Consider the following 68982-nt stretch of genomic DNA (forward strand, 5'->3'; position numbering starts at 1 on the left):
TTGTCCCCACATCAGAACATGGTTCTTGTCCTGTGTGCAGCAGTGACTTCTCCAGAGCGCTCCCGTGAGCTCTGGCAATGCCCAGGCACCAAGAATGGCTTTTTTGGAATCACAAAGGGAACGGCAGCGCTCAGAACTGAGCAGCAGAGGAGAGCAGCAGCTGTGGAAGGAGCTAGGGAAGGTAGGGACACCACCCAGGGCTGGTGCTTTTATAAATGCCATTTGCTTGGTGTGTTCACCATACACAAAGCTGCTGTGTATCACGGTCTGTCCTGCTTGGATCCGTGCTGAAAGTGGCCCAGCTCCCCCCAGCTGCAGGGGAAATGGAGGTCAAAGAGCAGGAGGCATATAGGGGATTGACTAAGGAAGGAGGTGAAAGTCCCAGCACGCTGCAAAAAGAGACATTTAATTCTGCAATAGCCACAAGTCTGTCCATCCCATGAAGCTGTATAAGCTGCCCAAAGAAAAGATCCCATCTCAAACTGCAAGCCTGGTCCCTTTAGACCCTCATAGCTGCAGCAGTAAATTCTAGGTGTGAGAAGAGTAATCTTCTTGTGAGACACTTGAATTTCTCAAGACTTTTTGCCTTTTTTTTTTCATTTGCTTCTTTGCTATTTTTCTGGATATTGTGTACCCAATTTAAAAAAAAAGTGGGATTCTCTTCTGTTGGAGGGCACAAATTATTTGAAATTCTTAAAAAGCTGAGGAGAATGAGTTGAATATACAAACACAGATTTCTCTGATTTTCTGAATGATGCATGAGGTGATGCATAAAATGCTTAATCTTGTAATTCTGAAATATAAAAACTTAATAGCTTAAAGCTTGTAAAAGCCTTGTTACTAAGTCTGCCATTCATACTCTTTCTGTCCTGTGCAGCAAAATGAGAAAAGCAGATATATTTTTGCAAACTCATGAGTTTAAAAGTGAGCTAAAAGCAAAAATCTACTTGCAGAAGACCATTTGGGTTTTATTAAACATCGAAATGCTGTTAACTGTCTTTCAGGTGTGCTTCAGGTGTTTGATGAGCGGATTTCTCTGGTGTAGAAGGGGATGCGGGAAGGGGTGAGGAGCTGCTGTGAGCTGGCCACGTCCCTTCCCTCGCACCCTTTCCGTGCCCACGCTGGGACACAAATTCCGAGCTGCGTTTTCCTCCGCAGCCCTTTCGTTTCCCGGGGATAAAGCAGAGCCGGGCCCGCCCCGCTGCAGCCCCGCACCGCCGGGTACCGCGCTCGGTGCGCTGAGCTCGGCCGGGCCGGAGCGCTGGGGATGCACCGGGAGCGCTGGGGATGCACCGGGAGAGCACCGGGAGCGCTGGGGATGCACCGGGAGCGCTGGGGATGTACCGGGAGCGCTGGGGATGCACCGGGAGAGCACCGGGAGCGCTGGGGATGTACCGGGAGCGCTGGGGATGTACCGGGAGAGCACCGGGATGTACCGGGAGAGCACCGGGAGCGCTCGGGATGTACCGGGAGAGCACCGGGATGTACCGGGAGCGCTCGGGATGTACCGGGAGAGCACCGGGAGCGCTGGGGATGTACCGGGAGAGCACCGGGAGCGCTGGGGATGCACCGGGAGCGCTCGGGATGTACCGGGAGAGCTCGGGATGTACAGGGAGAGCACCGGGATGTACCGGGAGAGCACCGGGAGCGCTGGGGATGTACCGGGAGAGCACCGGGATGTACCGGGAGCGCTCGGGATGCACCAGGAGCTCACCGGGATACACCGGGAGCGCTCGGGATGCTGCGGCCGGAGCTGCCCCGGCCCGGGAGGAGGAGGAGCCGCGGAGCTCGGGCCGGGCTCGGGGCTCGGGGCTCGGGGCTCGGGGCTCGGGGCTCGGGGCTCGGGGCTCGGGGCTCGAGGCTCGGTGCTCGGGGCTCAGGCCGGGCTCGGTGCTCGGGGCTCAGGCTGGGCTCGGGGCTCAGGCTGGGCTCGGGGCTCGGTGCTCGGGGCTCAGGCCGGGCTCGGGGCTCGGGGCTCGGGGCTCGAGGCTCGGTGCTCGGGGCTCAGGCCGGGCTCGGTGCTCGGGGCTCAGGCTGGGCTCGGGGCTCGGGGCTCGGGGCTCGGTGCTCGGGGCTCGGGGCTCGGGGCTCGGGCCCGGCCCGGCCCTCAGGCGCCATGCTGGCCGCGGGCAGCGCTGCGGGCCCTCAGCCGCCGCTAGGTGGCGCCGGGGCGCGCGCGGGGCCGCCTGAGGGGAACGGGCAGGGCCCGACACCGCCCCGCAGGTAAAAACCTACAAACAGCCCTAAAAACACCCTAAAAACACCCTATAGACACCATTTACACACCCTATAGACAGCCCCTTCCACCCCGACACAGCCCCGCAGGTAAAAACCTACAAACAGCCCTAAAAACACCCTAAAAACACCCTAAAAACACCCTATAGACACCCTATAGACAGCCCCTTCCACCCCGACACAGCCCCGCAGGTAAAAACCTACAAACAGCCCTAAAAACACCCTAAAAACACCCTATAAACACCATTTACACACCCTATAGACACCCTATAGACAGCCCCTTCCATCCTGACACAGCCCCGCAGGTAAAAACCTACAAATAGCCCTAAAAACACCATATAAACATCCTATAGACACCCTATACACACCCTATACACACCCTATAGGCAGCCCCTTCCATCCCGACACAGCCCCGCAGGTAAAAACCCACAAACAGCCCTACAAAGACAGGTAAATACCCACAAACAGCCCTACAAACACAGGTAAAAACCCACAAACAGCCCTACAAACACAGGTAAATACCCACAAACAGCCCTACAAACCCTTGTGCTTTGTGCCTCAGTCAGGCATGCACATCACATTTCTAGCTCCGGTAAAGGGAAGGTGGCAGGTTTGTTCAGGTGGCTCCCACAAGCTTTTGAAGCTCTGTGAACCTTCTCTTGCCAAGCTCTCCTACCCCAGACTCCTGTATCTGCTGTTCTCTTGTTGTTTCCGTGGGTCAGTGCTGCTTACCCTTCGAGACAGGGTTTTTTGTGCTGAAGCACGATTGGAAAAGCTGTCTGCTCAGACACGTGCAGCTGTGTGGAAATTCACTGTTCCCGTTTCTTTGGCCCCTAGTCCTTCAGGAGGATGTACAGATAGCTACAAAATCTCTGCTTGCATTGATAAGCACATACTCTCCAGTTACAACACTTAGTCTTGCTGACTTGAATTAGAAGACAAAGCTTGTTTGGGGACACTGCTGGTTTGTTCCTGGGAGAGAGCTTCTACTGTTTGGTCTGTTATTGCTTAAGAACACTTAGAGCATTATAAAAGCACTTGATCTGCATTGATCTACTCCTTCTGGTAATAAAAATACCATAAAATCCTACTAGGAGTAATTATATATTATATTGTTTTGTTTATACTCAGTTGTTAAAAACACATCTACCTAAAGAAAGCAAAGATGCAAATGTGAAAAATGTGACTCATTTTCATCTTTGTTTTTTTAGGAAATAAAACTGTACAAGTACCTGTTGGAGTAAAATGTTCAAATACCTGTTGGAGTTTATAAAGCTTGATCCATGGGTTAAATGACCTACAGCAGTCATTTATGCTTTGAGATTCTAGATTAAATACCTGAAAATGCCCCAAAAATTCCCTGCACTATTAGTCCAGTGCCAGATTCTCTCTGTTCCAGCTAAAAGATCCTCACTCTTTTCTGTGTGGTTAAAGAGGACTCCCAGCTGCAGGCAGCCCTTCCTGACCTCAGCCTTCCCATTCCTCACAGGTGCCAGTGAGCCCCAGGTACAGCTGCACAAATTCCCAGCTCTGTCAGGTGCCAGAGCCAGCTCTGGAAGCTTCAGCTGCAGGAAGAATCCCGTTCAGCTCCTGCAGGTCCAGGGCAAAGGGGAGCCCAAGAGAATCATGGCTGTTCACTGTGGGCAGGGGATGCTGCACACTGATTTCATCCTCAGCTGCTGAACTCCAGTGAATCCTCAGGAAAACACAGCTTATATAAAGAATTCAGTAAAGAATTGTAACTTGGCCAAATTCAGTCATATTTTCCTGGAAATGGGAAAATATGTCCCAGATGAGGGTAGTTTTCTGCCAATTTAAAATCTCTGCTGTAGCTTATGAAGGCATTGGGGCTTTTCAAAAGAGCTAAATACTACACATACTTTTCCTTAATTTCATTATCTGAATTGATTTGGTTTTATTCCTTAAAGTTGTTAAACCTCCAGCAAATACCCAATCTGGAAAAAAGATCAAAGCTGGAGGTTCTGCAGGGCCAGGCTGCCCGTACAAACACTGTTGTGTAACTGGGACACCAGTAGGAAAACGAAGGCCAGGCTGGGAACACAGAAACTTCCTTGGGTTGGGCATGAGCAAGTACAGTGCTTTTTTTTTTTTTAATAAAAATTTTGAAATTTTGCATAATGGTGTTTTCATGCTTGGAATGATGATGTTAGTAAAGAAAAGAGAAAGGGATCTAATCCCTAGGAGAAAAGTGGGTTATCAGGATTCACTCTTTGTGTTTGGAATATCCAGAGGTGGGCTGAACAGAAAGGACCTTGTACCAAATATAAATTACAAGCATGGCTGGGTAAGTCTGCTGGGTTGTAAGAATAAAACATCTCCAGAGGGAACAGAACAGGGGAAGGAACCTTCTCTTGTGAAAAGGAAACTTCTCTGTGAAGTTTGCAGCTCTGTGGCAGAAAAGCTTTTCTGCTGTAAAGCTTGTACTTCATATGGGAGAAACTGTGATTTCAGACATTTTTATTCAAAGATGTTATCTGTGCCCTGGCTGAATGGGGTGCAGCAGTCTTAGAGAAAAGACAGGAAATCTATTTCAGAAAACTTCAACAAGTGGAGTTTAAAGAAACCACTCGTATCTTCTGATGGAAGAAAGCTGGACATTAGCAACTCTTGCTGTTTTCAGCTTGTAATAGCTGCTGTGTTCTTAAAACTGGAAATGTTCTTTCAATGGCATTGGCTGAGAATCTTCTCAAATGTTTAAGAGTAATTTTTAAACCTTGTATAATTACAGACTTATAAAACTTAACCTCCAAAAAAATGTCATGCTGCTGGTATGGAAAAGAAGTGCACATTTATTAGACATTTGTTCTGGAGGCTTTTTACTGCCCTTTCTTTTCTTACAAATCCTGTAATCTGTAGACCAGCAGCTGCTCCCCTCAGGTGGGGTTTGCTCTCTTGTCCTGGCTCAGGGGCTGGCTGCTGGCTTTTCCTGACACCTGGAGCTGATTCTCAGAAATGGGAGTGGGAAACTGAGAGTGGGATATGGAACATTCTCCGTGCTCCTTTAGAGGTTCCCCTGAGCTCAGTAACGAGCAGGAGTTGTTGATGAGTCTGCCTGGAGTACCTAGGACAGAGACCTGTGCTTCCCAGTGCTTCCCAGTGCTTCCCAGTGCTTCCCAGTGCTTCCCAGTGCTTCCCAGTGCTTCCCAGTGGTTGTGGAATCCACACTGCCGGCTGCAGTGTCCATGGACTGATGGGAGACCTCTTCTCTGGGAGAACAAAGCCCAGGAGAGCTCAGGAGCTCTGTGGAGTTCAGGTTTTGCTCCATGTAAAAAGCTGTGTCTTATCAGAAATAAATCACTGGAGTGGTTTCCTCTTAATATCTTTCAAATATTTCCCATGTGGAGACTTTGCACTTTCTAACTTTTGCAGATCATCCCTCAAATGTAACTCGAGGGAGGTGTCAGCCTCACTCTTTGCTGTATATTAGCAGTTTCTCTTCTTGAAGACTCCAGAGCAGCACATATTGCAATTTCTGTTATCCTTTGCCACTGACAATGTGTGATCACATGTATGTCACGCTACTTTTTGTGTTCTAATTTACCTCACCAGATAATATTTGGTGTTTTCAAAGTGCTGTGAGATTTTTCTGACAGCCTTGAAGAAAAATATTTGTTAAATTAATACTAAACCATACCAGATGGGAAAGATGAGAGGAGAGAAAATAGAGCAGTGTATTTCAAAACTGGGGGTGTACTATGTTCATATTTAAAAACTCATTAATTTTCAAGTGCTGAGTACTACAGGCCATTTTTTTTAATCATGGGGAAGATAAAAAAATCTAGCACATGCTTAAATATTTAATATTAAGAACTTTAGGGGGATGTTCAGTTTACTTTACCTGCAGCTTGAAGTTCATCCAGTTCCACTGTGACCTGGACTGATGCATTAAATGGTTTGGGAGCCCTAGCTGGTCCTGTGTTCAGAAAGAAACCAGTTTCAAACAGGAACATTCAAAGGAGAGGATGCAGCAGGCCCAGAAGTCAGGATTTCAGCTGTCACAGGGCTGTGACAGTGACAGTTTGCAGTTTTCAAGTGGGCAAGAGGAGAAGTCAAAACACAGAAATACTGCCTGTCCCACCTGAACTGGCTGTGTCTGTGCTCAGAGCAGTGAAAAAACGCCTGGCAGCAGATAGATGTGTCCTTGTCACCCTGTGCAGGCAGGACAGCACAGGCACAGCCATCAGGGTTTGTGCAGCACAGGAGTTACACACACATAACTCAGGAGTTACACATAGCTCAGGAGTTACACAGACACAGCTCAGGAGTTACACACAGCACAGGAGTTACACACACACAGCTCAGGAGTTACACATAGCTCAGGAGTTACACACACAGCTCAGGAGTTACACACACACATCTCAGGAGTTACACACAGCACAGGAGTTACACACACAGCTCAGGAGTTACACACACACATCTCAGGAGTTACACACACAGCTCAGGAGTTACACACACACAGCTCAGGAGTTACACACAACTCAGGAGTTACACACACACAGCACAGGAGTTACACACACACAGCACAGGAGTTACACACAACTCAGGAGTTACACACACACAGCACAGGAGTTACACACACACAGCACAGGAGTTACACACAACTCAGGAGTTACACACACACAGCACAGGAGTTACACACACACAGCACAGGAGTTACACACAGCACAGGAGTTACACACACACAGCACAGGAGTTACACACAGAGCTCAGGAGTTACACACAGAGCTCAGGAGTTACACACACACAGCTCAGGAGTTACACACACATAGCTCAGGAGTTACACACAGCACAGGAGTTACACACACACAGCTCAGGAGTTACACACACACAGCACAGGAGTTACACACACACAGCTCAGGAGTTACACACACACAGCACAGGAGTTACACACACACAGCACAGGAGTTACACACAGCACAGGAGTTACACACACACAGCACAGGAGTTACACACAACTCAGGAGTTACACACACACAGCTCAGGAGTTACACACAACTCAGGAGTTACACACAGCACAGGAGTTACACACACACAGCACAGGAGTTACACACAGCACAGGAGTTACACACACACAGCACAGGAGTTACACACACACATCTCAGGAGTTACACACAGCACAGGAGTTACACACACACAGCACAGGAGTTACACACAGCACAGGAGTTACACACACAGCTCAGGAGTTACACACAACTCAGGAGTTACACACACACAGCACAGGAGTTACACACAGCACAGGAGTTACACACACACAACTCAGGAGTTACACACAACTCAGGAGTTACACACACACAGCACAGGAGTTACACACACACAGCTCAGGAGTTACACACACACAGCTCAGGAGTTACACACACACAGCTCAGGAGTTACACACAGAGCTCAGGAGTTACACACACACAGCACAGGAGTTACACACACATAGCTCAGGAGTTACACACACACAGCACAGGAGTTACACACAGCACAGGAGTTACACACACACAGCTCAGGAGTTACACACAGCACAGGAGTTACACACACACAGCTCAGGAGTTACACACAGCTCAGGAGTTACACACACAGCACAGGAGCTACACACACACATCTCAGGAGTTACACACAGCACAGGAGTTACACACATCTCAGGAGTTACACACACACAGCTCAGGAGTTACACACAGCACAGGAGTTACACACATCTCAGGAGTTACACACACACAGCTCAGGAGTTACACACAGCACAGGAGTTACACACACACAGCACAGCAGTTACACACACACAACTCAGGAGTTACACACACACAGCTCAGGAGTTACACACACAGAGCTCAGGAGTTACACACAACTCAGGAGTTACACACAACTCAGGAGTTACACACAACTCAGGAGTTACACACAGCACTGGGGACACTGCAGAGCCACCTCTGCTGCTCCAGGGACAGCACCTGGGCAAAGCTCCTGTGTAAGCAGATGTCACTTACTGGGGAGAATCAGCTTTTAGTTGAGCCATCGTGCTGCAATGGCACCAGGGGAAAAATGGTTCCATTTATGTGAAACAAAGAAGTTAAAATAACAATCCAGATTCCTTTTTTTAGTCAGTGCTAAGATTGGCTTCTGACTTCCTGTTCTCTAATGGGAGGGATTAAGCCCTTTATGTTTTGAAAGATACTGTGCCAATTCTTGTTACAAAATTCCAGTACTGAGATCAAATGAATGAACAAAAACAACTAGAAAAAACTTGATTTGTCAGAGAGGCACCTTCATTAGTGCTCTCGTCTCTTTTCTGTCATAGGAATTGTTTTTAAGCTATAATTGGATCTCACTGACAAAAGCTTCTGGCTACATATGTAAAGATTTGTAAAATGCTGCCTTTCTGTAAAGCTGGTGTGATCTGTGCCAGAAAATAGGAGGCAGAGCTCCTCCCCCGTGTCAGTGCCAGGGACTATTGGTTAGTTCAGCTTGAAATGCACTCTGCAGCACACGGCTGCTGGCTCTGATGCTTGCTCTTGAAAAGCAGGAAAAATCTTCCTTCGGCAGCGTTTTACATAACTCTGCCCTGCGCAGAGTTCAAGTGAATTACTTCCAGCAGGTATTGCTGGTGCCAGTCAATAGCAGGAATTGTCCCCTCACTCCAGTCCCTCTGCTGCTCCTGTCAGGAATGCAGGAACAGAGCTGCTGCTCTTCCTCACACAGGATGGAGGTGTCTGTGTGTCCCTGCACAGAGCTGCTGCTCTTCCTCACACAGGATGGAGGTGTCTGTGTGTCCCTGCACAGAGCTGCTGCTCACACAGGATGGAGGTGTCTGTGTGTCCCTGCAGCACAGAGCTGCTGCTCACACAGGATGGAGGTGTCTGTGTGTCCCTGCACAGAGCTGCTGCTCACACAGGATGGAGGTGTCTGTGTGTCCCTGCACAGAGCTGCTGCTCACCCAGGATGGAGGTGTCTGTGTGTCCCTGCAGGAACAGAGCTGCTGCTCTTCCTCACACAGGATGGAGGTGTCTGTGTGTCCCTGCAGCACAGAGCTGCTGCTCACACAGGATGGAGGTGTCTGTGTGTCCCTGCAGCACAGAGCTGCTGCTCACACAGGATGGAGGTGTCTGTGTGTCCCTGCAGCACAGAGCTGCTGCTCACACAGGATGGAGGTGTCTGTGTGTCCCTGCAGCACAGAGCTGCTGCTCACACAGGATGGAGGTGTTTGCATGTTCCACTGCAGCTCTGCAGGCCTGGCTGCTGGGGCAGGGGAGTGGCTGCAGCTGCAGCAGCTTTGCTGTCTGTTCTTGCATTTCTGTCTGCAGTGCAGGCCCAGTGCCACATTTACACCGTCAGGCAGGGCTGGGTTTGCTCAGTGTTACAAAACGTGGATGAAATACTTATGGCTCAGGGCTCCTCTTCACAAACCCAGGCTGTAACTTTGTTCCAGGTGTGCCATTCATGCAGCTGCTGCTAAGAGAAAATAACCACATGTCCCAAATATTAGAATTGCTGTACTAGGGAAGGCTGACTCTGTCTCCTGTTTCAGGATTTCTTTGGTTATACTGTTTTTCTCGATCTGTGCTCTACCAGCCACACGTTACATTCCAGCTGAGATGAGGGAACAGCCTGCAGGTTGTGTGATTTTGATTTGTTAGGGTTAAACACTTAAATGGATCTTAGTACACTGAGAATTTCTGTCCTTGCCAGCCATAGTTGTGGTGAGAGTGTTGGGAACTTTGTTTTACCATATTTCTGTGGGTTATTGATTCCAAGCACGTTATGCTCCTCTCCTTACTGCTGTAACCATGTAATAGATACTTTTGGAATGGTGTCCCATCAGAGGAATGTCTGTGGAAATTGTGGTCTCAGTGTGACAAAAGCAAAAATTGCTGTGTTTATTCTGTTCCTATTTTTATTTCTGCACAGGAAAAAAAAAAAAAAGCTATAAAATTATTGTCTGTTTACAAACATTTTACTTTATAAAAACAAGTTCATAATTTATACTCAGGATTCAATTGGGGTTGAAAATCACTGCAGCTGTCTTCATACAAGCTGTTCTGTCTCTGAGCTTCCAGTTTAATATATGCAGTCTGCCACATTAATTCTTGAAGTGGCTCTTAAGTGGGAAGCTGTAAAAGGGGTGATCTTGGACCAAGATACTTTTGAAAAGAGGAGACACTCATCTTTGGTTCCTCGTGCCCAGATGGGCTCAAGTAAATAAACCATTTTATGGTAGCCTTCAGGATCCTGAAAGGTGTTCATAAAACCTCTGCAACCTTCTGTAGTACAGGAAAAGCTACTCATAAAGTGAATTCAAGTCTCTGGAAAAGGGCCTTGAGGAAGACAGGGAGGGCAGTAGTATTTAACCATATGGGTTCCATTAATATGGGAATGAGTGAAGTGTTGGAAAGGCAAAGGGAATTCAAGAAACACCTGGGCTGCTTTGTGCAGAGGAAAGAGCTGGACTGGCAGTCAAAGAGCCTGAGTGTGAATGATGAAGGAGCTGGGAGCAGGTGAAGGGTTTTCCAGCCTAAGGAATGCCTTGTGCTCAGGTGTTTGTGGTATCAGCATGTCCTGCTAAAGCTCCTTTTCCAGCTGGGTGTGACTCCTGGGCAATGTATTGATCAATGTATTGATCTTCCTTAGGTTCCCAGGGAGCGAGACGGGGCTTGTATTGTAAATCTAATTTTTGAAAAGAATGAGTTTAAGCCATGCCTCTTTCCCAAAAGGGAGCACATTCCATCACTGCCCCCCTGGCCGGGGGCACTCTGGGCTGATGCCGTTGTGTTCTGGAGAAGGGGCTTTGCTGATCACCAGCGGCAGCTCCGTGTGCGCCCCTGAGCATCCCTGCGCATCCTCGAGCATCCCCCTGCATCCCCTCACGGCCCCTCTCATCCCCCTGCATCCTCGAGCATCCCCCTGCATCCCCTCATGGCCCCTCTCATCCCCCTGCATCCCCTCATCCCCCTGCATCCCCTCATGGCCCCTCTCATCCCCCTGCATCCCCTCATCCCCCTGCATCCCCTCATGGCCCCTCTCATCCCCCTGCATCCCCTCATGGCCCCTCTCATCCCCCTCTCATCCCCTCATCCCCCTGCATCCCCTCATTCCCCCTCTCATCCCCCTGCATCCCCTCATGGCCCCTCTCATCCCCCTGCATCCCCTCATCCCCCTGCATCCCCTCATGGCCCCTCTCATCCCCCTGCATCCCCTCATCCCCCTGCATCCCCTCATGGCCCCTCTCATCCCCCTGCATCCTCGAGCATCCCCCTGCATCCCCTCACGGCCCCTCTCATCCCCCTGCATCCCCTCATCCCCCTGCATCCCCTCATGGCCCCTCTCATCCCCCTGCATCCCCTCATCCCCCTGCATCCCCTCATGGCCCCTCTCATCCCCCTGCATCCCCTCATGGCCCCTCTCATCCCCCTGCATCCCCTCATGGCCCCTCTCATCCCCCTGCATCCCCTCATGGCCCCTCTCATCCCCCTGCATCCCCTCACGGCCCCTCTCATCCCCCTGCATCCCCTCATCCCCCTGCATCCCCTCATGGCCCCTCTCATCCCCCTGCATCCCCTCACGGCCCCTCTCATCCCCTCATGGCCCCTCTCATCCCCCTGCATCCCCTCACGGCCCCTCTCATCCCCCTGCATCCCCTCATGGCCCCTCTCATCCCCCTGCATCCCCTCATGGCCCCTCTCATCCCCCTGCATCCCCTCATTCCCCCTCTCATCCCCGCGCTCCGCCGGCCGCCCGGTCCTGCCTGTCCCCTCCCTGTCCCCTCCCGGTCCCTCCTGTCCCCTCCCTGTCCCCTCCTGTCCCCTCCTGTCCCCTCCCGGTCCCCTCCCGGCCCCTCCCGAGATAACCCTCTGAGGTTAGGCTGAACACCCTGTAGTTTCTCCTCCTCAGCCCTCTGGAAGCTGAACATGACATTTGGCTTTTTTCCAGTCCCCAAGAACCTGCTCTGATTGCCCTGACATTTAAGCTGATTGACAGCAGCCTCACAATGATGTGAACCAGCAGCTTTAGCATCCCCAAATTCATCGTCTGCTCCCAAAGCTTTTGTTAGTGTTTGATGTTCTTTTTTTTTATTTTTTATGTTTTTTCCAGCTTGCTGCAATAGTCCCTCCCTGGATCTGCCTGTCTTAGGCACTTCCTCAGATTGTCCCACTGGGCAGGGACCTGGGAACCTGAGAGCAGAGCTGGCAGTAAAAGCCAGGGCAAAGCGTGCATGGAGTTACCCTACTGCTAAAATGAGAGCATTTGTGGTAGGAGGGCGCTGTGAAGGTGTCTGCCTGTGCTGCTCCTGAAGGTTGAAATGCTCAGAAAGTTGTTTTTTATTTATCTTGGTTTGTGTCATTCCTTGTTTCACTCCTGTTCTCTTTGGCTTTCCTGAAGCTGAGATGAGGCAGTGGGAGTCTGGGCACAGGCAGGGCTGGCTGCCCGAGGAAGCCTCACAGCCACAGATTGTCACAGCAGCCACAAACGGCAGCAAAACACATCCAGACCTTCTGCTGGGAAGGACTTGCTCCCTCTGGCATCAGCATCCTGGGGAAATGATTCTATTAGTGAGGATCTGAATCCATCACCTGGTGTGTAACAGGCCAAACACCAAGTCTGGGACTCAGAACACATTTTGTGCTGTTCCTGGAAGCTGTCCCACCTCTGCTGCATCCCACACCCCTGCAGGCATCCTTGCTTTCTGTCTCCCCACCAAGCTGCCAGTGAACTGAGTTCCCAAGCTTCAGCAGGATTATTGATTTCTGCAGATCGTTATTGCAGCTGTTGAACAGATCTGAAGAGACTGAGGGTGGAAAAGTGGAACATGGTTGTTGGTTTCTTCTCCTGTGTTCTTTCTATTCTCTTGATTTCATGTATCTCATTATTATTTATGAAATACAAATAACTCTTTGGCAGATTTTTTCTATTTTCATGGTATTGTACTTCACAAGGGAAGCCTGATTTATCCTTGCCTTGAGGAAATGATATGTTACAAGTGAAAGGTTGTCATTAATGACCAGTTTCAGTCAACAGGATCTACATGATGCTTTCTGGAGCTTGCATGGAATTGACTTTGCTCCAAAGTGCTTGCAGAGAAATGTTTGGAACAGGAAGGAAAGGACTTTTGTGTTTGTCCAGGAAGAAAATTCTGCAGCTTGTGCTCCACATTCAATCATTTTGGGCTTCCAGAGCAGTAGTTTGGTTCCTTTACCTGTGTGTGATAGTAAAGGTGCTCCACATGGAGAATGGAATCCAACTCCTGCAAGGAATGCTGTGTGAAGGGTATGTGGTGTGGGAGGAAAGCAAAACTTGGGCTCCAAGGCTTGTGCTCTGAAAGTTGGAGTGGTTTGACATTGCTGTGCTTGCCTTAGGACAGAAATTCTCCTGAAGAGAATTTCCACCTGGATGTGATGCACCCTGGAAGTGATCACCTTTAGACCCAGCTTTGCTGCTCTGATGCAGGGCTGCAGTTGTCACAGCGACCTCTCTGCCCTTAAATGGGTCATTTTCTCCCTGCTGCTTGTGTTTGCTGCGTCTTTTGGGTCTTGGGGGCTTCCAGCTGCATTTCCCCAGGGTGCTTTTAGTGCCTTCCACCGTGTGGCACAGTTTGTCTCCCTGGATAACCTGGCTGCCTGTTAAATGCTGACTGAAGTCTCTAAAGTGCCACCAGAAGTTTTAATCTTCCAGGCATGATTCTACATGCCAGCGCTTTCATTGCTTGCAAGTGCAGATTTGTGTGTACTTGATTTTACAAAAGCTCTCACAAATGTTTTAATCCTTTCATTACTATTATTTGATCAGGCCTCATCTGAACATGCTATGCTGCCTTCCAAATGCTAAATTTCTCTGTAATTCCTTTAATCTTTATTTTGTCAGTTCATTCCCTCGTTTTTGGATCTTTAAGTGAATAGAATACAGGGGCAGATCAAGAGAGATCTGTTTCCAGCAGCCAGTGTGATCTGGCCTTTATGATCTGGGGACACAGGAATCGAGTGATCTGGAGGCAAAAAGCTTTTTGCTTTTACTTAAACCTTTCTCTTTTGATCACTTCAAGAACCTTTGGAATTTCAAGACATTTCTCCCTTTTCCCCACATCCCCCTCCTGCTTAGCAGGCAACCACCTCAATTCTCCTTTGAGTTCCCCAGCAGCCTGACCACAAAGGAATTATTTCATCTCAGCCTGAGCTGTGCACAGCACAGAGATTCCTCCTGCCCTGGGGGGGATTTGTCCCCCTGTGGAAAAGCTGTCCTTGGAAAGTTTTCCTCTTCCTCTTTGGAAAACCTTGTGTGGACTGGGAGCTTTGCCTCTCATTTCCCAGCGATTCAGCAGCAGAACTCAGACAGGAGTGAAACAATTCCTTTAACTCAGGCTGGTACCAAGAGCTCCTCCCTGAGTTTGGTGGGTGCAGCAGAAGGAGAGGTCTTGGAAGGGGTTATGGCAAAGTTCTGGGAAGTCACCCCCAAAATGCCCCATGGCAAGGGGGTGCAGAGAAAGCACCTGCAGGTCAGAGGGGAAGGTGTGAGCCAGAATAGCTATAATTAATATTATATAAGTGGTGAGGTATTAGAGATCAAAGCATCAGATTTACTAACACAGGGACCTAAAAAAAATGAGTAAATTCTCATTGCAGCTGTGGGATCATCTTTTTGGAGGGATTTTGGATAGTAAAGGGCTCTCACTAGCTCTCAAGTGACTGGTTACAAAGCAGAGTGGGACAGTGGCTTCATGAGCTGTGGGAAAGCCAGAGGCTGCTTTTGGGGCAGGTGGGGGAGGCTGCCCTGGCCAGTGCACTCTGTGAGCAGATTGGCACCCAGCTCGTTAAGTTAATTAATGTCACTCACAGCCCTGGTTCTGCCCCTTTGGTCCTGGTGTGACCACTGCCCTAGAAATGAGGGACAGATCATTTCACTTGGAAAACTGGAATAATCTTAACTTTTCCTTCTCTCTCCTTCGATTTTGGGGGAGACAGTGTTCATATTCCACCAGGAATTATTACAGCTGGATATTCTCACAGCTTCTTTGCTTCAGGCTTTTTGTCCTTTCTGTTGCACAGGGGTGCAGGTCATGACTGGCAGCACTTCCATGACCAGTTCAGATTCTTCAGCTCCTCTTACCCAGGGCTTCTGAAGGCTGAGCTGGAGAAGAAAAACTTGGCTTTGTGTTACATTAAAAGCTGTGCCCATGGGAAGGAGGTGATGAAACAGAGGGAGGAGAATTGCACACAAATCCATGGGAGGATTTAATCTAAATAGCAAATGGCCTCTGGTAATAGGTGAAGTTTAGAGCCTGGGGAGCATCAACCTCAGGGGAAACACAGGCTCCTTCTTTTCCATCGAGACTGGCATTTTAGCTAGAGGTTTGGATTGCTGCACTACAGAAATTATTTTATCTCCTCAAGTTGGGATTAATCAATTATTTGAATTCTTAAAAACCCCAGAAGCAAACCCAAATCCCTTTCTGTATTTCTTCCATAGTCAGTATTTTCAAGTGGTAATAATTCATTTGCATTTCTCTGTGCTTTAAAACTAATTTCCCCCGTGTTCTACTCTATTTTTATCTGTTCAATATTAACCCAGCTAAGATGATTTCCAAGTCTGTAGAATCAGGTGTGAGAGTAAACAACTTCACATTTTCAGCACTGCTTACAAAGTCAATTATTATTATTGGAGAGCAACTTCAGCTCTGATATGATGATTCCACCCCCTTGTCTCTTTTAGCAGACAATTCCCTCAAGTATTATTTCCTGTTCTTGAGGGAGAAGCTGAATTTCTGCCCTGTTTCTGTTTCAGACACCCCCTGCCATCCCCAGCTGAAGACTTTCTCCCTGGGAACTGTGTAGGTACCAAAAATCAAAGCAAGTAATTCTTGATAACCAAGAGGTTTCGAGGAAAGCTGCCTGAGTTTGTTCTTAATGGTTCATTACTTGAGGACATCCTGACTGTTCCATCTCAGCTCTAAGGGGAAGCACAATTTCTGACCCTGTTGTAACTCTGTGGAGAGGGAAGATTTATTCCAGGATTTGATTCCAGGAGTCTGCACTTGGTTGAGCTTCCAAAAATCAGTGAAGACAATGTCTAAAAGCTTTTATATTTTATATTTGAAATGATCAGGGGGTTGAAGAGTGCTCTAGTGCAGGCTGTCTAAACTTGCCAGTCCTGTGCCAACACTGCCAGCCTCACACACACTCAGGTTTTGCAAGAGAATATGAAGTCAATGGCAGAATTTTAAAATGCCACAAACAACACGTGGCTGAAGCCTCCAGCACACTCCCTGCACCAGGAGCAGTGCTTTACAAGCTGTTGTGTGATAGAAGCTGAATGATAGAATTAAACTTTCTGTGCAGCTGTTCTGGATGTGCCATTTTGCAGAGTAGGTGTGGTTTAGGCAGGACCACCAGCACATCCCTGCACCTGTAGCGTTTTTAAGGTTTTACTTCAAAATAGGCCCAGGAAAACAAAGCTCCTTTAATTCTCTGAAGAGGGAACAGAGGAGGGCATTTACCTTTTAGATGATTTGCTTTGCATCAAGTACAATATGGAGAAATGGAAAAAAATGCTTATTTTAAAAATGCCTGCTCAAGATGGAGAACCCACTGCAAAGTCTGTAAAGGGGAAAAAAAAGCCAATCTTATGGTGAAAGTAAAGCTGCATGGCTGTAACCATGGAGACCAAAGCTCTTCTGATGCAGAAATAAATGAACACAACCTTTTCATATTTATTAGTGGGACTGATGATGAAAGATAAAGTCAAATTAAAATATAAAGGAATAGAGACAAGAGTGAGTGGCTGCCTCTGCCCCTGCAATGCAGGTTCTTGTAATGGATCATCACAAATGAGCTGGGGTTACAGAGACAAATCAGTTCTAAAAGGAACAAAATACTCCTCGTTTAACCAACCTGCTTATGCAAATATCAGCTTCTTTATTAACAAAACCGGAGAGACAAAGCATGTGACATATTCCTGAAATCTTTTGGTTCTGACTAAGATGGAAATGAATTTTCTTAGCACAGCTGTGTGTGCAATGTGTGTTCTACACAACGGGAAACTCCTGTAACTGTACCAGTGAGCATTTGAAACCTGCTAAATTCTTAGTGGCAAGAACGACAGAATTTTCCTATAAAAACACTGGGTGAATATTCAGGTTTGCCTGAGTGAGAACACGTGTCAAAGGGTCCAGTAGTGACAGCTGAGCCGCTGGTAGGGAGCTGGCACTGCGGGACAGGGGGACAGCAGCAGCAGATGGCACTGGAGCTGATTTCAGCGAGCGGGAGCTCGTGCCATGAACCTTCACTGCACACCTGTACACCAGGAACGGTGCTTTGGGGAGATTTACAGCACAGAGCTGTGTTCACAAAGCTGTCTGTGGGAAGGAGCCACTGCCAGCAGCAGGAAAAGCCAGGAAAGCGCCCGTGTGGAACCTCAGCACAGCCTGTGCTGACCAGGGCTTCAACATCACAGCTCTGCCTGACCCTGCAGCCATGGCACCAAGGCCAGGGTGTCCCCAGGGTATCCCCAGGGTGTCCCCAGGGTATCCCCAGGGTGTTCCCAGGGTATCCCCAGGGTGTCCTCAGGGCTGTCCCTGCAGGTGACAGGCACAGCTCAGCTGGTCTGTGCTGTCAGCACCGAGCCCCGGCTGCTGCAGCTGCACCGCGGAACATCTCAGACACAAAACACTCACCTTCAGTCCAGGAACTGAAACAGGGCTCAAACAAAGTCTGGAGCAGAGAGCTGCTGCTCCCAAAGCCTTGGGAAGCTCCCCAAACCCTGTGAGGCTCCCGGAGAAAGCCCCAGGACCCAGCAGAGGGTGAGGGTCAGCTGGAGCCGCACCGTGGCAGGGCAGGAGCGGCTCCAGGGGCTGGGAAATGCTTCCAGCCCATCCTGCTCACATATCATATCCTAAATTACACACACTGCATTAAGGTTCTTCCACTTTTATTGGGCTATTTTCTTCCTCTTTCCAACTTCCTCAAAAGTGTGGTTAGCCTCAAATCTCGAGAGGAATCCGTAACCAGCCTCAAAGCCAGATTTGAAGGGTGACTGGTTTGAAGTATTAGAAAATATAAGCCAGGACTTAAAATAACCACCTCCAACCCTGGTATCCTGGTAAGAGAATGGCTGTGGGCAAAACCTTTCATTTAATCATTGTATAAAATGGTATTTCCTGGAAACTCCTAAAGAGTCTTACTTATTTCAGTCTTATTCTTCACTGACTACAGCAGGAGTTCAGAACACTGAAATCTGATTTTTAACTAGAGTTTGCTAATGTTGCCTTGTCAGGTACTGAGACAAACGTGGCACATTGATAGAAGGATACCAAATTGTTCATGCCTTTGCTAAACAGATAAAGGCTGCTGCACTTCCCCACTGCACTGAGGAACAGTTTATATCATCACAGCAGAGTGAATTCCCTGCACAGGGGCCACACTGCAGGCCTGGCCTGGCCAAACCAAGCACAGCTTTGAACAAACTCAGTTTTTCAGGTGATCACTTTTCTTTACCTTCCAGGCTGGCCCAGGCCTGTGCTACTCGCTGGGGAAGGGGCAGAGTCCCAAAGCCCTCCTGGCCCCCAGGCCCAGCTCTCTGTGCAGGCAGGGAAGGATTTGCTGAGAGCAAATCTCCGTTCATGGAGGAATTCACAGACCTCCCTTCCCCAGGATGCAGAACAAACACACCAGTACAATGCTATTTATAACTGTGTTCTACAGCACTGAACAGGAACAACACCTTCAGCCCAAGTCACTCTGCAGATTCTCAGTAACCTGGAAGGAGAGAAGTATTCAGCAAGTACTGAACAGAGAGGCTCCAGCAGGGCTGGGGAGCACTTGCAAAAACAGAGGCAAAAAAGAAAGAATGAATTCTTTCAAAAAGAAAGAATGAAGTGACGTGGGATTTACCAACCAGGAATGGAGCACTTGCATGTAATAAAAGCAAATATTTACATTAAGCACAATACAGCAATTTATTTAGATGCTTAAATGAAGAATACAAAGGGAAATAAAGATCACAAAATTATACATACTACAACAGTGTGTCATATATTAGATGGTATAAATGAATACAACACCTTGTTGGTGTTAACTAAAGATAAAACTAAATATCCAAACCCAGCACTTTGTCTCAGTGTGCTGCTTCAACACAATACACTTTTATACAGATCTAAAAGGTGTCAAAATTAGTAGCTGCAAACTTGTTTCTTGCATGTGATTTTTCTTTTTTAGCTTAAAAGATTTCAGAAAATGGCTCTGAAATATGTTTGTCATCAGTTGTCATGTCAAGGATATTCAGAACAAGAAAATTCTATAATACAACAGAGCCCAGATATATTTTTATGTTGCTGGCCTCTGGTTGGAGATTGTACAAGGTTATGTGCAAAAACTAAGTCTGTCAAAATTCATACTAGAGCAGTCTCAAGCTTTGCTAGGGAAACTAGATACAGCATTTATTACACAGCAGGGCAACACTAAAAAAAGAGAAACAGATCTATGATGGGTACACAAGAACAGTTCCATAAGCTTCACTTGAATAGGTCTAAAAGACTGTACAAATATACATTTCAACTATTCAGAATGATACATGAAAACTCCATTTCCCCAGAGTCTGCTATACAGGGCACCGGGTCACTGGCACGGCGCTGCCGGAGAGGGGCCTCTCGGAAAGACACAACTCAACATGGACGAGGTGAAAGGAGGGTTGAAAATGCAGATAAAATAATCCTCTGCTTTTCTCCGTGTGCACTCTGGAGCCAGCAGCGTATCCATTTTCACATTAAGTTACTGTGCTCATCCCAGCAGGAAGCGCCGGCCCCCGGGCCAGCGGCTGCGGCCAGCCCCGGGCAGCGGCAGCCCCCAGGCCCGGCCCGGGGCAGGAGCAGCAGGCAGGGGAGCAGCAGGCAGGGGAGCAGCAGGCAGGGGAGCAGCACCCGCCCCAGCAGAGCTGCTCACGCCTGCTGGCTGCTGAGCTCCACCCCGGGCAGGCTGCCGTGCATGGGCTCGGCCCCCACGGCCCCGAAGCCCTCGCCGTCCTCGCTGTCCATTGTGCTGCTCTGCCACTCCATCTGCTCGCTGGCCAGGCTCTCCTCCAGCTCGGAGGCGTTTTTCCATTGCGACTGGTCCTTGGACCAAAACCCTTCTACTTTTCCATAGGAACGATTCTTCCACTTTGACTGCTCTTCATCACTTTCAGATCCACCCCCCTTGGCCTCCACGGTGGGTTTACTGCTCCCGGCATCTTCGCTTTGGGAAGATTCATCTGTCCACACTTCTGGTTTTACCTCCAAGGCGTTATCTTCAAAATCCGAAACCTGCTGGGAACCGGGCCCGCTTTCGGACTGGGAAGCTCCATCTTTCCACTCCACTGCATCATCCTGGTCATCCTGATCACCTTCACTATCTGAGACCTCACCCACCAGTTTTGTTGGCTCCTCAGCAGCAATCATCTCTTCGTATTTGGAGCTTTCCTCTTGTTTTTGCTCAGCCTTCTCTGGAGACTGTAAGGTGTTTTCCTCCGTGATTTCCTTGGCTATGCTGTCCTGGGGGTTCTGCACTGTGCTGTCGGACGAGGCTTTCCCACCAAGGTCAGACATGTGCTGGCCAAAGGGACTGCGGCTCTCGTTGTATTCCTCCTCTAGGTTTTCGTAGCTGTCTGAGGAACTGTCATTGTCTTTTTCTAAGCTGATTTTTTTATCAACAGTCTTACTGACATTGACTCTGGAATTCTTCTCGTCGTGGTTTTCAAACAGCCATTCAGCATCAAAATCCATCTCATGTTTGACTTTGTTCAGCTCTTTCATGTTGAAGCCCAGCAGCACCCCAGGTTTGTATTTTTCACAATCCCTAACACATTTCTTCCTTTTGTTGCTGAAGTGAGATGCGATATCAGATTTCCAGAGCCACAAACTGGCCGCCAGCTTTTCAATCTCTCTCCGAGTGGGGTAGGGCTGCTTATTGAAGTATTTTGTAAGAAATGTTTTCCTGGCTTCGTACGAATCATCTTCGTGACCCTTGGGGTCCAGTGCTAGAACTACAGGTTCTTCAGGCTTCTCCTCAAAGGCCGAGGGGGAGTCATCGTCGTCCATCTTCCTCTTCTTCATCAGGGGGAACTCCATGTGCTCGTAGGCGCGTTTGACGGGCGCGGCCGCCGGCGACTGGCCCAGCCGGGACGACGTCCCTTTGTCCTGCCCGTTCTGGGTCTTGCCCACGCCCCTGCAGTGCACCAGGTGCAGCGTGATGGTGGAGGCCGTCATGTTGCTCGTGTACACGCCCAGGCAGTGGATGCACTTGTAGGTCAGCTTCTTCTCCACGGGGTGAACTGTCTGAATCACCTGGTGCCTCTCCCGCAGGTGATGTGCCAGCGCGTCAGAGATGGGGCCTTTTAGGATTGAAAAGCACAGAGGACACAGAGTTTTCCCCACATCTTTTTTGTAGGGCACCGCTGCTTGTGGAGAACTTTTGACGGGTACGTCAGATTTCTCCTGGATTTTGGGCTGCGGCTTTGGCGGGACCGGGGGCGTGTTCTGAGCATGGTAAGCTACGGACTCGGCAGGAGCATCCCGCAGGTTGTAGGTGGTGACAAGGAGGTGTATGTTGGTGTGGCTGCCCTGCTGCAATGTCAAATCAAAGGTCAGCGTGGAGTCAGTTTTAGGTCCCATCTCCTCGTCCACGTGCACCATGCGCATGTGGGCAGCCATCTTCTCCACGTCGTTGAAGGTGGAGCGGCAGTAGGGGCAGGACAGCCCGTGGATCAGCATGTGATTGAGCAGCGTGTCCGTGGGCAGGTAGCGGTTACAGTAGAGACATTTGCTCGTGAAGTTGTGGATTTTCATGATGTAGTTGGCCACCGCAGGCACCTTCTCGGCCTTGTGCTCCTTCTCAAAGTGGACGCTGTACACGTTTTCGGGGAACAGCTCGTTGCAGATTGTACAGATTTTCCACTTCTGCGTGGACGAGGTGTTGACAGCGGAAGGACCTGTAGCAGCCACGGGGGATTTGGAGCCAGACTGGCCCAGAGCTCTGGACGCTGCCTGGGACTGCGACAGCGACGTCTGTTTGAGCTGCGCCGACGACAGCGAGGAGGAGTTGGCAGACTGCAGCGAGTACCTGGCCTGGGACCTCTGCTCCCCTCCCAGAGTGTAAGACCTTCCATTGCCACTCGCTGAAAACTGTTTCATGCTTTGTGATTGTTGGGAAAGAGAAACAGGTGAATTGCCACTGAGGCTGAGCCTCCCCCCTGGCTGACCCACGTAACTGGGGGGTACCGATTTAACCCCGTAATTGTTCTGCTGTAGGTGAACATTTGACATCATATTGACTCCTGCAGAATTTAACGTGGGCTTTGGTATGGTGAGTCTGTTCATCATCTGCTGTGACGAGAGCGAGCGGACGCTGCCGGCGGAGAGGGCACTCATCCTCTGAGGGAGTCCCATAGGCTTTTTATCCTGGGGTTTGGGAGCTATGAGCATCAAAGGTTTCGATCTCGGAACCACTACGTTGGTGTGACCTATCATTGCCGTGACCTGGTATCCGATCCGTTCGTGGTCTTCGATCACGTGCTGCACTAAAGCTTCGTAGGATTTCGGCATGAAAAGGCATCGTTTGCAGTGGATACCCCCCTCCTCTCGGGCACTGGAGCTCAATGGAACTGCACCATTGAGGGACTTTTCACCTCCCTTGGCTATGTAAGGAGCAGCAACGTGCTGAAAATGTTCCCTGTAAATGTGCTTTCGAACGATTTCGTAGAGCGGGTCACGGTAAGTGCACTTCTTACAGTAATAAACAGCTTGTTCCACACTGTCAGCCTGCTTGGGTTTAAGGCTCTCGTGTTTGTTTTTATCTTTGAAAGTGCTGATGCCTCCACTCGGTGTATTGGCATTGGGAGCGTGGAATATTTTAATGTGCGTTTCCAAAGTCTTTTTGTCCGCGTTGAAGGTACAGTAGGGGCAGTTGAGCAGGATCCTGTTCTCAAAGTCTTCGCTGTGAACATTCCGGAAGTGGCTTTTGTAGGCTGAAAAGAACTTCGAGGAGAAGGGACATGCACTGCAGCAAAAGGGCTTTGTCCGATAGTCCTTGAACAGAGAACAGAGCACAGACTAAATAATCAACAGCACTTCTCAGCGAAATAACACCCATGATATTCTCTACACAACCTTTCTAAACAATACTCACAAGACCCTCTGCAACTGTCTCAAACCTTCAATTCACTTCTCTCCCATTTCTGGCCTAAAAAGCTGACCACATGAACAAACTCACGACGTGGGGAGTGCCAAAGGGTCCCTCAAGGGTTTGGCCGTGACTTGGCAGGTGAGGCTGAGTCAGTCACAAAAAGTCTCCTCCCTGCAGCTGAGCTCCTAGAAAAGGTCCCTAGGTCCTGAGAGCAGTCCCTGAGCTCTGAGGTGCTCACACAGGGACTCCTTTGCTGAGGGCTTTCTGACCTGTCACTGCTGGGGTGACTCTGTCCTGCAGCCCCAGCAGAGGCTGCTGCAGCCCACAACACTTGCTGGAACCAACAGCATCGTTTCCTCCCGCCACTGCTGGCTCAACTCAAAATTCCTTTATTACTAGCTCAGAAACACCACAACAGCAGGACTTCCAGTGTCACTGAGCTGCTGAGCAGAACCAGAAATGCCCAAAGCAGATGTGGGACACAGCCTGTGGGACCCAGGGCTGCACTGACAGTGACCCTGCACCAAGCAGCAGAGAGTGTCCAGTGAAACCGCTTTGGAAGGGATGGAAACCAGGAATAAAACATTCAAGGAAAGGTGAAAGACTCACTGCCAATTGTATAAAGCTGTTGATCCTTTGGCCAGAGGACTGATGAAATTGTGCTAGGCTTGGGAGCAGATGGGAATGGGCTCCTAATGTGCATCTGCTTGACTTGAGCAAGGACCATCAGCTCTGCCACCCAGCTCCTGAGATACACACCAGACTTCACAAAACTAAGAAAAAAGCATGTAGCTTTCTGCTGTCCCTTGAGCTGCCAACACCTGAAAACCTGTGAGGAAAACTGCAGGAAAAGCTCTTGGCATGTCTGGGAAATGCCCTTCAGCACGACCCATCTCCAGCCTCAGCACCAACTGAAACTCTTACCAACCTGGTTTTTTGTAAGCGATGGGTCCCACAGTCCCACATCCTCCCATGTAGTGTTTTTCAAATAAAAGTCATTAGGTTCAAACTGCTTAAAATCCTGGAGAAGGGAAGATGGCAAGAGAGGACAGAATCAGAACCAAGGCCCATGGACTTCCTTTAAGCAATCCCTGAGCATCCCCTTCACCCTCCCAGGTGCTGCTGGCCAAGGCAGAGCCCATCACTCAGGGCAGTGGGGCAGTATGGGGGAGCTCTGAATATTCTCCTGTGGAACATCTTCACCACTCATCCTCCTGACCAAGCCAACAGCTGTGGTTACAAACTCATCTCATTCTAAAAGCAGTCCTGGAGAAAAGTGTTCCCAAACTGGTGTGTGGGTTTGGGGTTTTTGGCTGCTTTTTCTGGGGGTGGTGGTGTGGTATTTATTTTGTTTGATTTGTTTTCTTTGGCTTTTAATTCATTTCACATAGGAAGCTTTTAAAGTTGGATATGTGTGATGCCCAAGACACCCAATTTTTATTAAAAAAATTATCTTGTGAAGCATTTCTTTGGCATGAAGTCAGCAGCACATAAGGACTCAAAAGTAACACTTCCACTGAAATGAATACTGCAAGTAACATTGTCCCAGGTCAGAATTCTCCCCTTAAACATGAGACTTGCTCCACAAATTCTACAAGCAGGAAGGACTGGTGTTTCTTTTGTACACATCTCACTTAAATGCTCTTTAATAAGACACCGAAGGAACAGGCAAAGCCATAGTGATAGAGTTTGTCCAGAAGAGCAGCACGAACACCTTTCCCTTTCAGGAACTGACCCAGGCACAAAGGTGATTCTATAACCTCAGGACCTGCTGCACCAAAAACACTTCCTGAAAACCTCAGCCCCATGCCTGCCCCAACATCCCACATCATTCCTGCTTCTTCCAGCATTTCTGGATTTCAGTAGCCACTAATGTTTCTAGAAGTGTTTACAGGTACATTATATTTCAAGTTTCTAAGTAATTCCTACTTTGTGTGGAACCCCAACAAGTCTACAAATAAATCATGGCATACACAAACACCTCCCTGTCCCCCTAACTCTGCAGCATTTTAGCTCTAACCCTTGGAGGTTCCATACTTACTTCTATATGTTCTTTACAGTATTCCAAACCAATGTCACTAAGTATTTTTTTCACAGTTTTCCGGGCCTTTCTTAAACTGCCAAGGTTGTTGACAGGAAGTTGGAACATAGTTTCTATTGGAAAAGAAAAGTAAGAGAAAAGGTTTAAGTCAAATGTGGTTTGTCTGATAGTGCTGCACTTTTAATTATCAGCAATTGTCTCCCTCATTCCCCCACAGAACTGGTACCAGAGCTGTACCACTCCCTAACACACTGTTACATTCTCTGGCTTGCTCCCTGCTGGGGCTGCTCATGGGGCCGCAAAGGGCACTTTTGTGCAATGTCTCCTAACTGATCTCAAAACTGGCAAGTTGAGCTTCAAGGTTTGTGTCAGTCTTGCAAGACATTTCAGTGTCTCTTCAGTGCTAAAGATGCTTCTCATATCCTGCTGTAGGTAAGAAATGAACGCTGTTTCCTCCCTCTACTGTACTCAGCTGGCTGAAGCTGTTTACCAAACATTCTCCTAGGAAGAAGGGATCTGAAAGCTTGGTCAGATCCCTCCAGAGAGAGAGAAACCACTGGGAAAAGTACAAGGGATGGCTTAAACCTCTCTGTGTCCCTGGGAATTGTCAGGCTCCCTCCCATCAATGCCCACAGTTCCACTGGGCTTGGCTGGGGCTGCCCAACTGAAAGGAATCCAACTCATGAACTGCTCTTTTCCTATGCTATATCCATCCTCATCTGTACTGTTAAAATGATGTCCAATACAACCTAGAGCAAGCCAGGTGCCTTTTAAAGACATGAAGAGTGATTTCAGTGCTTCAGAATCACCTCCAGTCGCTGCATGATCCCCTTTTTCAGAAAAAAATTCAGTGACACAGCTCAATCAGGTATGGTCAGGATTTGACTTAATATTTTCTAGTGAATTTCAAATCCAAGGAGATCATCAGAGATGTTATTTCTGGTGATTAATATGAACTGCAGAAAGAGCAGTGCATGAACACAGTGTATAATAAAGCTCCTGGCAAGCCGGGCTGCTTTCCTCGAAACCCAAGTCCCCACTTGAAGAATGAAACCCTGTGCTTGCAAAGAAAAGCATTTTTGGTCTCATGACACAGCCAGAGTCAGTGCAGAGCTTGTCTTAAGGCACTGATCACTTGTACAACTGAGTCAGCCACAAGTCTCAAAATACTGCTTGATATAAAACAGCTGATTTCAAAACACCACTGAACTTCTTCACCAAAGGAATCAAATGCTTTCTCTTAGTTCTGGTGTCTAATAGAGCCACAGGTACCATGACACACAGGAAGTCAAAGAAAGCCAGTTATTTACAACTGCCTGAAAATAACATCTCTGGTCTACCTGCAGCATCTTCTTGCTCCTGCCCTTTGCCTGCCTCAGTCAAATTTTAAAGACATGAAAATCCCTGTATCTTCCTATCACAACCCATCCTAACAGAGGACAGAACCAGATCTTCACACCTGAAACCTGAACTTTTAGATGTCAGCTTTTAACATCAACCTTACTTTGCAAGTTCTGCTGGATAGCTGAATCCAACTCACCCAATCATAACAAAACCCCTCATTGTTAGGCAAATTTAGTCCATTTTATTTTATTTATTTTCTGACTATTTCATCAGTGAGTAGTGAATGGAGAGCCAGATACAATCTGATATTACTACAGACTGTGACTACAACAAAAGCTTTTAGCATCTCCATTCATTTCTATTTACAACAAGTAACTCCAATTGCAATGTAAACATCACTCTGCTGGCACCTCCTTGATGTCCTTGGATGGGGACATAAAAGTAGTTGGGATTAAGCAGCCTCTCAAATAATCATCTAGGCATTAATGCTGCTCTGGAAATGAGACATCCTTTATCTGACCAAAAGCTGATGTTTAAGGGAAGACACTTGAAGCATTTTTGACCACATCAACCCACATGAAGTGTTGGGTGGAATGAATAAGTGACTGCTTAAAACCAACCCCAACAATGCCCTGACTAGAAATACCCAGGCAGCATCTTCAGGTGCCTCAGAAGGCAGATCCCAAAGCTCTCCCTCATGTCCAGAGTGTGTGTACACAAACTGTCTGACTGCACCACTGACAGGGGAATGGCAAAGGAAGCACAGTGAGTGTGAGCTGTATCTGGAACCTTGCACTGCACTCTGACCCCAGAGGTGTGCCCTTGGAGACAGGGACAAACACCAAACCCCCACAGCAGTCATATCAGCAGAGGGGATAAAGGACAGAAAGCCTGCACCTCTCTCTATACTGCAAAAGCTGTTTCTATTTTAGTACAACTGAAGTCTTAATTCTCCAGTGGGTCTCTTGGACTTTGCTCCTGGTCAGGACCACCCCTTGATGCCCCAGGTAAGAGGTGTTGGGCAGCTCCTGCTCTGACCCAGGAAATGGGGGAATCTTCCCATGTGCAGCTTCACACCAACACAGCCTTTTTCCCTCCACTGGAATCTTCAGCCAATATTCCAGGTGTGCCCTGCTGTGTTACTTTCATGCCTGGACATTATTCAGGGTGCTCCTTGTCCTTGGCTGGTGTCTCAGCTATGGTACAGAACAACCAAGCACAATGGATTTCTACTGTCTAATGCAGAGTAAAACGGTGGCTTTCAACCAGCAACTAAGTCCTAAAGAAATCATCTGCTGGAAGATGCTGCTGTGTAAAGGAACCATGACAGCACCACTCCAGTTTTCTAGCAAACCTACTCTAGGTTTTCTTCTCTTTATGCTTAACTGGAAATGCCACCATGTCCTGCCACTGCCAGGGCAGCAGGCACAGAAGGTGGGGGACCCTGAGCACTGCACTGAGCAGGAGCCTGCACTCAGCAGGGTCTGGGGACAGCATCACTGGGAAATGGCAAGTGAAAACCAATTGTGGAATCCCCAAGAGCTGTAAACAAACCCTGTAGTGCCCAGTGCCTTTTATCTCGTTCAGGCATCCCAGACCTGTATGAGCTGGCCAGGGGACAGCTTCACAGAGGCCACTCCAGCTACCCCTCCTGCACTGAGGTAAATCCTTCATAGGATCATCATGGAATAGCCTGGGTGGGAAGGGACTCTAAAGCTCATCCAGTTCTACCCCTGCCATGGCAGGGACACCTTCCACTATCCCAGGGTGCTCCAAGCCCTGTCCAACCCAGCCTTGGACCCTGCCAGGGATCCAGGGGCACCACAGCTTCTCTGGGATACCTCTGTCAGGACCTCATAGGGAAGAATTTCTTCTTAAAGTCTTCTCATTTCTTCTTTTTATCCCTTGAGCTGAGCATTTCTTAAAAGCACTCCATGAAATTTATACTTCCATCCAACTTTTGCTAAGGAACTGACCTCAGAATAAAACTGTGGATGCGATTACAACCCTCCTAGGAACATTATTAAAAAGAATGAAATAAAGCATCAGTTTTTTCTTAGGAGCACATGAAGTTGACCCTTCCCATCCTAATGTTCTCATTTATTCCTATTATGAATACTGAGAAAACCTGAGCTTTTTGGTGATCTGGCAACCAGAATTACCAACTGCAGTGCTGAACAAAGCATTAGGTGTGAGCAAGTGTGCAAAACAGACATTTGTATGAGCAAAGTGCAAACCCAGCCTGTTCTGTCCCATCGTGACTGAGTTCAGACATCCTTGGGTCAATCTTACCTTAATAAAATAATCAGCAGTGTAGGAACTCTAGATCATTAAAGCAACATTTTAATCAATTTTAAACTAAAATATACTATTTGCTGTTACTTCTGTGCATGCTTATAAAAAACAACTACTCCTCTCTGTTTTCCCCTCTCCCCCTTGTCATCCTCTACTGCTTCACAAGGTCCATCCTTTCCATGCTCTTTCCCCCTCTCCTCCTTTCTTTGTTGGTTCTTGGCCTTCTTGGTCCTTACCTCGCTCATTTTCCCTCTTCTCCTCTTCCCTGTGCCAATTCATAGCGTCCACATTCTTTCGTCGTTCTCTCTCATCCTGTCTCCACCGCTTCTTGATATCTTTGTCCTTAACTTGCTCATTTTCTCTCCTCTTCTCATCATCCCTGTGCCATTTTATTGTTTCTGTGTTTTTCTGTGGCTCCACGCTTCTTTTGAGATAGTCTTGTCGCCTCCTCCTCTTTTTTAACATATCCCTTTCCCTGGCACGAGCCTGCTTTTCTTTCTGGGAAAGAAAAGCTTTACGGGGCATCATGAGCTGCTGCTGTACCTGCAATAATATTGTATCCATGGAATAATGCACTCTATGCAAGCACTCAGTCAGGCACAACACCTCATTTGGAGCTGCACACTTCACACACTCAGTCAAGGCAATGCCCTGCTCCTCCTCCTCCTCCTCCTCCCTGCTGAGCCTGGGCTGGCTCTGAGCTGGGTCAGGCCAGGCCGGGCCAGCTCCAGGGGCCTGGAGTAGGGCAGTGGCCCCGGCTGAGCAGTGGCACTTCTGTCCCCTCCCTGCAGCTCCTCCTCCCCCAGAGCCTTGGCAGCCCCTCGGCACTGCTGCTCCCGCTGAGGAACAGGCTGTGTGTGGACAGAGGTGTGAAGGGAACTTGGGGACCTTCAAACCTGCCTCCTCTCTTCCTGGAGAGATACTTAATCCAACTTAAAGGTGCTCATTTTTCTTTCCAGACCTCCATCTCCACCCAATCTGGGTGAAAATGGCTCTCTTGGCTGGGAGGAGGGAGGGGGGGCTCAGGAGACAAGCCACAATCTGAAAAATTGTGTAAGCTTTGTTTCCTGGGGAAACCTGGCCAAAACATTTAACTGCAGTTAATGAAATAAGTCCTGACTCATCTACCCAGACTTCCTCCAGTGTGTTATGTCTTGCTATTCACAGGAACAAAGGGAAAAAAAGGAGACTATTTACTTGGAATTTCTGCTGACAGCATTCCTGAGGGGTGGGGCTTCTTGGGGATGGTGTTTTGAGGCTTGAGGCTTTTTGGTTCTAAAGAGATGTGAATGGAGACTACATTTAACAAATTGTTTTTACTTTTTGGTCATTTCTCTGTAGTCACCAAACACATTCACATTTTCAAATGTAACAGTGTTAGTACCTGCAATTTTGAAATCATGGAAGAATTAATACAATTATTGATAATCCTCAAATATTTTTCTGTACACACTGAGCAATGTTTCAGAAATGGCAAACTGCAGGTGTAGGCCAGGTCTGAGTTTTTGGTTGGGTTTTTGTTAAGTTTTGAAGAAAGATTTGCAGAGGTCTAATCAAAATGAAAACTGCAGAAAGGACAAAATTACTAGATTACAATACTTAAGCAAAGCCTAAAACAAAATGAAACAAATGTACTTTTAAAATTTAGCTACCTTATGGAAAGCACTTGTTCCCAGCATGCAATACTCCATCTTTTTCCTACAGAAAAAGCAATGTTTCAAACCCTTATTCTAAAAGGTGTTCCTTTCCCCTACAATACACCCGACCCCACACACTTAAACCCTCTACTCTGGTCCATTGCCTTTGTTAGGTCTGTATCATGATCCCATGGTTTTCATTCCAATAATTCAACCCCAAATTTCTTAATATCCATAATAATGCTAAAAGGGAAGGGCTGCAGCAGAGTCAAACACCATAATCAAAAAAATTCATGCAGTGTGGTAACACATTAGTATATAAGATTCAGATTATGCTAAAAATTACTTCATTAAAAGGGTAGCTCTCTACCAGCCAGCCTGGGTTTGGGTATTAAAAATTTCTCAGTAACAGTTGGCATTAAAATCAAAAAGCAACAGGAACCCAGGATCAGCATCCTCAGTGCAACCCAGACACTGCAAATCTGTACCACAGCTTCAGTTTTCTGTGGGCTGGGTGCCAGGACATTACTGCTGTTTACTAGAGCAAACTTAACTCATTAACTTTGTAAATGTACATTATCATTACAATTTTATCAGTAACCTGGTTCAATTTCAATAACAATAACATGGAGCAAATTGCAAGTGAAACACATCATGCAAATGATTCTCCCTCCCCCCACGCAAGGCAAGTACCAACATTTCAATCTGTCATTGTTATATTTTCTTTCATTTGTTTTTGTTTGGTTTGCTCTTGGGGGTTTTTCCCCTTTGGTTTTATCTTTTCACAGGATTCTTCCCTCCCTTTATACAGCCCACTATGACTGATCAGTTCATAGACAAATGATAGAAAATACCTTAATAAAGAACATTTCAGCTGAATTTCCAAAATTAAACATTTCACTTGAGATTCAAATAAGTCATGTAATATTCCAAAGAATAACTTAAAGGGACATCCAACTTAAATTGCAGATCTCTGAACTTCCCTGTCCCAAGTCAGAGGGTTTCCCCCTGTTTGTTTAGCATTCCAGAGTAATCTCTTCTGCAGTCTAAACCAACTTTCACTTTCACCTTTGATGGTTTTAAACTGCCAGAAGAGTGAAAAATTTAAACCAGGAAACCAATTAATCTGCAGTGAAGCTGCCAGTGATTGAATCCAAAGGCCCCCAACCTCTCAATTTTTCAAGATTCCAAGTTGGTGTTCCTTTAAGTTCAAAATGTCCAAACCTCAGAAATGAACAGTCAGAACTATTCTCTCAACGACTTTTTGCCCATACTTTGCCAAATGAAAATCTTTACTCCTCCCCATCTCTGCAGTGCTTCTGATGAGGCATTTACCTCCAAAATGAATGGTGCTTGGGCGTCTCAGACTCATTGGACAAGTTTCAAGCACAAGCCTCCAAAGCCAATTCTCCTTGCAGAACAGCCCCCTCAGGGCTGTTACAGCCCCAGGGGGAGCCCAAAGCCCGGCCACAGAGGAAGGCTCATATCCTGCTGGACAAAACAGAGACAAGAGATAAGAGATAAGAGATGAGATAGGGGCAGTCTGGCAGTGATCAGTACCAAGCCCAGCCCCTGTCTCTGTCAGGGCTGCAGGGCAGCTGTGCTGCAGCAAGTCTGAGCAGGTTTGTGCTCCAACAAGGGACGCTGCAGCGCTCAGATTTCAGCTCAGGTACCTAGCTCAGAAAGCCAGCAGTGCAGAGGCTGGGAATGCTCCTCCTCACGCTCCATCCACCCTCTGCAGTGCCAGGGCTCAGCCCCACGTGCACCTCACCTGAGCTTTCAGCAGCACAGCACAGCTGCACCTGATGTCTCAGGGACACTGGTACCATCCCTGGACACTTCCTTGGAGGTTCCCACACAAACAGGTCCCACCTTACACCACATGGGACATCAAACAGGTGACGTGGCCTTCAGCCACAGCCCTGGGGACACACTTTTCCCTGGGAAGCACTCAGATTACAACTGGCAGAGGATGGGAAGTTTGGGGGAATGGCAAGTAAAGGATCACGCTTTGTTGGAAGACTGAGCCCTCTTCAACTGACATCACCCACGGATACAAAGTCAGTCTTGCACACACTGGAGATACAACATGTAACATCAGAACCATGACGTCTGAAAATAGCAAATAGCTGAAGTTTATAAAAAACAAAACTTGTCGAGTCATTAATAATTACTCTGCCAGGGAACAGGGCAATATAAATGGTGAGATTTTAATCTCTTGATTATTCAGAAGAACATCCACAGTCTGAAATACAGAGTGCTTTTCTTTGGCAAGTACACTTTCAACACAAGACACTACAACATTTTAAGAAATTAAAAAAGACAACATTCTTAAAATACTTCACATGTCAGTAAAACTAAATATTGGAATATTGCATGTGCTTTAACAAGAGCATCACCCACACCTTCAGCTATGGATGGATGGATGATGGGTTATTTTGTTTCACACTGGATCTTTTTCTGACTAAAAGGCAGACTGTGTCCCTGTGTGTCTAGCAAGTCCAAATGAACTCTCTCCCAGGGTGTCCTCCCTGCAGCACACACACTTCTGGGTGAGGAGCCATCAGCCTCGAGAGCAGATCAGTGGCAATTACTGCATCAGGCTGATGATACTGAGCTCAGGGAAGTACTTCATCCCATGCTGGGTCTCCCAAACACTGAGGATCATTTCCCTGTGCTGTGCTGCTGACAAGGATCCCCAAGTATCTGGCATGCTTCTTATTTAATGTCATCCAAATTCCTTTGATTTTAGCCAGTATTTTGCCAATATTTCAAGCTGAAGAAGTTACTGGTTTATACCTAACTGCCCAACACAGAATCATACATCAGAGCTGGCAGCAGCTCTGTGTTCCTGGGCGAGATGAAACAAGACTTGGTTTCTTGATACTTTTTATATCCCCACTCCAACTGCTTTTGAAACAAGGTAACTTTTAACAACTTCCCCAGCAAACTGCCTTTCATAGCACGCTCTAGGAAACCAGCCACAAAACAATTTGCAGAGAAAGCTTGTAGTGCAACACAGAGTGAAATCTCTTAAAATACAGGGGAAATAAGCAAGAAAAGGAACCTGTGGTTCCCACAGCATCAGAAAACTGCCTCTCTGTGTAAGCAGGCGAAATGATGCTCTGTGGTGTGATGGTGTAGAATATTCTATATTTCACATGAGGACAGTGCTGTGACTCTGGGACCTGGCAATTCCAGGACAGCTGAGCAAGGAACAGCGATAGCCAGGAAGCACAAGGGTTATCTCAGGGAAGAGTGAGCAAGTGAGACAAAAGCGGAGTAGAAGTATCAGAGAGAAGAGAGAATTTGGGAGAACAGAAACTACTAAGAGCTTCCTTGAAAGTAAGAGTTTCAATTAACTCTCTCTCCTCCCTGTACCGAGTGATTAAAGAGCCCATTCCAACACACCTCACTGGCTGACATGGAGCATTCTCACTTTCTTCCCTTGGACTCTTCCCTTCCCTCCTTATTTAAGCATTTCTGGCCTAGTTTTGCGAGGGCTGTGCACCCACACTCCTGTGAAGGTAATGCGATTTGCACTTCAGCAGCACATTTGAAATGCCAGACAAGTGAGGGCTCCTTTTGCAATCCGCTGTAATCCTGGAGGGAGCTGGTTTTGTAACAACGACATTTCCAGTGGAGAGCATCTCCTCAGCCTGGCCCCCGAGGCACCTGCAGCAGGGAGGAACTGCCCAGGGTGGTCCTTCAGCTGCTCAGTGCTCAGCTCCAGCAGGGATCTGGGCTGCAGAGCCAGCACCTGTCCTCCTGCTTGGAGAAACAGGACTGGGCACATGAAAGAGGAACCAACACAAACCCCACACTGCACCCTCTGAAAACCTCACCTTTAAAACTAACATTATCAAACTGATGGAGATCTACCTGGACAAAGCACTGTCAGACCTGAGCATGCTGTGCACAGGATACACTCCAGCTCTCCCTCACAGGCAAACAGGCAATTTGTTAACAGCCCCTTTGTCAAAAAGCCAAGGATTTAAAAATATTAAAAACCACTTCAGAGATTAGATCAGCAACTTCCAAAACCGGTTTCAAGTTATGTGTCAAAACAAAAGGACCATTTCACACCACTGCTCAGGGCATCCTACACAAACATGGCCTCAGGAGAGAAGTCCATCTAAAATGTGGTATTAACAAAAACCCACCCTATCCTTGGGAGGAAATTCTTAGACTAAAAACTTTTATTATCCCATTTCTGTGGTTACAGGCCATTTTCATCAAAGGTTTAGTAAAGTTTGGTTATACCTTTCTGCTTGGGCTTGCTGCCTAGCCTCAGCTTGACTCTTGCACTAAGAACTCCCAACTTCCCATCCGAGGAAGAACTATGGAAGGCAGTGGTAGTGAAAGGAATCAGTAAGGCTGATATGCCTCAGTCTCTATTCTTTCTTTATTTAAAGGCTAAAAAACCACCTTCTGCAGTCCAGCAGACAGGGATCTCCTAAGTCATTTACACACTTCTCATTCTTGCTCAATTTCTGGAATTTTCCACTGGAGCCCGAAGCTCCATCTGGTGGGTGTGGACACTCACTGCAAAACTGAGCGGGAATTAACTGTTTCCTCATCAACTTTGTTCAGCAGGAGTCCTGGCCACTGTGGCATTTCTATGCCTCAATGTAAATTACAAAATGGTAAATTTTGCTTGCTCTGGGAACCACAACTCCTTATTTCTGTTCCGATGAACAATCGCTTCCCTGGGCTCTGCTGGGAACTCCTGGTGGGTTCTCTGATGTTGCTGATGTAGGCTGAGGTATGTTAAAGAATGCTGGTAGCTGCAGTTGAATGTTTTCTGAGGGATCCTTTCAACACACATGATAAAGGCCCCATCAACTCTGGCAACCCCTATTGCATTCTGAAAAGCATTTTGAAATTGTGTCCATTCTCTAGGGCATAGGAAATCCTGAATTAGAGGCACTTAGAGCTCCAGAATTTGGCTTGCACACCTCCTGTCATCTTAGAGAATATCTTTTATGACTGTTCAAGACCTCCACAGATAAATGTTTATATGCACACAACATGGGTAGCTAAATCAATATTCAATACACATCCTCAGTGTGAGAGCCAGGCTTGTTCAGGGCTATTTCTAAAAGATTTTGGTGTGAAATGCAATAAAGCCTGCACATCTTGCAGAAATTTGAAATTGAGACTGGAGATCATTGAAGCACAAAGGATATTATTTGCTTACACCATGATATCCACACTTCAGTGATCAGGAAAAAAGGCTGCATGAATATGCTCTACAATTCCAAAATAATCCTCATCTAGATTGTAGCTAAGCAAGAACCATCCCAGAATAAAAATAATTTTGGAAATAGAAGCACAATTAATGAATGAGCAGTTACCATTTAAATTAAACCAAGAATCATCTTAGAATTTTCAATCCAAAGCTCACAAAAACATTTGTGTAATTAAACAAAGCAACATAGTAGTCGCTGTAAAATGTGCAAGAACAAAGCAAATAATCAATATACACGTAATTTATGACTGGATTACACTGACTGGGGAACTGCAGCCAGATTAGACTGTAAGCGAAAACGGTCCCCTGCCCTCTGTGTCATGTTTCCTGACATCAGCACCGTGTCAACAGCCAGAGCAGAGCCCTGATGCAGCCAGAGGAGTGGCTGGGGGCAGAGCAGCTCCTGCCCTCACCCAAACAGCGGTGCTGGGCCACGGCCAAGGCCTGGGGCAGCAGGAAACAGCTCCAGCCCTGCCCTGGCAGCTCCCACACACACACACACACACACACACACACACACACACACGGACAGACACACACACAGACACAGATACACACAGATACACACACACACATACACTCACACAGATACACTCACACAGACACACTCACACAGACACACATAGATACACACACAGAGATACAGATACACACACACACACACAAATACACTCACACACAGACATAGACACACACAGATACAGATACACACACGTACACACAGATACAGACAGACACACACACACACAGACATACACACACACACACAGATACACACACACACACAGACACACACACACACAAATACAAATACACTCACACACAGACACACACACACACAGATACACACAGAGACAGATACAAACACACAGATACACACAGACACTCCCCCACACACAGGCAGACACACACACAGACACACTCACACAACACAGACACACTCAGGTATTCACACCCAGACTGCAGGGCAGCCCTGCTGTGCCCTCAGCAGCCACAGGCACGGCTGTGTGTGAGGGGCAGCACAAACCAGCACACAAAAGAGCACACGAATGCTTTCCCCAGCTCATCCAAAGCCCCGCCAATCCACGCTGTCTCAGACAGCAGATCCATCAGATACTGGAGGGATCTCGCCAACTGGCTGCATCTGAGTTTTCCAAGGGTAAAAATAGGCACTGAAGGAGGCTGGTGCCGCTTGTTTTCCCTTGCCTTACACTTCACACACGCGAGGCACAAACGCTGCCATTACAACACAGGGAAAAGGCTGTAAACAAGAGCTTCAGATCAGTCTCACACTGCACATTTCTTACCTCTCTCCCTTTCTGTCTAAGCATAGCTCCCAAGGGCTCCAATCCCTGCCTACATTCCAGCGTTAGTCCACCTCAGCTACTGCTGTCTTCCATCTGCCTCAGGAACCTTCCATAGGCAAAGGGCTTCATAGCAGCAGCAATGGGGAAACAAAACAAAAAAGAAGATCACAAACTTGAGTTTGACTATTTAGGTGAAAAAAAAGCATTTTAAGACCACTATTTTGCCCACTTTGATTTCTAGAGCCATTTTGTCCCCTTGCTGTTGCTGCTATGAAGCTGCATCACCAACAGCTTCCTTGGCCCAGCTGCAGCACGAGCACAAACTGAGATCCAGAGTCCCGTCAGAAATCACTGCACACGAGAGGAAGAACACAGCGAAAGAAAGCATTGGCTGAGACCTGGGGCAGGGAAGAAACAGCCAACAGTGAGGGAAGGCTTGAGAACAGGTCCTTTCCTCCATCTGCAGGAGGAGTTGGAGTGCTCCCTCAGGGAACAGCTGCTCTCAAAGTTGTTATATTTTTGTTTCTTGTAAATTGTTTTAGACACTACTTGAGGAGTAGATATTAAATGAAAGGTTTTTGCCACATGATCTGCATACATCTGCAGGTGTGATGTGTCCACAGGGCCAACTACACAGGCCTTGGACTCAACAGCCACTGTCAGTTTTCATCTAAATAATCTTTAATGCCACCTTAAAAAAAAACAACAACAACAACAAAAAACCAGTAAGGATATAAATGGCAGTAACTGAAAGTGACTCACTGCAGAAAAAATGGTATTTACTCCATTCTTACTCCAAACCATCAACCTTCATTCACTTTCAAGAGCACTACAGGGAAATCAGAGACACTAAATACAAGCTCCTGTTTACCTTTTGACACCAGAGCTGCAGTGAAGCTCTGAACAATGCAGTCCTTGCCTTGAGGCACATGGCCCTCAGGTAAACATGAGTTACACCCTCTCCAAGAAGCCTTTATTCAAATCTGGAACACACATCTGATTTTTAAACCACACTTAAGTTCTTCCTGAAAGCTCAAAAGGAACAGGCCAATTTGGCCATTCTGTCCAGGAAAACTAAGGCATTCTTCCCAAATGTGTGAGGTGAGGCAAAATAAACCTCCCACATATACTGAAGGTATAGGATTTATTTTTAATAAAACTAGATTAACAGCAACAAGGGTTCTTCTTCTTCCAATGCAGAGACTCAGAGCAGCACCTTTCATTGCCATCTCCATCTCTTACACTATCAATAAACACTTCTAGCAACAGATTTATTTATATAAGCAGAACTATTTCCACATTAAAAATTATCCTGTTACAGTTATATTCGTAGGAACCATACCCTATATATATATATCTCTATAACTCTGGGCACAGAGCAGCTCTTGACTCAATATAACAAAAAAAATCCTGTGATGCTTGTTTAGATACAGGCCAGCATAGTCAGCTGTTGCCTTTTTAAAAAGCATGTTGCATGCATCTTAAAGAAAATAATCCCACTAAATGTAGCATTATTAATATACAAACTCAGCTGAACTAATGACTTTTAAAAATTCCTCAATTTTGCCCATGCAGGTAGAGCAGCTTCAATGGCACCTGTGAAAGAATACACTGAGCAGCTGCAGCCCCAGAGCTGTTCCCTGCCTCTCGTGGCACCTCTCTTACAGTCTTTAAACTGGTCCTCCTCATATCTGATACTGTTTTGTTCATTACCAACTGAATCTTGTCTCCCTTAAACATTTCAAGTACTGGAGCAAAGGTAACTTTCCCTTTCTGAAAACAAAACCCCACAAAAACCACCCCAATACATTTCCTATTAAGGTGCTAAATCTTATTTTCAGCCACCTCAAAAGAAACACATTAACCCAGGAGCACCGTCTTTGCTTCCACAAAATCACTTGTTTCAATTTCTTTCTTTGCATCAATCAAATCAGCTGCCATCTTAATAACAAGCTATAAAATATACATTTGGACTGTATAACTTATGACTACTGATAAGGTTCTGATATGTTTCCGTATTCCAGGAATTCTACTGTAAACTTCAATGTTTACTTTCAGTATTTATGTTATTATAGTGGTAAAGCTGAGCAGGGAATAATCACCCATTATTCACCCTGCAGTGTGTGAGCAGGAGAACTCACCTGCCCCAGAACATGTGGCCTGAATTTCCCTAGAGCTCACAGGGAGCTCAGAACAGCACAGGGACTCTGGGCAGCACCAATAAATGAGAGTTTACACTTAACCCACACGCTGTGGCAATAGCAGGGACCTCTGTGTCAGTGACAGGGAGCACTTCTGACCACTGGCAACTTCTGCCCTACACACACAGAAAGCACATCAAGCTCCCCCTCTCAGCCTGAGGAGCACACACACCTTCCTGGGCACTGTGTTTGTGCTGCTGATGCCTAACACTGCAGGGCATGAACTTTCCATACCTTCAGGAAGTTCCTCTCCAGTAAAGACTTTTCATTCCCATCTGTGACACTTGTCTGTCTCATCTACAGGCAAAGGAATCTTTCACCTTCCATCTGCTGCACATCCACATCCCCTCCCACAGCCTAACACAAGTGAACTGCAGGCTCTTCAGAACAATACACTCTGAAGCACAAACAGTGGGAACCTAAAGAGATGCCTTCTACAAACCTGTCTGATGGACCAGCACTTCAATTCAAAACAAAACAATTATTTTTGGTAATGGGGCTGTAAAATGATATCAGTTTTCAATGATCTCACAGATGTCCCCCGGGAGCATCTCATGTCTACTGGATACCAAAAAGTCACTCTTGAATGCTAACTAAGAAATAATACTAAGTTGAGCAAAGGGCAGCTAACCACCAAAAATAGTGCAAAAACATCTAGCTCAGTATCACTTTTGGAGAACAAGTTATTTGTTGTGTGTCAAAAAGGACATCTCTATTTAGACTGAAGTTGGATGGAAGTACTTGCTGTAATAATCTTAAAGGTAACCATTATGTTACAACCCATCAGCATCTGGTGCAATTCTCTGAACAACAGGGTGTTTCTCTCCTGTTGTCTCTTAAGATTTCAGCACGTATCATGGTACATGTCCATCTACTGATATCAAATTACTGCCCAACATCTGCAACTGCACATCTGCAAAGGAACCAAGCTTTGGTTTGTTATTAAAAGCGGGAAAAAAAAGGTTTTTCTGTTTCTTAAGCAGATTGATCCATCTTTCTCACCTAGAAGGATGACAACTCGTGATTATGAGTTCGCAGAGTCCTGAAGCGAAAGTTTTCCCGAGTAGGAGACCCTGCAGGAGGGAGCAGTGCTGGGGCACACAGGGCTGAGCTGCACAGCAGCCAGCTAAGGTCGGTCCATGCTACCCTGACAGGCGGGAATCCTCTGCCTCCGTTACCTCACACCTCCAAACAGAAATAGAAAATAGCAGCAAAAATAAATAGAAACGTAGCTAGGAAAAAACCCACAACTTAAGAATTAGGGGAATTTCTCTACAAGGAACGCAAACCTCTTTGACACCTACCAAACGGCTCAAATACACCCAACAAACACCGACCAGCAACGGCTGGGAGCGCCCTGTTACGGGGCTGTGCCCCGCGGTCCCAGAAGAAGCAGCGGGGGCTGCAGCCACGTGCGCAGAGCGGGCCCGGCCCCGCGATCCGCGGCCGAGCAGTGCCCCGGCCCGGTGCCCCGGCCCCCCCTCCCGCCGCAGCGGTGCCCGCCGCGCAGGGCGCCCCCTGCCGGCTGCCGCCGCGCAGCGCCCCGGCCGGGCTGCGGTGGATGCGGGGGGGCCGGGGTGTCACGCCCGCGGCCGCTGCCGGGAGGCACCGGGGCTGCGCGGACACCCCGGCCCCGCGCACGCACTGCCACTTGTTTTGGAACCCCCGCCCGGGCTGCGGCCGCCGGGAGAAGGGGGTGCGTGCCACGGGGGTGTCTATCCGGTGCGGCTGCCAGGCTCCGGGTTTGGCGTCCCCCGCCTTTGTCTGAGAAACGGGTGCCGGTAACTGTAGCCCGGGGTAGGGATGGGTGAGGTAACGGCGCTCCATCCCCGCAGCCGCGGCTCGGGATGGCAGCGGCGGATCCCGCCTTTTCCCGCGGGCAGGGTCCCCTCGGTTGCTCCCATTCATCGCATCCCCGGCGCCGCTTCAGCACCAACTCCGCCGGCGGGGCCCGGTGCAGCTGCACACCGGGATGCCGGACCCGGCCGGCGGCTCGCGGTCCCGGTATCTCGGGCTGCCGGGACACGTCCGTGTGGGGAAGGGAGGCGGCCGGGGCCGGCGGCGACGAGGGAGCAGCGCCGCGGTGCCCGCAGCCTCCGGGGCTCCTCAACATGTGTGCGGGCGGGGAGGGGCCGCTGCCAGCTCCGCACGCCCGGTGCGGCGGGCAGGGCGGCGGGCACGGCGCGGGATGCCCGGGGGAGGCAGGGGGCGGTCGGGCGCTGTCCCCGCCCGGGTCGCACCGCGGACCCGCGCTCGCACCTACCTGACCGGGCTCTCCTCGCAGCGAGGGCGGGCTGGGGCGGGGGGGGCCGCCGGACCCTCCCCGGCGCCGCCCGGTCCCGGGGCGGGCGGGCGGAGCGGAGCCGCCGGCGGCGCGGGGGAGACAAAGGGGGAAATGACGGGGGGGGTGCAGTGTGCGGGGCGGGCGGTGCGGAGCGGCCCCGGGGGCGGGGGCGGCGGTGACTGGGCCGGGTGCCCGGGGCGGGGGCGCGGGCGGGGGCAGCGCCCGGGCCCCTCAGACAATACAGCCGGGTCCCGCTGCCCAGAGCCTGCCCGGGCCAAGATGGCGGCCGAGAAAGAGCGGAAGTGACGCCAGACCCTCATTAGCATACGGGACTCATTGTCCGGCGGGAGGGGAGGGGGCCGCGCCCCGGGGGGGCGGGGGAGCCCCGGGGGTCCCGGTGGGACCGGCCCCGCCGCGCCCGCGGCACCGGGCGGTGACACGGCCCCGCCGCGGGGGGGCCCCCGCGGGGCGCACCGGGGCGGCCGCGGCCATGGCGGCGGCGGCGGGATCTACCCCGGTCCCGCTAGGAGGCGCCGCGCCCTGCGGCTGGGTCCGGCGCGGGGATCCCTCCGCCGCGCCCCCGGCCGGGACTACATCCCGTCCTGAGGGGCCGCCGCCGCCGGGGCGGGGGCGCGAGCGCGGCGGGACACGTGACCGCGGGGGGCGCGCACGTGACCGCGGGGCGGCCCCGGGAGCGCGCGCGGGCCTCGTGCGGCGGCGGGGGCGCCTCAGGGCCGCGCTCGGCCGGGCCCCGGGGCCACCCTGCCCTGCCCTGCCCTGCTCGGCCCTGCCCGGCCTGGCCCTCCTGCCTGGTTCGGCCCGCCCTGCCACCCCAGCCCGACGGGCCTTCGACCCGGCCTCGAGGCGGCCCGGGCCTGCCGTGCCCTTCCGTCGCAGATTGTGAGGGTGCTGAAGGGCCTGGAGCATCTCCGTGCCCAGGAAAGGCTGCGGGAGCTGGGGCTGCTCAGCCTGGAGAGGAGCCCCAGCTGAGAGGGGCCCTCAGCCCTGGCTGTCCCTCGCTGTCCCTGGGTGCAGGAGGGGCAGAGCAGTGCCCAGGTTCTGCTCCAGGCCCAGCAGCGGCACCAGAGGAACAGGCAGGGACTGAGCCCAGCAATTCCCCCTGCACAGGAGACAGAACTTCCCTGAGCAGTGCCCAGCCCTGAGCAGAGACTGGAGAGGGAGTGGAGTCTGGTTCCAGAACACTCTGGACACAGTCCGGTGCCATGTGCTCTGGGCTGCCCCTGGCCCTGCTGGAGCAGGGAGGCAGCACCAGCGGAGCCATTGAGTCCTGACCGGCCCCGGGGCTGTGCCCATCGCAGCCTGGCCGGGGCTGGCGGGGCCCAAGCCCAGGGAGGGAAGGAGGCGTCGTGTGAGGCGATGGCCATGTGGGAGCCTCGTTGGGACAGCCACTGCCAGAGGTGCCATGGACTGGGACAGTGGCATTGATCAGGGAATTCTGATTCAGAGGTGACACAGATGCTGTGTGATTCACACACTGCCACGCTCTGAAATCTGAATTTGTCACAGAACTGCAGAGTATGCTGAGCTGGAAGGCGTCCACCAGGACCATGGAGTCCAACCCCTGGCCCTGCACAGGATAGTCCCAAGAATCCCTCCATGTGCCTTCACGTTTGGGTGAATACCCTGAAAACAAGCCCAGCACCCAAAGGTGGGGCTGTGATCTGTCTGGTGAGCCCTGTGCAGGTGTGTTCACACCCTCCCACCCATGCAGAGACACTGGACGTTCCATTGTGCAGCAGAACACTGGCTCAGGACAAGACCCCACATATGATTCTTCCTGTGTGGATCATGACACTGCTCAAGATGCCTTCAGCAAATAGACAAATTCTATAGCACAGCAAGAAAGCCCTCTAGGAGTGAAAAGGATGGATGGCTTTTGTTACTTCAGAAGGACACAAGCACTTAGGGGATGAAGTAAAGTGTAATTCCCTCCATCCTCAGTATTTATGCCCTTTCTGGCTCAGTGACACACACTGGAATTCAGCCTCACAATGCTAGAAAAGAAAGTCCATTTGATTCCTTGCCTGAAGTATAGAAGCAGAGAAAAGTTATCACCAATCCTTTAGACTTCATGTAACTTAAGGATCTCTTGCATTTTCAAGTGACTGGTGTCCTGACAATCTGTACATGCTGTTTATCACAATTCACTGAAACAGTGTTTCTGAAGAGTTTAGTGACATTTTATTGTGTCTCTGAGGCTGCTTTGAGACTTTCTGGATCGCTGGGACATAGAAATCCCTTGCTCATCACTGTAAGTCACACCTAGGTTTCACTGGTTCTTCCATGGCATTTCACATCAGTGGTCATAAGAGTCAGGAATCAGAGTCTTTTTTTTTCTACATGGAAATGTAAATTAAAAAACCAGGAAATACATGAAACTTTGAAAACAAAGCTGGTGTTTTGGTGTTAAAGAGCCCCTAGAACTGAGGTCCTTTGAGAGTTCTCAGAGACGCATGTGGAATCTGTCTCAAGGAATGAAAGCAAAGAGAGCTGGTTTGCTTTTCCTATCACAACATTTTGCCTTCCAAGAGTAGGTATTTTTTCTCTGATGGCACAATTACTGAAGTATGTTTGGAAACATTTTGAAATGTCGCTAAGTCAGGACCATATCCAGAAACTCTCAATTAACTTCATGGCTGCTTGAGCCAGTCTGCTCCTGCCTAAAATACACAGCCCCAGACCTGAGCACCTTCCTATTTCAACACTATTTTATTTGTGCCATACCACTGACTACTCTTTAGCCATCACTTAATACAAAAAAATACAGCAGCTCCAGAAGAACAGCCCACAGACTTACTCTAAGGGCTGGATTTGAGTAAGCAGGAGAGACTGAAGGTTGGAGGAAATGAGTGTGATATGACAATGCAGCTGGAGATAGAAATTATATTTGATAGATATTGAAGGGAATGAACACATCATGGAGATCTGTGCAAAGGACACAACAGCTCAAACACAGAGACTTGGAATCCATACAGGAGAACTGAAGAGGCTGTTGGGCATCATTCCCTGTCCTGAATTTTGGGAGCAATGAGTAAAATGAGAAAATGAGTAAATTTGTATCTTGCTCTGTATTCTTATCAGAAGACAAGATAAGGTGAGGTTGGGATGGAGATAGAGGCAGACAGAGAGTTCCCCAAGAGCAGCAATATCAAGGAGTTTCCAGCTGGGAACATTCCCAGCCATGATGTTGATATTCAGTCCATGATTACAGTATGGAAAACCGTTTGTGAAGAGTTTAGAAAATGGAATTTGGCACGGGAGGGGATAGAAAGAAGAGTGTCAGGAGGCAGAAACACTCAGTGCACGAGAGGGGTGGTGCAGGCAGAGGTTTTTAGGGCAGGGGAGAGAACAGGAGGGAAGGGAGATGTGGCAGCAGAAGCTGGAGCAGAAGGGAGCCACTGCCTGCCTCGGGGTAAAATCTGCAATGACAAGGCTGAGAAAATGGGGGGAAGGATGAGAGTGGGTGTGAAATCAGTCCTGAATGATGGACAAGATCTTGTTCTCATTCAGCTCAGGAGGGTTGTCTTGGTGGTTTGCACAGTGTGACAGCTGTCAACAGAGAGCTGGGGAAGAAAGATGAGAGTTTACAAAGTTTGTGTGAAAAAAATTGATGGTAAAGCTAAAATTCAAGCAGTGAGGAAGGAGGAAAAAAGGAGTCTTGACATTATTTTTCTCCTGTGTGTACAGAGTGAACAAAATGAAACAGAAGTTGATGCTAATAGTCTTAATGTACTTTCTCTATTGCAGAAGTGGGTATTGTATCTCACAACACAGCCACTGGAAAAATCAGTAAAATCACTGCATTGTAAGAGACTAAACACTTCACACCAGAGGGGAGACAATTAGCACTCCCAAGCTGAATAGGTTTAATTGCACATGCTTGTGCCGCTGCTTCAGGTCAAAACTGTGCCCAGATTAATCCTAGCACTAGCTCAGGAACAATGTCATGCTTGGGTTTTATTCAAATACAAAATAATTAAGACAACTATTGGTGGTTTTACACACAACATAATAATTTATATAATAAATACAAGTAAATTAATGAGCATTAAGCCCACTGGTCTCACAATGGTCTTTAAGACTCACTAAGCCACCCAGCTCCTGTGCTGATCAGGCACTTCATCACCTGCCAGCCCTGGTGCCAGTTTCTGCTGAACAGTCAGTGCCCCACCTTGCAGGGATAACTTTCCATATTACACTTTCTGCTTTGTTGAAATCCCTCTCAGCGGCTGAGTTCTCACATCTAGTTTTGGATTAAAAGGTGCAATTTGGTTTTCTCTCTCCAGTTCCAATGTATTTCCCCTGAACAGTATCAACCGGTCTGTAAGGAAGTTTTTAATTGCCACAATGCTTGGAGAGAGAGGGTAAAATGTGGCAGGAACAGAGGAGGAAATGATGCTCAAAGTTTCTATGCTTGGCACTAGTTACTTTCCTTGCCCATTCCTCCTGCAGCATGGCACAGGGGAGCTAATAAATATGGTCTAAAGCAAGGAAGAGTGAGAAGCAGTCCTGTCCCTGCACACCCCCTGTTCCTGCTGATCCTGCTATTAGCTTTTGCCTCAGCTCTGGAATGCCAGCCACTGAAATCTGTCGCTGAAGTCATCCCTGCACTGAACTCCGCAGGCAATCTGTCACTGAATTCATTTCTGCCAAGATTTCAGTCCAGGCTTGTACTTGGGATCCTGATAGACCTTCAAATAAATATTATTGATTAGTCATCATTATTTTTTACTGTTGATATGCAGAAGGTTGTGGAGCCTTGCAGTTGGATTTCTACACAGTCCACTGGAAAATCTGTTTGATTATAGTGTTTATACTGGCAGCGAGGTTCATCTTTATTGCAAGCTGAGGTTAAAGTCTCAGATTTTGTCAAAAACCCAAAACAAAAGTTAAGCTGACTTCCCTGAACCTCAGAGCAGACAAATCCTCACCAAAGAGAGCAGCTAGGGGTCTGGGGCTGACTCTGGATTCACATTCCAGAACATAAATAGGCCGGTCCTGGGGGTGTGAGTGGTTGTCCCAGCTTCAGCATCCTCTGGGTCAGAGGCACTGAACTGCTGGGCCTTGTGCCTGACACCCTAAATCTGCTCAGGGCCAGGGAAGTCACTGGTGCCAAACCTGAATTTCCTTCTCCCCCCTGCATGAAACGTGCCTGAGCAGCTCCAGCCCTGCTCTGAACTGATGGCAGCCAGGAAGCAATTAAAGCTCCTGCTCCTGCCAGATGATTGAGTGCTTGCAGACACAGATTCCTCAGAAAGTATAATAGAGAAAGTGCATTAGCAGAGTATTTGTGCCTCCATAGGAAATGAATATGGATGTAATTAAGAAAAGCTGATTTATGTGGAACCGTAAAGCCAAGGACATAAAATGAAAAATTCTCAGTAAATGTCAAGTCAGTGTTTTGTGGTGGCCAAAACAAGGCAAGGAGAGTATTGCAATGGTATTAAGGAACTGAGAATTAAAATGCCACTATATAAATCCCTAGTTCATGAATATTTAAGACATTATATGGAGTTCCAAGCACCTGATCTCCAAAGATGATGGAAGTGCTGTTCCACTATAGTCTGTTGCTAACATTTTGAGAACAGCAAGATCACAAGGCTTTCTCTTGCTATGGAAAGCCAAACAGTTTCCATGGTGTGTGTGATGAAAGGTGTGTTTGTGTATCCCACCAAGGCAGGAAAGCCTGGGTGTTCCTAATGCTTCCCCTGTCCGTGGGATCCACGGATTAGTTCCTTTCAGAGGGGATTCCTGCAAGCAGGGGGTGCAGATTGAGATCACTTTTCCTTCTTTCAAGCACTATTGTGGTGTCTGCTCATGTCCTGGTGCCATGGAACCAGGGAAGGGGCCAGGGAAGTCACTGGTGCCAAACCTGAGTTTCCTTCTCCCCACTGCACGAAACGTGCCCGAGCAGCTCCAGCCCTGGGGTTTGTTCCTTTACAGCACTTCTTTCCCCTGATAAACCCATCACCTTTAAATATAGGGAGAAATTTCACCTATTTACCTAAAACCTGGCTGTTGCCCTGTCACATTGCAAATTCACACTGCAGCACACAAAATATTCCTGTATTGTGACCCTAATTGATATGTGAAAGCACCTTCCTCCAAACATGATCTCATCAATAAATGAAGGAATTTTACCAGGTAATTTTCATAATTAAAAAAGTAGCCATGGATTTCTAAAAGCTGAACCCTAATTCACAGCAATCAGATGATGAATAATTCATACACTGGACTTCAGTTATATATCTCTACATAAAAATGGGGAAAAGATGAACTTCATGAGGCTTAATTTGCACTCCAGCAAATGATCAGCATTATGTAAATAAACATCTAAACCCTGATTATTTGGTCATTAAAAACTTTGTAACTATTTTTAACTTAAAATAATGCTTTTTGCTATGAAACCCCCAAATGAGACATAAATAGATAAAGCCTATCTACTGCAGATTTCACTGGCCCTTAAATCCAGAGATGTATCTCAGTTTATCATTGCTCTGATTAGTCTGCAACAAACAAAATTATATGACATTTTCTGAAAAAGTACAGGCAAATGTCACAAAATGTACAGTTCAGTCACTGTGATCCAGCTACATGTGGATTCGAAACCTGCAGCTACATCTTTTATTATTTTAAAGCAAATTCTATCTGTATCTATCTGATTTGGACAGTCAGCAAAGGAGAAACTATCAGAATGTGTACAACCCCACCAGAGAACAGAGGGCTAGCTCTAAAGCAGTCTGCTAGAAAGTATTTATTTATCCAAAATAATTATTGAATTGTTTTTATCAATGTGATGGCTCTGAAATATAAATTTATCATTTATCTACAGTCTTTCTAAATTTTTTTCCTAACATTTACAACTGCATCGAGTGTGCTAAAGGAATGCAAATATGAGCCAAATGGGCAACATTTTTAAGACACTTGGTGCTTCTCCTGTTACACCATTAATTTTCTGATCCAGGTGTCCACAATCTCCACAGGTATCCACAAAAAAAAATAAATAAAAGGACATATTTTTAATATATATAAAGCCATTATCAGAAAAATCTCATCTTCCTCCCAAATGCATATTTGATTGCAAAAGCTTCATAATTCCTGAGTTCTGGCTCTATCAGGCCATGAAACAAAAAGTTGAATTGCTCAGTTCGTACCTCCTTCCTCAGGATCTGGAGCAAATACAGACTTGACCTTGCAAACTGGTACTTGACAGAAGGAAAAAATCTGCATTATCCACCCTGAAGTCTTCTGTTCCCCAAAACCTGGTGAGGTCCCATTTCACAGACTCTAAATATGTTTAGTTTCTAAAGAAGGGAAGGACTCATCTGCTTCTGGACAAACGCACAGAATACAAAATTATTCCACACATACGGTTCCCTTTCCCATCCAAAGAATATTCCTTCTTTCCAGTCTAGGCACAAACCACTGAATTCTGATTTCCTCTTAAACTGCCCCAGCCATGAGCAGTTCTTTGGAGCTGCTTCATGACAATGTGTGCATGTGCTGAGTGAAAGAAAGGACACTAATTACTATCTGTTTAAATTAATATCTACAAACCACAGCACAAAGACAGGACACATTCCAGGGTTTTTTTGGTCCTTGCTCATCTTTATTTCAAAATGACCCTTAGCTTCTGCTGACTAATAATTCATTTCCAAATGCAAAAGGTCATTTAGCTTTGTGTTCTTTATTGACTTAATTATTTTTACAAAAATAGAAAAGCGTTAGTCTTTATTAATTTTTGGTTTAACATACAATCCATCTCTGTAGGAAGGAACATTCTGGGCTGCAGGATGTTTGATTTATTGTTGACAGTTGTTTAATTATTAGGTCATAGCAGGTCTTCTGGCCACCACACAAATTATCCAGCTTATGCTATTGTATGTTTAAATCTACACAGGTGTCAGAAAATGTTTATCTAGAAAAATTACTTTAGGATGAACTCTCAGGTCGTAGCAAACAAGGTCAAGAGCCCCTTTAGGAAGGAGACAATTTCATTGCCTCCCAGTTTGGATTCTCCATAGACACGGTCCACAAACGAGATGGGAACCTGTTGAAACAAGCAAAATCATTTTTGAGGTTCAAAACTGAAACCATGAGAAATTCTGTAAACAAAAGAACAGCCTTTGAGCTGGAGCTTGTTCAGGCATGGGGAGGAGGCAAGCACCAGGCTGGCTCCTTTGTGTCAGCTCCCACCGGGGCCCTGAATAGTGCCCCATAGCTGGGGAGCACGGAATGACTTGGTTTATCACCTTTAAAGCTGATCCAAAGATATTACTCATGGCTGCATGATCCACCCAGGCAGTTCACAAAGCCTCCAGCATTTCCTTGTCAGCCAAACTCGGAGCCTTTGAGTCAGTGCCTCAGGAAGCACAGAACAGCTCAACCTCACCCTGCCTGGGAGGTGACTTCAGAACATGGCAGTGCCTATTGTACAAGACCTGTTTTTATCAGTCTTTGGCCATTCTATAGATCATCTGCAGGATTTACGGGCATTTAACACATAAATTGTGGTCTCCTTCACAAAGTGACGCTGTCCAGATAAACTCCTGAGATGTTGGGAATGTTCTGCTTTCACTCCTCTGGGCACACACAAGGGACACGTGACAGGACATTCTGCCAACCCTGTGTTGGAATATTCAACCATTTCCATCATGTTTGTCTGCAAAATTGAAATACTACAGGAACTAAAATAAAGAACTTCAATTGCAAAAGGCACTAAAATAATTGGCTTGGTGTTTTGCTGGCAATGTCAACCAGGAATCACCTGGCAAGAGGAACACACCAAATCCCCAGCCCCCATGTGCCAGAGGGTCTCACAATTCCAGCAGGTCAGGCCAGGACAAGAAGATGGGAAGAAGATGGCCAGAAAGGCAGGCAGAGACTCAGCAGTGACTCTGCTGTCTTAGCAGTGTGGCACAAGTGGCATTTCCTGACCAGGATGAAGAATAGTTAGTATCTCATCTAATGGGGGGCTCCAGTGTTACCCTTCAGCACTGGAATTAAGCACTGAGTTGTTTCTGGACTTCTGCCTTCCTTGCACAAGAGGTTCTATCACTGGTCTCACAGGCAGCATTTCCCAAGTGCTGGAGGACACTGCACACCTAGTGAAGGCCAGCAAAACAAGAGAGATGTGTGTGCAACTCTTCAGGTACAGCCTGTGTCAGCTCTCAACAGCCATTTATTCTTTTAAACTGGCAGAGTTCAATCTCAATTCTCAACTTTGCTGAAGAAATATTTTTCCCTGGGATGCTGCTCCTCACGTAAAAAAGGTGGAAGAAAAGAGCTGCTTTGTTGTGAGGAAATGCTCTACTCTGTGTCGATGGAGAAATGCCACACATGAAGTTTAGAGAGAGAAGTACAAGCACCAGAATTCTCTGACAATTCATAGTCCTGGAAACGAGGATGAAGAACTGGCTCTGAGATGCTCCTGCAGAGAGATTCCCAGTGAATCATCTTTAAAGAGACCAGCAAGAGCAATTCAATGAAATAAAAAAGGCAGCAGACTGCTGGAGATAGAGAATCTAACAATTGCATGGAGTTTTTTCATTGACTGTAGACAGCACATTCAAAGAGTTTAGAAGCAGAAAGTTGAGAGAGCTGAAAAGTTGGAAAATAACAAGGCAATAATTGACAGAGAACGAATCTGAAATAGAATCAGGCTGCTGGAGAAAATGAAATGATTTGTAAAGACTTGAGTAGAGATGTCAGTACAATAGGAAGCAGGGAAGAAAAGGCTCGGAGCAGCTTTGTGGTGTTTTTTGACTTCTTTCCCTCCTTTGAAGAGCCTTGTAAAATTGTGTGCTGCTGAAGGAATGGCAAGAGGAAGAGGGGAAGGATCTGAGAAGCCAGGGGAATAAACAACTGCAACTTCAGGTTTGGCATTCACCTGACAAAGCTGGAAAAATAGAAATCTACACATGTAGTTTCTTTGTATTAATTTGAAAATCCTGGCTGCTTCTTGGAAGTCCCCAGAAGTCAGGAATCTGTGTCCCTTGCCAGGGAGGCACAGGGTGCCTCTCCCAGCTTGCCCATACCTCTCCAATGGTGAATCCCAACTGCCTAGCCCGGACAATCATCTCCATCTGGAAGACGTATCCTTTGGAAACACACTTCTCCATCAGCTTCTGTAAGACTTCTTTTCTGTACAACCTGTAAACAATTCCAAAGGAAATCAAATCTGAAGCCTGGAATTTAGATGTCCAGGCAGCGTGTAGGAATCTGAACTGCAATCACTCAGCTCATTACTATTTATAAAACTCTCTGCCGAGGTCATGGGAGCAGCAGCTCTTGCAATCCAATCCAGTGTTTCTTCCACCCTTTCCAAACAGATTTCACAGTCCACAGTAAAGGTCTGTTCTTACTCCAGTTCCTTGTCCAGCAGTTTCTTAATTAAACATTAGGAATTGCAAACCAGATCCCTACCTGAAACTCCCTGTCAGATCTGATGCCCCCGGTCTCAGCAAGACCTGAGTCAGAAAATTGGCTCCACGGCTGTGAAAGAGAACATCAGAGTTGTTTAGTACAAAAAGATGGGCACTTACTCCAGCCATTAAAAAGCAGGAACAATCCAAATCCAGTCCCTGTGATACCACCTGCAGTTCAGACTGTAACACAGCTTGTGCTCCAGCTTCTCTGCAGGATAAATAATGTTCTCTGGGAGGGACAGGAGCACTCCAGCTGTGAGGCTGAGCTGTCCCTCACACCTGCCAGCTCTCAGAGTCCCAGCTTGTTCCCTGGATGATGGAACTGGCTGTCTGTCCCAACCTGAGGCCACTGTTCAGCCCATTTCCCAAGCCCACCCATGCCATTCCAGTTCTTCCTGGTGGATTTGAACCAAAGAACCCAGCAGTGGTGGGTGCTTCTGCTATTCAGGGTGGGTCTGCAATGCCCAGCAGGTACAGCAGCTCTGGGGACTAAAGAGTTCAGCTTACAGGGATGGACTATTTGGAATTATTATTCACAAGTAACAAATTTCTGTGTAAAGAGCTGAAAAGTACTAACCTGATTAACTTTCTTTTCAAATCCCAGCCATACACTCCTCCATTTCCTTTATATCTTGTTCCAGATACAATATCAAAATTGCCTTCTTTCTGCTTTCTATGAACAATTGGTTTTATCAGAAAAACTGAAGGAATGTTTCACAGTACAAATTTCAAAGTAAGAACAATCATTCTTTCAGTACAAAATCTGTATTTTACAAACTTCTGAACAAATAAGAAGAGAGGAAAGCAATAGTTCGGGCAGCTATGAACATTATTCAAACAGCTGTTAACTGTCTTATAAAGAGCTACTTCAGGGAATCTTATAATTATCTTTTACCCATTATAGCATAGAATTTCATAGGCTGCCTCAAAAATAATTTATAAAGATCAACTTTCATACTATAATTGGCACCTACCTGATAAACTCTGGAATAAATTTTGGCTGAAATGAAAAGAAGACAGATGAGAAAAAAGGGTGGGGGTAAAACAACAGCAGTCACTGCAAACTGAGTTGTAACAGAGTACACAGAACACAGCCTTACGTGGTGGGAGAGGTCAGCATCCATAATAACAATGAAATTCCCAGTGGCATACTTCATTCCATGGATGTAAGCAGTGCCTGATGGAAACAGAAATAATTGCCCTCGCTCTTTTAACATGGAAATGCACAGGGAAACTTCACTTGAGGATGGGTCACTACTTGAAATGCCATTCCCAAAGCAGCAGGCACACTCAGGAGCCACAGGAAACAGGATGGGCTCCAATGGGCTCACTGCCCATTGTGTGCCCAGCGTGCAGGGCAGGAGGGAGGATCTGCCCTGAGCTCCTGGGGGACGTTTTAGAAACACACTGGGAGGTTTATGTGCATTTTAAAGGCTTGTTTGTTCACAGCAACTTGATGAAAATGTGTTTCTGCTTTTGGGCTTTGCTGTGATTTTTTTTCTGGACTTTTATACACTTGATCAGTCAAAGTATCCAGCAGATTCTTTTGTTTGTTTTTACTAATCAGAGTTAATAAAGACTTACCCAGTCCCAGCTTCCTTGCTCTGGGTCTCAGAAGCTACAGGAGATATAGAAAACACATAAATTACTTCACATACAGTTTTTAAGAAAACTCTAAAACTAAAAATTTTTTTTTTTCTTAAAACAATCTTCATAAATGCAACTTAATCCAGAAATACTTTTAAAAACTTGGCATTTATGCAGTAACAGACTGAAAAAGTATCTGACTGCCACTAAGTAAATGACAGCATCTGGTATATAACTGAGGGTTATGCAGTAATACATTACATAGATTAAAAAAATAAATAAAAAAATATCCTGTTCTTGAGGAATGCAATGAGACAGATTAAAAATAAATCATAAGCCCAGCCCAGCTTTCATCTTTCCGATATCCTTACTCCTGCAGTCAATTAAAATTCAATTAAATCTTATCCAAACCCCATCTTTCCCTCAGGCCTGCAGCAAGCAGAGCAACACTCACCAGTCATTGCTCAGGAGCACACAGCAATGCACCAAGGATCGACAGCATTCGGCAAACAATTCATGCTTTTGCATTTTTGGTCAGAATACACATTGTCAACTATCATGACCTTACACTTGGTGTACAACAGCTTGTTTAAGGATGTAAAGAAAGTACAGAACCCAGGGAACCCACCCCAGTCCTCAAGAACTTATAGTACTTTCCAACACAAAAAAAAAATAGCAAAAAAATGTTACCGAATACACAACTCACTATTTTATCTGATCCATATATTTTTTCCAGTTGCCGAGCAACTTCCTGTGTGCCATCCGGGCTTCCATCATCTACGATGATAATTTCAAAGTCGATCCCACTGAAACGAGAACGGTTTGGCGATGGCCGGGCGGGGGCTGCCCAGGGAGGTTGGGAGCATCCCCGGGGGTGTCCCGGGAAGGGCTGCAGGTGGCACTCGGTGTCGTTCCCATTGGGAACGGCTAGAAAGAACGACACAAACTCTCAAGGGAGTTTCAACACGAGAATTCCCCTAGTTTATTGCTTCAGACTTGTCTTATAGACAGATACGTGGGAAGGTACAGAAAGGAAACTCTTACTGGTTAGCAAAGTGCTACATTACCATCATTGGTCAGGGGTACTCTGCCCCCCTGGCCTTCTCCTGCAAGGGAAAACAAGAGGCTGCAAAACAACACCTGCAAGGCTGTTTAGCGTCCCTGAGAATTGTTTTGAAATCCTCCTTTGAATTTCTCAGGCTAGCTTCTCAGGCAGGACTGAGAGGCCATGGGCCTGCAGTTTCTGCAGCTCCCTGCAGCCTGTTCCAAAGCCAGCATCCATAACTCGGTGCTGGGGACAGGGCGGGGATGGGGCCCGCCTGGGATCGGATGGGCTGGGAGGGATTTTCCGGCGCCGTGCGGCCCGGGAGCCGGGCATCCCGCAGCCCCACACGGGCCCTGTCCCCGCCGCGGTGTGCGGTACCTGTCGCTGAGGGTGCGCGCCAGCAGCCACACGACGAGGGGCAGGTTGTCGCGCTCGTTGTAGGTGGGCAGCAGCACGGAGACGCGCTCGGGGCCCCGCGCCATGGCGGAAGTGACGCGCCGGAAGCGGCGGGGCCGGGCCGGGCGCGGCCATGGCGGGCGCGGCGGCGGCGCGGCTCCGGGCCGAGATCCGCCGGCGGGAGCGGGAGCTGCGCGGGCTCCGGGAGCGGCTGGCGGCGGAGCTGGCGCGGGGGGACGCGGCCGAGCAGGAGGAGGACGGAGAGCGGGAGCAGGAGGAGGGAGCCCGCGGGCCGGCGCGGGGGGACGCGGGCGATGCCGAGGACGAGGACGGAGCCCGCGGGCCGCGGCAGCCCCCGGCGGCCGAGCCGGAGCGGGGGGACTCGGGGGATGCCGACGAGGAGGATGAGGACGATGAGGACGAGGAGGGAGCCCCGGGCTTCCCCGCGGAGCTGCCGCCGCTGCCGGCGCGCTCGGCGCTGAGCGCGGCCGAGATCCTGCGCTACAGCCGGCAGCTGGTGCTGCCCGAGCTGGGCGTGCGGGGCCAGCTGCGCCTGGCGCGGAGCTCCGTGCTCGTGGTGGGCTGCGGCGGGCTGGGCTGTCCGCTGGCTCAGTACCTGGCGGCGGCCGGCGTGGGCCGCCTGGGGCTGCTGGATCACGACGTGGTGGAGACGAGCAACCTGCAGCGGCAGGTGCTGCACGGCGAGGCGCGGCGCGGCCGGCCCAAGGCGCGCTCGGCGGCCGCGGCGCTGCGGCGGCTGAACTCGGCCGTGCAGTACGTGCCGTACCGGGGCCGGCTGCGGCCGCGCTCCGCGCTGCGCCTCGTGCGCCAGTACGACATCGTGGCCGACTGCTCCGACAACGTCCCCACCCGCTACCTGGTGAGCGACGCCTGCGTGCTGGCCGGCAAGCCGCTGGTGTCCGGCAGCGCCCTGCGCCTCGAGGGGCAGCTCGTGGTGTACAACCACGGCGGCGGGCCCTGCTACCGCTGCCTGTTCCCCCAGCCGCCCCCGGCCGACGCCGTCACCAACTGCGCCGATGGCGGAGTGCTGGGCGTCGTCACCGGCATCATCGGCTGCATGCAGGCGCTGGAGGTGCTGAAGATCGCCTCGGGAATGGGCTCCTCCTTCAGCCGCTGCATGCTGATGTTCGACGCCCTGGAGGGGAGGTTCCGCAACATCAAGCTGCGGCCGAGGAAAGCGGACTGTGCGGCGTGCGGGGACAGCCCCAGCATCACCTGCCTGCAGGACTACGAGGCGTTCTGCGGCTCCTCCGCCACCGACAAGTGCCGGAGCTTGCGGCTGCTGCCCAGCGGGGACAGGATCTCCGTGCAGCGCTACAAGGAGCTGCTGGATGCGCGGCTCCCGCACCTGCTGCTGGATGTGCGGCCGCAGGTGGAGGTGGAGATCTGCCGCCTGGAGCACGCTCTGCACATCCCGCTGAGGAAGCTGCAGGACAAAGATGAAGAATCTCTGCGGCGTTTGCAAAAGAGGATTTGCGAGGAAAAGCAGGGAACTGATGACCAAACCTCTCTCCCTGTGTATGTTGTTTGCAAGTTGGGAAACGATTCCCAGAAGGCTGTGAAAATTCTGCAGGAGTTACCTGCCAAAGAATTCGGTTCTGTGTTGGTTAAGGATATTAAAGGGGGGCTCATGGCTTGGGCCACTAAAATTGACTCGACCTTTCCTCAGTACTAGAATTTTAAATGGTGAAAAAAACCCCCACGTTTTCAGAGTAAGTTCTGGAGGGTTCCATCTCCTCTGTGTGATGGCTGTATGACGTGGAAAAACCAAACACAAATACCATACTGCGTTTTTATGTTGCCTTTTTTTTCCCCCCAAGAAAAATGTGTATTTTTGTAGCTGATTATTTTTATAAAAATGTAAATCCATGCAAGTTGAAAGAAATATGTTCCTTGGTTATGATTTAATAGTAAAAACTTGGCATAACTACTTGTGCATGTGATGATGGAGAATATCCTAATGAGCAATTCTAACCTGGAAAACAACAAAACACAGAAATCACGTTATTACTCGGTCTCCAAACTGCTTAACAAATTGAAACAGTGCATGAAATGAATAAAAAAAGAATTACTGTTAATCTCTAGCTGGTCTGTAGCACTATTAATCTGTCACAGGGAATTGCCAGGACAGCACTCATGGGACCATGGTGGTCAACACCTTTCAATTCTCTGTAGAAACCGTGTGTATTTATGGACTAGAACGGCACCAGGGTGCTAAGAACCTCCAGAGCCAGCCATCCTCGTTTGTTGGATGGCAAAGCAGTGGATTCCCCAGCTTCAATAGAGGAACTGAGCTCAATGCTAATAAGACAGAAGTTTGACCCTGGAAAATCTGTAAAACAGACAGAAAATGCTTTTATCAGTGCTTAGAAGATTTCAGAGATAATGAGGAGGTGAGAGAGGGAAAACCAGATATTTTTTCTCCCTCCAAGCACAAAGACCTGTTTCCTGAGCTGCTCCCTGCTGCTGAGGCAGTTGCAGCTCCCCAGATGAATTTGCTCTGGCCAGTTGGTGCTGGCACAAAGAGCTCTGCACATCTGAGGAGTGGCTGTACTTAACTGAATGAAAAGAAATAGAAATAAATAGCTTCTCAACAGAGTTGCCTGAGGCCTCATCACCTCAGTGTAGTAATTATCTCATATTAATTGAGGTATGGATTTCTTTACTTCCTGAGTGGGAAAAGAACACCTGTCATGACTAATCTTCACATTGTACTGGGGGAAAAAAAAAGAACAGTACCATTATAATTAGTAGTTGAAAAGATGTATTTTGGTAAAATAAGTTTGAGAACAGCCACACTCCCAGCTGTATTATAACATGCCATGGTTCCAGCAATGGCAGTCTCATGAGGGAACAGTAGTGGGTTTGTAAACAGAGCCAGATCTTGCAGTTCAGAGGACAATGAGAAGATGAAAGGCCAGGACTTAGAATAAACATCAGTGTTTGTGGTGCGTGCCCAGGAGTCACTGGGTTGTGGAGGCACAGCTCAGTCACAATGTCAGGATTCTGGGGGTTTCCTCTCTTGGGAATTAGAAACCAGGGGGGCTTGTTTGAAATGCCTGACCTGGGTGTAAATTTTTCTGTCTTCGCTGTGATTTCTTCACTGTGATGTCAAGAAGAGACTGGAATGTGAAAGGCAGCAGTAGCAGTAATTCTGGAATACCCACAGTGGCTGCTGTGTCACACGTCCCTCTGGCCTGACAAAGGGATTCTTTTCAGTCATTCCAGGCAAGGTGAACCCAAGGATCTGGGGACAAGGGGAAAACTCCTTGATTCTAAATCTGAGTGTGTAGAAATTGTGTGTGAAGTCTTTTCCCTTGTTCCAAGATTGTCTTGCCTCTGTTCTGTAAATGCAGCCCTTGGCAGTGCTGGACTCTGAAACAGGCTGAACAATCAAGGGTCATAAAATAATCAAACCCAAACCATTCTTTTTTTTGCAGGCTTATCTTTTGTTTTGACTCGCTTTAATTCTTGAACTCTAAATGTGTAGTGGTTTCTCTGTTCACTGGAAGAAATTCTATTTAGAATTTTGAAGAGAAGCACTAAAACTTAACGATTTGTATTGCTGCCAAAGCCCTGTTGCAGTGTTGGGGTGTGCTGACATTGTGAATGAGGAGGAGCTGCTCTGGCCAAGGAGCTCTGAGTGGCTGGGCTGGGTTATCAGCAGAGGTCAGGACAAGATCTTGTCCTTCACCCTCGGTGTCACGGGGTTGCATTTTCTAATAAAAACTTAACTGTTCAAAACAAAACTTTGTATTAGGTCCTTAAAATACTCCAAGCATATGTTTGTCCTTTTATTTTAATGCAAAAGCTTTGAGCTGTCCTTTGTGAAGCTACAGAAAGAATAATGTGAGGGCTGTGTGCTAGGTGGCACTGCAAGTTAATAAACCACAGCACTGCCGAGCTTGAGAGATTCAATTCAAGCTTAGCAAGACCTGAAACCCCTTGTACAAATCCATCATTGTGCAGATCTTTTGGAAAAAAAAAAAACAGGGAAAGAAAATAAAATGGAGATGAATATTAACATGGATTAGGGTAGCAAAATTTGGAGCAATGTAAACAATGGGAAAATGCACACACAAATTGGTTTGTGGCATTAACCTTTTGTGGTTTTGTGTTGCTTGGTTCAATATACCAGCCCTGCTGCTTTACATCACTCTGCAGCTTCAACATCTTGGTGGGAAAATGTGTGCAGGGCAGGAAAAGAAGCAGAGAAAAGCAGAATAAGGCAAAAGACAGAGAAGAAATGCAGAGTTTACAAAGTTTTACTCTTCACTCCTCTGGTGCACATCACTTTTCCCCCAGACTCTGTGCATGATACATTGAAATCTTACTGCAGTGAGCAGGTTCCAAGGAACCAAATTAATAATGATGTTCTGGAACAGTTGTAATAGCTTAAATTGATGGACTGTAGGACTTGGACAAGGCAGTGGGGCATTGCACCTGCTCTGATTTGAGCACTGACAAAACTGCAGCCTCTGTGCTCCCTTGAAGCAGCAAAGCAACTGGGACACTCTGCTCTCACCACAGGCAAGGAAAATCCCCTCTGTTTGCCCATTCTCCAGGATTTTATCAATGACTGCTCATTTGATCTTGTCTTTACAATACTTTCCATGAGATTGATTCAGAGGCAGCTGAAATGTATCTGTGCTGCTTTGCCCTCTTGTTCTTTTCATTGTGAAGTATCTGCAGTTCTGAGAACCAAGAGTTTGGTTCTCAAGGTGTTGGTGCTGTTGCTTGGAGACCAAATCCCTGCTGGTGAAGAAAGGTTATCTCCAAATTTAGAATGGCTCCTTAGCAATTTGACTGGGAAATGAAGTGTCTTAGGGAAATGGGCATTTACCTGCCCGAAGGAGGACTGAAGGAGTCATGGAATCACAGGATGGTTTGGGTGGGAAGGACCTCATCTCATCCCAACCCACCTTCCACCATCCCAGGCTGCTCCAAGCCCTGTCCAACCTGGCCTGGGACACTTCCAGGGATCCAGGGGCAGCCACAGCTTCTCTGGGCACCCTGTGCCAGGGCCTGCCCACCCTCACATTAATAAAAATCTTCCATATCATTAGTTTGTATCTCTCAGTTTAAATCAATTCCCCTTGTCCTATTGCCACAGGCCCTGCTGTAAAGTTCTCATTTTGTGAAACACTTCTAACTAAGGGTTAGAAATTCTTAAAAATCAATAAAATGTTTAAACTCATCCTTTTATATCTGTGTTTATATGGACACATAGGTATGTGCACACCCAGAGGTGTGTTCCAGATGGGGACAGAGATGTTTTAAGCAGAATTTATAGAAGCCATTTCCAGCTCTTGCGTGTTGTCATTCCAAACGTGCTTCTGAAACCGCTCTCAGTTTCACTTTACTACTGGAGTAGTGGGAGGTAGCAGGTGTGACAGTGATTGGAACTCATTAAAACACTTTATAGCTGCTTTCTCATCCTCAATTAGATTACTATCTTTTTTTAAAAAAAATAACTTGAAGTAGATTCTGTCGTTTCTTTTATAAATAAAACCCTAACTTTACTTACCAGGCTGCTCTTGTACGAGTGATGGAGATGTTTACATTGCCCATGAAACTTTGAAAACCTTAATTTTAGTCAGATAATGTTGCATTAGCCTTTTGAAAAGTATCACTTACCAATATTGCAACCAAATAAACGCTGCATAAATATTATTAGGAGTTTCACACTTGCCAGAAGTGATGGTGATGGAATCTTCATCCTCGTTTCCTTGCAGATCCACCAGCCCTCTCTGGAAACCACGGCTTCAGTGAACGGATGGGATATTTTTTTCTGGGTTTTAAGAAGAGTTTGCGCGGATATTTGTCCCTTTTCCAGCGGGCTGGTGCAGTGGGTCGGCAGGACAGGGATGTGCAGGGAGCCGCCCGCAGGTGGCAATGCAGGATCCCTGCACGTTCCCTTCCCCAGCCCGGGTTCCTGGCGTTTCTCAGCCATCCCTGGAGCCACCCCTGGGCCAGGCGGGCGTTTGGGGCGCTGCCCCTCTCCTGGTGATAAATGGAATTATACACAATGCAGGGAATCACCAGAGCTGGGTTTACAGGGAGCACTCGGCCTTTGGCTTTGCCTGTCAGGAATGTGCAGAAATGTAACTGGACCTCATCCCAGCATCCCAGAATCCCTGGATCCCAGCATCCCAGAATCCCTGAATCCCGGAATTCCTGAATCCCTGAGTCCCTGAATCCCTGAATCCCTGAATCCCAGAATCCCAGAATCCCAGCATCCCAGAATCCCTGAATCCCTGAATTCCTGAATCCCAGAATCACTGAATCCCTGGATCCCTGAATCCCTGAATCCCTGAATGCCTGAATCCCAGAATCCCAGCATCCCAGCATCCCTGGATCCCTGAATCCCAGAATCCCAGAATCCCAGCATCCCAGAATCCCTGGATCCCTGAATCCCAGAATCCCAGAATCCCAGCATCCCAGAATCCCTGAATCCCTGAATCCCTGAATCCCTGAATTCCTGAATCCCAGAATCCCTGAATTCCTGAATTCCTGAATCCCTGAATCCCAGCATCCCTGAATCCCAGCATCCCAGAATCCCTGAATCCCAGAGTCCCAGAGTCCCAGAGTCCCAGAGCCCCAGAATCCCAAAATCCCAAAATCCCAGAATCCCAGAATCCCAGAGTCACTGAGGTTGGCAAAGACCTCCAAGGAACATCCAGTCCACTCTGTGCCCATCCCCACCCTGTCCCCATCCAGAGCACTCAGTGGCACCTCCAGGAATTCCTGGGACACCCCCAGGGATGGGCACTGCAAACCCCCCTGGGCAGCCCCTGCCAAGGCCTGAGCTCCCTTTCCATGGGGAAATCCCTCTGGAATTCTCAGGGTGCTGTGCAGGTGCTCGCAGCTCTGTGCTGCCAGTGCAGAGCGAGGAGGCAGCAGGGACAAGAGGCACCTGCAGCTTTCCCCAGCTCCCTCTCAAAGGAAAGTTTTCTCAAAGCAATTCCAGGGTTTCTGGAAGCTTCCCCTCACTCTGCCATGTGATGCTTTGCAGCCTTAACTTTGCCATGGACGTTGTCCCCAGAAATATTCCTCTCCAGAATTAAATTCACCTGCAATTGTGCTGTTTGGTTTGGTTTGCATGAGGATAATATTTATCGATTTCCCAAAATGTGCTTTTCTTTATGAGTGAAAGAAACTGAGTCATCCCTTCCTTGGCTGACCTGGGGGCTGCCAGCAGTGTGAAAGGTACAGATGATTTCTCTCTCTGTGGCATGAGGTGCATCACTGATGAGAATGAGAGCAGCATTTCAATTTATCATTCAGCAATTCTGTGTCAAAACTTCATTTCTCTATAGAATTAACTCTAGAAATTTATGCTGGTGCCTGCTTTGTCCCTGATAGGCACCATTTAAATTACATTGTTATTTTTAACAGAAAGATAGACATTATTATCTTGCTGACCACTTCACTTGCATGACTGAGGGCTGTCAAATGAGCTATAAAGTTTTTTTAAAAAATCCCAATCTCCAGATGATGGCTGGGAAATTCTTATATTCCAGGTCAGTCCCTGGAGCAGGCTAATTATTGTGTTTTACAGCCCAGTTTTTCTGGCCCCACGCTGAATGTAGGAGTTAAATTATGACCATAATTAAGGATGGCTACAAAGCTGCTGTCATTAACAAGGGGACCTGAGAAAGGAGGAGTTGAGACCTCAGCCTGATGCAGTCACACAGGTTTGTGTGCCCTGCTGCTGCACAAGGCTCCAGCTCCTGCCACAAGGGCTACAGGGATAATGAATGAATATTTATAAAGAGTAGCAAATATGCTCTAATTACCCTAATTGGCCTGCTGTGGTTCCAGTTACGGCAGAACTTTATTTCTGTTCAAGTGACATTTGCTTCTGGAGTAGTTTCTGCAGGCAAAGAAAAAGTAAAAGCCCTGCTGAAGAAGGCAGAAGATCCCCTGGTATCCTGGTCCTGCAGTTCCCTCACCGTGCTCCTGGCAGGCTCATGGCTAATAACATTTCTCATCTCGTTAGGGAGCATTTCAGAGGATGTGAGACACTGGGAAACGAGAAAGAAAAACAATGAGCAAAAAGAGAGGGAGGACTAGTTTTATTTTTAATAATTAATAGGCCAAACTCTGAACATTTTCAGGGTGGCAGCGCACAAAATTCTCCTTGACTTTATTTGTGGTGTAGAAATGTATCTTTATTTGTGGTGTAGAAATGTATCTTTATTTGTGGTGTAGAAATGTATCTTTATTTGTGGTATAGAAATGTATCTTTATTTGTGGTATAGAAATGTATCTTTATTTGTGGTGTATGGTTTTGCAGAGTGACTGACAGCCAGACAAGGAGTCCTGTCCTGAGGATTCCAACAGAGCTGCTTCCATCCAGGGAACACTCCTGGCATCTAACCTGGCCCTCACCTTCCTGCTTGGGATCTGACCATTTCTGCCAGGAATGCTGAGGTCCTTAGGGATGCTGGAATGGGATGGTTCAGATGGCACAGAGGACGTGGCAGAGCAGTGAGTGGGTAAATCTAGTGGTTTGCAATTTCTGCCATAACAACAGAACTTCTGAGGTGCATTTTTGTTGACAGGGGTGACATCCATCTGCTGTCAGATGAATGACTCTACTTCCATGCCTTCAGATCTTTTGGGATTCTGTAGGCAGCACTCTTTGTGTCTGGGATACTCCAGTTCCACCAGCTCACTGGACTTGGGGTCTTTTCCTCCCTGTATTTTGGTACTGCTGTTATCTTCTGGGTAAATAGATACTAAATCCACTGCCAAATCTCGCATGAGGTAGCCTACAGAACTATTAACACAGAAAAAAAGGGCCATGCAGTATTGTACCAACTCCTGGTGGTAAATGGTGAGTAATGAGAGTGAAAATGGTGAAATGTCTGACACCCCAGCCAGAGTCAGCTGCTCAGGGCAGGGCTTGATGGCACTGACTGGTGTGAGCAGGGATTGATTGATGTCATGGTCTTCAAAGTCACATTTGACACTTCTTTTACTGTTTAATTTCTTATTAAACAGTCAATTCACTCTATGTAGGTTTAGAATTATCTACTGCACTTTAAAGCCTGTTGCAAACCCAAAAGAGGGATGTGAAATTTTGCAGCAAAAAACTGTTGCTTTTGCATCAGGCTGAACCCCCAGTGAAACTCTTCCCACACAAGAACGTATGGAGCACACCAGGTTTCCTTCCCAGACGTGCATCTGACGATGTGGGAATCTGTGATTCAGCCCTGCATGAGCTTTTTGTTTAATTAGACATTGCTAAAGCCTCTGACTGCTCAGTGACTCCTGAAGCCTCTGACTGTGGAGATCTGAATTACAGTGGGAACATTGTCAAGGGTCAAACAGAGACAAGCTCTAAATATTCCCTAGAGAGAATTTTTTAAGACCTTGACCTGGTGAATGTTAGCATAATCTGAATGGTTTCAGCTCACCTTCTCTGAAGTGCTGTTACAGAAACCACGTGGCTCTGCCTTCATTTCTCTCTTGCACCCACCAAGGGGTTTGTGTTGGTTTTGAGGGAGGAGGAGGCTGGGAAGGGAAGGATTTTGGAGAAAGTCATTTCATGTACCACCTTACCTGGAAATTCTGCTTTCAACAGGGACTTTTTTTTCCTCAGTGTTTTCAGATCCTTCCTGTTGTCCTCTGAATCTGACATATTTTTTGTTGAAATATTTTAAAGCTCTGTCCCAAAGAGCTGTGATTGTGGTTCCTGGTACAACATGCAAGGAAGAGATGTCCCTATACAATCTCGTACCTGGATTTTTCTGCAGAGGGATAATTTCCTTTGCTGGAGCTTTCTGGCACAGCCTGGCCCTGCTCAGAGCCGAGCTGTGCCCAGCCCCACTCCCTGTGCCACCCTCACCCCTCTGTTCCTGAAGGAGCACAGGGACATACAAGAGAGCCCATCACTTTATTACTGCAAGGAATGCACTCCTGCTGTGGGATTCCAGCTGGGAGAGCACCCAGAGCAGGAATCAGAGCGATGCCAGCCCTGGTGCTGCAGACATGCATCGCTGTGGGGCAGCTCACACTGCCCCTCTGCCTTCACCAGAGCATCCAGGGCTGGGACTGCAGCTGGGGAAGGGCCAAAAAGGGGTGACAGCCCTCAGCTGTGTCACAGCCAACAGCCAGCTTTTGAGCCAAGCCATAATTCCCATGGATTTGACTAAAAATCCAGATAATAGACCACAGAGAGAGAGAGGCACCAGCAGGATCACCCGAGACCCCCAGGGAAGCTGGAACACAGCAGGTGGGGTCCCCCAGCAGCTGAGCTCTGAAGCCTGGATTGATTTAGCACAAGGACTGCAGCAGTTTTCCCCCTGTAGCTGCTTCCACCTGTGGAGCTGGTTCCAAGCTGGTTCCAAGCACCAGCACACGGTGGGGACCTCCCAACAGCTCCTCTGCCCCTGCCTTGGCAGAACTTGCAAGATGCTTTCACAGTTTTGCTCAACCAACACCCAACTCCAGGGTGATATTTTTATTTTATTTTTATTGGACAAGGGCTTTAGAATCAAGCTCTAGTTGTGGGATAAAAAAATTAGGTGATACACGAAATAAATGAGCATTAATGTAAAGACAGTGAGAAAATGGATGGCCCTACAGCATTTATTAGCTAGCAGAACATGGAAATGAGCTTAGGTTTTATTTGGTAAGTCTTGATTTCTCCTTATATTCACGTACAGCTCCTTATTTATGGCTCAGCCTGTCAAACACATTCTTAGATAAGCAACTGTTGCTCACAGGACTAATCTAATTACCAGTTCTTTTTATAACGAACGCTGACACAAAGGTAGAAGATGCATAGCACTTGTGCTGGAGCCAATGCTCCAGATGATCAAACAGTTTTGAAATTTAAAAAAAATGGGGAGAAGAATTTTTTGTCACGATGTTCCTGTTTTTTGTCCAACTCTAATTAAAGATGAAGAACAAGAGTGAAAAGCTGGTTCATTTGCAGCTTTGGCACAGAATTAATTGCCAAGAGTTTAGACTGGATATTTTAGCACTCTGCAGTAATGTTCCATAGGCACATTTCCCTATCACAGGCTGGAGAATGTTACAGCCCTAATTATTTGTAAAGTGCATTTTAAAAAGTTTTGGAATTTTCCTTCAGGAACAAGCGTATCAGAACAGCTTCAAATTGTATTTTAAAGACATTTGAACAGAAAATCAGCATGCTGTGGGTTTGCCCAAACATCACAGACTGAGAAACTGATTTTACTTTTTTTTTGAAGGACAATGTCGTGTCCTTGACCTTCATTTAAAACCATTATGCATTCTGACATATCTCACAACCTGCTCCAGACATGCCAATAAGAAATAGTATTTCTGAATATCAAGACAAAGAAGCATTGGTCAGTGTGGTGGGGACTTCTACATTCCCCAAGCTCTTTACTGCTAGTAAACCATTTTTATTAAAAATGGGTAGAAAATAAGAGAAACTCTTTAAATCAGCTTTTCTGTACCTCTAAGCACACATGAAATCAAACAAGTGGATTTAATTATCTTCTGAGTTCTGGAGTTTTTCTCCTGTGCTGCTCTGCAGGTCAGGGTCACTCCTGTGTGATGAAACCCGAGTGTCCCTGTGCTCCCCTCCCCAGCACAGAGCCTGGGCCCAGGTGGACAACACCTGCTTGTCCCTCACGCTGTCATTGCTCTGTCCTGTCCTCTCTAAACCCTCCCCATTACCAGCAGGGGTGTAACGATGGCAGAGGTGAAGTAAACCTGTCCCGAGTCCCTCCTGATGGGGACACTGAGGCACAAAGCTGTCACCGCTCCCCTCCATGACTCCAATCTGATTTCCTTTTCCCCTGGCTGGCACACATTTCCTGCTCCTGCCAGGAGCTCGGTGGGAAGGGGTGGCCCCAGTTTGCCCAGCAGTGCTGGGGGTCCCTGGAAAATGCCCTCTCCCAGTTCCCTCTCAGAGCTGAGGGCGAGCGAAGCTGGGAACAGATGGTGGGGAAGGCTGGCATCTCCTCATGCATATTTCACTGGATTTGCAGCTAGTCACCTCTTGATAATAACATTAAGTGCTACAAAACTCCGAGGCTTTGTTCCCCGGAATGTTGCATTCGATGGCATCGGATCAATGCTGTAACATCAATTAAATTTTGAAGCTGGTGAGCTCTGAGTATTTACATCTTTAGCGAGGTTATGCTATAAACAGCTCAATTCTTCTGTGTTCTGCTGTGGGTAGGGCTGACTTGCAAGGAAAGAGCTGGTTCTGTGGCGAGTGACGAATCTTACTTGACGCTTTTTAAAAGCACAATGGGACAAATATCTGTGGTTATTTCCATTACGCTCTAAGGCGTGTTACTGGGAGAGAATTCAGCCATTAATTCTGATGTATTTACATTATTTATATACAAGAACAAGAAAAATGGTAGCCTGTTTAATGATTATGTACATTGTGATTCGGTTGGAAAAATGTGTATTACAAATGGCAAAACAGCCTGTCAAGTGCATAATTATATGTTGCTGTATTTTTTTGTTGTTGCCAGAGAAGTTTTAAATCCTTAAATCCCACTGCATGATCTCGGTGAAAGTTCTGCCCTATACGTTACATGGGGGGAGGAAGGAACAGCATAATCACAGACTTGTTAAACCACACCAGGTCCTGGTTAGAGCTCCTTCTCTTCGTTTTAATGTGAGGATTACCTTTGTAAGGTGCTTCCAGAGGGAATTAAAAGATGGAGTCTGATACAATGACAGCAAGGGAAACAGCAATGTAAATTTCATTCATTGTCCCTAGCCTCGGAAGAGAGAGTGGTGAACAAAACCTCGCTGCCTTGTGACTCATTGCTCATCTGAGACTTGGCTTTCAGCAGGAACTGCGCTCTCCTGTACATGATCCTCTCCTGCTCTTGCTTCAGCTCCAGGTAGGAGCGGGAGAAGGTGTGGAAGATGGAGGTGACCGGGAAGGCCATGAGGAGGATGCCGCTCAGGATGCTGCTCAGGGCCACCACCTGCCCGGGGATGCTCCTGGGCACCATGTCCCCGTAGCCCACGGTGGTCATGGTGATGACGGCCCACCAGTAGCAGGCGGGGATGCTGGTGAACTCCTGCGAGTCGGCCATCTCGTTCTCGATGACGTAGAGCAGGGGCGCGAAGAGCGCGATGGCCACGCAGAGGAAGAGCAGCAGCAGCCCGAACTCGCGCGTGCAGCGCCGTGCCGTCAGCCCCAGCGTCTGCAGCCCCAGCGAGTGCCGCGCCAACCGCATCACGTACAGGATGCGCAGCGCCCGCAGGATCCGCAGCACCAGCCCCACCTTGTCCAGGTAGATGTTGCCCGAGCTGGGCTTCTTGGAGCCCTCGGAGCCCGTGTCCACCAGCAGGGTGATGTAGTAGGGCAGGATGGCGATTATGTCTATCAGCGTCAGCGGCCTCCGCAGGAAGGAGAACTTGCTCTTGGCCTGGATGAATCTGAGCAGGAACTCCAGGGAGAACCATGCCACACACACAGACTCCACAATGAAAATATTGTAGCACATCTGGGAACACTCACCCTGCAGGAAAGAGGAGGAGTTTGTAATCGGCTCTGGATAATAACTGTTTTACTTGGTGCGGTGACAGGAGGAGAGGCTTCTGTGTTGGTTTTTTTAAACCCAAAATATTAAAGGAATTGAAGCTGTTGCTATGGGGAAACACGTTGGCAGTTTGGAACATGCTAAGTGCAAAACTTAGAAAGGCACTGCTTATTCCACAGAAGATAACTGCTCGGGAATTTCAGGCTTTCTAAATAGCAGATACAAAGTCTAACAAGGGAATA

General features: G+C 47.8%; 4 protein-coding genes across 28 annotated transcripts in view; 1 reads left to right on the forward strand and 3 right to left on the reverse strand.

Annotated features, from left to right (window-relative positions):
* Positions 1-19143: 19143 nt before the first annotated feature.
* ADNP (activity dependent neuroprotector homeobox) lies at positions 19144-41979 on the reverse strand. Of its 25 annotated transcripts, none has more exons than XM_086852550.1 (10): positions 41706-41979; positions 40445-40627; positions 37242-37364; positions 32019-32174; positions 30699-30744; positions 30244-30321; positions 29283-29589; positions 25408-25520; positions 24295-24387; positions 19144-23269 (listed from the first exon to the last, which is right to left on the reverse strand). In XM_086852550.1, the coding sequence occupies exons 5-10, from the start codon at positions 30735-30737 to the stop codon at positions 20147-20149; spliced, it is 3753 nt and encodes a 1250-aa protein (XP_086708676.1). In that variant the 5' UTR covers positions 30738-30744; positions 32019-32174; positions 37242-37364; positions 40445-40627; positions 41706-41979; the 3' UTR covers positions 19144-20146. The 25 variants fall into 25 exon arrangements, with proteins under 25 accessions (XP_086708676.1, XP_086708675.1, XP_023795930.2 ...); XM_086852549.1 differs by having other exon boundaries at positions 32019-32171; positions 41706-41834; XM_023940162.2 differs by lacking the exon at positions 41706-41979 and adding an exon at positions 40747-40822.
* A 7436-nt stretch (positions 41980-49415) lies between these two features.
* On the reverse strand, positions 49416-56055 carry DPM1 (dolichyl-phosphate mannosyltransferase subunit 1, catalytic). The gene is made up of 9 exons (XM_023940169.2): positions 55185-56055; positions 54468-54567; positions 53759-53792; positions 53275-53351; positions 53149-53174; positions 52752-52847; positions 52173-52241; positions 51785-51899; positions 49416-49797 (listed from the first exon to the last, which is right to left on the reverse strand). Exons 1-9 carry the CDS (start codon positions 55286-55288, stop codon positions 49693-49695), a joined length of 726 nt encoding a protein of 241 aa, XP_023795937.2. The 5' UTR covers positions 55289-56055; the 3' UTR covers positions 49416-49692.
* Positions 55336-58972, forward strand: MOCS3 (molybdenum cofactor synthesis 3). The gene has a single exon (XM_023940106.2). It carries the CDS (start codon positions 55336-55338, stop codon positions 56896-56898), a length of 1563 nt encoding a protein of 520 aa, XP_023795874.2. The 3' UTR covers positions 56899-58972.
* A 6714-nt stretch (positions 58973-65686) lies between these two features.
* The window catches only part of KCNG1 (potassium voltage-gated channel modifier subfamily G member 1), a 9164-nt gene continuing 5868 nt past the window's right edge, over positions 65687-68982 (reverse strand). The window contains exon 4 of the mRNA XM_086852543.1: positions 65687-68749. Coding sequence (XP_086708669.1) covers positions 67949-68749 — 801 coding nt within the window. The 3' untranslated portion in view covers positions 65687-67948. The remainder of the gene's footprint in view (positions 68750-68982) is intronic.

This window comes from Cyanistes caeruleus, chromosome 16, assembly GCF_971803275.1.
Source record: "Cyanistes caeruleus chromosome 16, bCyaCae1.hap1.1, whole genome shotgun sequence".
NCBI classification, from domain to species: domain Eukaryota; kingdom Metazoa; phylum Chordata; class Aves; order Passeriformes; family Paridae; genus Cyanistes; species Cyanistes caeruleus.

Excerpts from the sequence above, each read along its gene's own strand:
- ADNP (XM_086852550.1), bottom strand. The coding sequence starts at position 30,737 with ATGGAGTATTGCATGCTGGGAACAAGTGCTTTCCATAAG. Across the intron at positions 29,590-30,243 it reads GCTGTCAGCAGAAATTCCAA|GTACAGCAGCAGCTCATGAT; the intron begins GTAAATAGTCTC and ends ATATTATTGCAG. Across the intron at positions 25,521-29,282 it reads GAAGAGGGAAAATGAGCGAG|AAACTATGTTCCAACTTCCT; the intron begins GTAAGGACCAAG and ends CTTTTCCAATAG.
- DPM1 (XM_023940169.2), bottom strand. The coding sequence starts at position 55,288 with ATGGCGCGGGGCCCCGAGCGCGTCTCCGTGCTGCTGCCCACCTACAAC. Across the intron at positions 54,568-55,184 it reads GCGCGCACCCTCAGCGACAG|TGGGATCGACTTTGAAATTA; the intron begins GTACCGCACACC and ends TTCTCGTTTCAG. Across the intron at positions 49,798-51,784 it reads TGGGATTCACCATTGGAGAG|GTTCCCATCTCGTTTGTGGA; the intron begins GTATGGGCAAGC and ends TTGTTTCAACAG.
- MOCS3 (XM_023940106.2), top strand. The coding sequence starts at position 55,336 with ATGGCGGGCGCGGCGGCGGCGCGGCTCCGGGCCGAGATCCGCCGGCGG.